General features: G+C 46.2%; 1 protein-coding gene across 2 annotated transcripts; it reads right to left on the bottom strand.

Moving 5' to 3' along the window:
- Positions 1–49,647: 49,647 nt before the first annotated feature.
- On the bottom strand, positions 49,648–59,878 carry LOC123127405 (nuclear poly(A) polymerase 4). Of its 2 annotated transcripts, none has more exons than XM_044547101.1 (12): positions 59,442–59,878; positions 59,266–59,343; positions 58,624–58,731; positions 53,133–53,195; positions 52,883–53,044; positions 52,322–52,435; positions 52,185–52,247; positions 51,756–52,085; positions 51,515–51,679; positions 50,418–51,329; positions 50,222–50,273; positions 49,648–50,105 (listed from the first exon to the last, which is right to left on the bottom strand). In XM_044547101.1, the coding sequence occupies exons 1-10, from the start codon at positions 59,571–59,573 to the stop codon at positions 50,448–50,450; spliced, it is 2,097 nt and encodes a 698-aa protein (XP_044403036.1). In that variant the 5' UTR covers positions 59,574–59,878; the 3' UTR covers positions 49,648–50,105; positions 50,222–50,273; positions 50,418–50,447. The 2 variants fall into 2 exon arrangements, with proteins under 2 accessions (XP_044403036.1, XP_044403037.1); XM_044547102.1 differs by having other exon boundaries at positions 50,222–50,264.
- Positions 59,879–72,089: the final 12,211 nt, after the last annotated feature.

Below are 72,089 nucleotides of genomic sequence, written 5' to 3'. Positions count from 1 at the left end.
CCTTGGTTTCACAACCTAGGACAGTATGGCGTCTAGCGAGGGAAATTACCACCGTAGAGGTCCTTAATTTGATGGTACTAATTTTGCTAGTTGGAAGCATAAGATGAAAATGCATATACTTTCATTGTGTATATTGGCTTGCAAGGTAAATTCCTCGATGGGAGAGAACCAAATCGTGAAGCTACCGCGGAAGAATTGAAGATGCTGCAATACAATGCTCAAGCTTGCGATATCCTCTTCAACGGATTGTGCCCCGAAGAATTCAACAAAATCAGCTGTCTTGAGAATGCAAAGGAAATTTGCAATACTTTGATTGATATGCATGAAGGAACCGACTCCGTCAAGGAATCCAAATTGGATGTGCTTCAAAGTCAGCTTGACAAGTTCAAAATGAAGGATGGTGAAGGTGTCGCTGAAATGTACTATAGGCTTCCTCTCATCACAAATGATATTGCCGCCTTAGGAAGTGAAGAGATGACCGACATATTCTCCATCAAAAAGATCCTAAGAGCCTTGGATGGAAAATATGACACTGTGTGCACATTGATCCAAATGATGCCCAATTACAAAGATCTCAAGCCAACAGAAGTCTTTGGTAGAATTGTTGCTCATGAGATGTCACTCAAGGATAAAGAAGAGCTTCACAACAAGTCTAGTGGTGCTTACAAAGCCTCATGTGATGCTCCTACATCATCAAGTGAGAAACAAGTCTTCAATGAGAAATTGAGCCTAATGGTGAAGAACTTCAACAAGTTCTACAAGAGTAGAAGTAAAGAAAGAAGTTCCAAGTCAAGGTCCTACAATGACAAAAGATCTTCTAGTCGTGAGCGTAATTGCTATAATTGTGGAAGACCCGGACACTACTCAAATGAGTGTACGGCTCCCTACAAAAGAAGAGAAGACTCACCTAAAAGAAGAACTAGAAGAGAAGAATCACCTCCAAGAGAGAGAAGGAGTAGTGATGATCGTTATGAACGAAGAACCTCTCGCAGAAGCAAGGATTCAGAAAGGAAGGACAAGTCATCAAGGAGCTACACAAAATAATGACATCAAGCTCATGTTGGCGAATGGGTATCCGGCTCCGACCACCACTCTGAGAGAAGTTATCACTCCGACTTCAAATATACTCAAGATGAAGGTGTTGTCGGTCTAGCACTTGTGTCAACCAACTCCTATGGCATATTTGACTCACCAAACGAATGAATTGGAAGATGCTTCATGGATAAAGGCCCAAAGGTATCACACCCCTAGTATGTTGATTTCAATAGTGATCAAGATGATTTGCTAGGTGATGATGATTTACTTGTTGACAACTCTAGTGATGAAAACTACGATGAACTTGCTATTAACCAAGCTAATCAAGATAAAACGAATGGCGATGATAAGAAGGTGATTGAGCGTCTAACTAAAGAACTAAACACTCTTAAATTAGCTCATGAAACTACCTTAAAAGATCATCGAGAGCTTTTAAAGACTCATGAGAAGCTACACTTTGAAAAGCTCAACCTAGAGCAAGAGCATGGGTTCTCAAAAGCAATCAGTGATGATCTTCGTAAGAAAAGTTCTTCTTACATTGCCAAGCATTTACTCTTGTCTACTTACATGCCACAAGTAAATGAAGCAAATATGCCCTAGAGGCAATAATAAAGTTGTTATTTATATTTCCTCATATCATGATAAATGTTTATTCTTCATGCTAGAATTGTATTAACCGGAAACTTAGTACATGTGTGAATACATAGACAAACAGAGTGTCACTAGTATGCTTCTACTTGACTAGCGCATTAATAAAAGATGGTTAAGTTTCCTAACCATAGACATGAGTTTCCATTTGATAAACGAGATCACATCATTAGAGAATGATGTGATTGACATGACCCATCCGTTAGCTTAGCACTATGATCGTTTAGTTTCTTGCTATTGCTTTCTCGATAACTTATACATGTTCCTATGATTATGAGATTATGCAACTCACGAATACCGGAGGAACACTTAGTGTGCTATCAAATGTCACAACGTAATTGGGTGATTATAAAGATGCTCTACAGGTGTCTTCGATGGTGTTTGTTGAGTTGACATAGATCGATATTAGGATTTGTCACTCCGATTGTCAGAGAAGTATCTCTAGGCCCTCTCGGTAATGCACATCACTATATGCCTTGCAAGCAATGTAACTAATGAGTTAGTTGCGGGATGGTGCATTACGTAACGAGTAAAGAGACTTTCCGGTAACGAGATTGAACTAGGTATGATGATACCGACGATCGAATCTTGAGCAAGTAACATACCGATGACAAAGGGAACAATGTATGTTGTTATGCGATTTGACCGATAAAGATCTTCGTAGAATATGTAGGAACCAATATGAGCATCCAGGTTCCGCTATTGGTCATTGACCGGAGATGAGACTCGGTCATGTCTACATAGTTCTCGAACCCGTAGGGTCCGCACGCTTAACGTTCGATGACGATCGGTATTATGAGTTTATGTGTTTTGATGTACCAAAGGTAGTTCGGAGTCTCGGATGAGATCACGGACATGACGAGGAGTCTCGAAATGGTTGAGACATAAAGATTGATATATTGAATGACTATATTCGGACACAGGAATGGTTCAGAGGTGTATCGGGTATTTATTAGAGTGCTGGAAGGATTATCGGAACTACCGGGGAAGTTATGGGCCTTATTGGGCCTTAAGGGAGAGAGAGGGAGCAGCCAAGGGCTGGCCTCACCCCCCCCCCCATGGTCTTAGTCCGAATTGGACTAGGGGGAGGGGCGGTGCCCCCTCCTTCCTTCTCCTTCCCCTCTCCTTCCTTCTTCTCCTAGTAGGACTACGAAAGGGGGGTCCAACTCCAACTAGGAGTAAGATTGCCCCCCTTGGGCGCGCCCTATAGGGCCGGCCGGCCTCCCCCTTGCTCATGTATATATGGGGGCAGGGGGAACCCTAGAACACATAAGTTGACAATTGTTTTAGCCGTGTGCGGTGCCCCCCCCCCTCCACAGAAACACACCTCGGTCATATTGTCGAAGTGCTTAGGCGAAGCCCTGCGTCGGTAACTTCATCATCACCGTCACCACGCCGTCGTGCTGACGAAACTCTCCCTTGGCCTCACCTGGATCTAGAGTTTGAGGGACGTCACCAAGCTGAACGTGTGCAGATCGCAGAGGTACCGTGCGTTCGGTACTTGATCGGTTGGATCACAAAGACGTTCGACTACATCAACCGCGTTGCTTTACACTTCCGCTTTTGGTCTACGAGGGTATGTAGACACACTCTCCTCTCTCATTGCTATGCATCTCCTAGATAGATCTTGCGTGATCATAGGAAATTTTTTGAAATACTGTGTTCCCCAACAATTGCATCCGAGCCAGGTCTATGCGTAGATGTTATATGCACGAGTAGAACACAAAGGAGTTGTGGGCATGGGTATATACATATTGCTTGCCGTCACTAGTTGTTTCTTGATTCAGCGGTATTGTTGGATGAAGCGGCTCAGACCAACATTACATGACCGTGTTCATGAGACTGGTTCTACCTACGTGCTTTGCACACAGGTGGCTGGCGGATGTCTGTTTCTCCAACTTTAGTTGAATCGGATTCAATGAACAGGGTTCTTTCTGAAGATCAAAAAGCAATCACTATACCGCATTGTGGTTTTTGATGCGTAGGTAAGAACTGTTCTTGCTAAGCCCGTAGCAGCCACGTAAAACTTGCAACAACAAAGTAGAGGACATCTAACTTGTTTTTGCAGGGCATGTTGTGATGTGATATGGTCAAGGCGTGATTATATAAATTATTGTATGAGATGATCATGTTTTGTAACATAGTTATCGGCAACTGGAAGGAGCCATATGGTTGTCGCTTTATTGTATGAAATGCAATCGCCATGTAATTGCTTTACTTTATCACTAAGCGATAGCGATAGTCGTAGAAGAAATAGTTGGCGAGACGACAACGATGCTATGATGGAGATCAAGGTGTCAAGCCGGTGGCGATGGTGATCATGACGGTGCTTTAAAGATGGAGATCATAGGCACAAGATGATGATGGCCATATCATATCACTTATATTGATTGCATGTCATGTTTATCCTTTATGCATCTTATTTTGCTTAGTACGACAGTAGCATTATAAGATGATCTCTCACTAAATTTCAAGGTATAAGTGTTCTCCCTGAGTATGCACCGTTGCTACAGTTCGTCGTGTCGAGACACCATGTGATGATCGGGTGTGATAAGCTCTACGTTCACATACAACAGGTGCAAGCCAGTATTGCACAAGCAGAATACTCGGGTTAAATTTGACGAGCCTAGCATATGTAGATATGGCCTTGGAACACTGAGACCGAAAGGTCGAGCGTGAAACATATAGTAGATATGATCAACATAGTGATGTTCACCATTGGAAACTACTCCATCTCATGTGATGATCGGACATGGTTTAGTTGATATGGATCATGTGATCACTTAGATGATTAGAGGGATATCTATCTAAGTGGGAGTTCTTAAATAATATGATTAATTGAATTTTAATTTATCATGAACTTAGTACCTGATACTCCCTCCGTTCCTAAATATTTATCTTTCTAGAGATTTCAACAAGTGACTATATACAGAGCAAAATGAATGAATCTACACTCTAAAATATGTCTATATACATCTGTATGTGGTAATCTATTTGAAATCTCTAAAAAGATAAATATTTAGGAATGGAGGGAGTAGTATTTTGCATGTCTATGTTATTGTATATAAATGGCCTATGATGTTGTTCCGTTGAATTTTAATGCGTTCCTAGAGAAAGCTAAGTTGAAAGATGATGGTAGCAACTACATGGATTGGGTTCGTAACTTGAGGATTATCCTCATTGCTGCACAGAAGAATTACGTCCTGGAAGCACCGCTAGGTGTACCACCCGCACCAGCAACTGCAGACATTGTGAATGCTTGGCAGACGCATGTTGATAACTACTCGATAGTTCAGTGTGCCATGCTTTATGGCTTAGAACCAGGACTTCAACAACGTTTTGAACATCATGGAGCATATGAGATGTTGCAGGAATTGAAGTTAATATTTAAAGCAAATGCCCGGATTGAGAGATATGAAGTCTCCAATAAGTTCTATAGCTGCAAGATGGAGGAGAATAGTTCTGTCAGTGAACATATACTCAGAATGTCTGTGTACCACAATCACTTGACTCAGCTGGGAGTTAATCTTCCGGTTGATAGTGTCATTGACAGAGTTCTTCAGTCACTACCACCAAGCTACAAAAGCTTCGTGATGAACTATAATATGCAAGGGATGGATAAGATAATTCCCGAGCTCTTCGCGATGCTAAAGGCTATGGAGGTAGAAATCAAGAAGGAGCATCAAGTGTTGATGGTCAACAAGACCACCAGTTTCAAGAAGAAGGGCAAAGGGAAGAAGGGGAACTTCAAGAAAAACGGCAAGCAAGTTGCTGCTCAAGTGAAGAAGTCCAAGTCTGGACCTAAGCCCGAGACTGAGTGCTTCTACTGCAAAGGGACTGGTCACTGGAAGTGGAACTGCCCCAAGTATTTGGCGGATAAGAAGGATGGCAAAGTGAAAGGTATATTTGATATACATGTTATTGATGTGTACCTTACTAATGCTCGCAGTAGCGCCTGGGTATTTGATACTGGTTCTGTTGCTAATATTTGCAACTCAAAATAGGGGCTACGGATTAAGCGAAGAATGGCTAAGGATGAGGTGACTATGCGTGTGGGAAATGGTTTCAAAGTCGATGTGATCAGCGTCGGCATGCTACCTCTACATCTACCCTCGGGATTAGTTTTAGACCTGAATAATTGTTATTTGGTGCCAGCGTTAAGCATGAACATTATATCTGGATCTCGTTTGATGCGAGACAATTATTCATTTAAATCAAAGAATAATGGTTGTTCTATTTCTTTGAGTAATATCTTTTATGGTCATGCACCCTTGACGAATGGTCTATTTTTACTAAATCTTGATAGTAGTGATACACATATTCATAGTATTGAAGCCAAAAGATATAAGTGATGAGGACATCAATACCATTGTTACACCCACAGCTCCTACTGTTACATATACTGGACCAATTACTAGAGCTCGCGCACGCCAATTAAATTACCAGGTACTTTCGTTTCTTGGTAATGATTCTAATGTTCATGAGATTATGATGTTGCCTAAATTGGATACATTTGTTTTGCTTACAAATGAAGGGCCTAGCTTGGAGAAGGATGAACATTGGAGCAAGAACACGCATGGAGTTGATGGCATGCGCAAGGGGATCAAGAACGGAGTTACAAGTGATGATTTTAGGACTTTGAAGCCGCCATAAGGAGTGCATGAAGCCTTGGACGAAATATACAAGATGCCACTTCATAATATTCGTCCATAGGCTATTCTAGGTGCTACATCACCTTATTAATGGGCTAGGCCCATGTAATTTCGAAATACTTAAGTATAGGCTATTTTTAGAGTCCGTATGTGTGGGGAAACAAGAGTTAGGGTTGGTTTCGGACCCCACCCTCAAGGGCCACAAAATTCCCCCTCTTCCTCCATATATACAGCCCTTAGGGCGTTGTTTAGACTTTGGCTTTTGTTTAGATTAAAAGTTCGCCATAGCTGCAACTTCGCGTACTTCGTTTGTGTCCAACGACCAGACCAAGACGTCACAGAATCCCACCTTGATCAATAAAGCTTTCATCTTATATTCGCAATATCCCGATTGCAATCTCAGTTTCTTGCTTGTTCTTCGTTTGCTCGCAGGAAACAGACCCTCGTGGTCAGGTTGATCGTGCTCCGGCATGGTCAATAACCCTCGGAAGTTGGTTTAGCGATTGCTAAGGCGCGACGTCTCGCACGTTCATAGTCGTATCATCAAGGTCGACTCCCACAGAAAACGATAGCCACCATCTCATCGAAACATCGGGACACCTTAGCCTCTATCAAGTGGTATCAGATTTCCAGGTTGCTCGGTGAGATTTTACAGTTTTTCGTAGATTAGATCGAGTCTGTTCTTCATACCTACAGTCCACGAAAAAGCCACACAAAAAAATTAGGGTTAGTTCATCATATCCGAACCAATCTGAGCCTTTGCATAATCTTTTTAGGGTTTTTGCTTTGTTGAATTTGCGGTTGCATCGTCGTGTCAAGTTGCTGGTCTTAGAGTCTAGTATTTTAGAGTTTCGAGTTCTGGTCATAAGTTGTCACGCCGCCGCCGCACCATCATCATCGCCCATCTACCACTTTTGCTTATCCGCCACTGCTCTGAATCCATATCCATATACCACTACCAATCCGTATCCATATACCACCACCAATCTCTATCCATATACCACCACCGCTGCCATATACCACCACCGCTGCCATATACCACAACCATATATCCACCACCAATCCGAGTTCTTCTCATATTAGGTTTGTTCTTGAGATCAATCTAAATTCCGAGTCGTGTTTCCTTGCCTGCGTAGGTCTCAGAAAAAAAAAGTCTGGAGACCCCGGGCAGTTTTTAGGCCAAAATTTTCACGGGCAAAATTTTTTTCCCTATCCTATTTTTAGGCTTTTCTGAGTCTTTTGAGCCACGTGCCATCATAGTGATTTTTCGTTGCACTTTTTCGTCATCGCTGCCCTGATTTCCGAAAAAAAAGTGAAAAAAAAAAAAAATTTGTGCCCATCCTATCAGTTTGACGAGGGAAGAGTTTTGAGACACTCGCCATTATAGTGATTTTTCGCAAAAAAAAGAGGAGCGCAACAAAAAGGAGCGCAAAAAAAAGAGAGTTCCAGAGTGTGCTTTTCCCTTATTTACGTGCAGCGCCGTGATTTTGTTAGTGTTCTAGGCTCGCGTCTCTAGCACGGTCTAGCCTAGGACCAGCACAGTACCGTCGTTGAGCGTTTATTCAACTTTGCATCTCTGAATTGATTATTGCTGACCCTTTTTGCTACCATACTATAAGCCTTCCCAGCTCCACATACATCTACATCGTGCGTTTGACTCTCCCTGGCAATCGCTCTATCCAAGCTTTTGAGAGTTTTTGACTACAACGGTTGCCGATCACCGCCTGCTGCTGGGTAAGAACTGGTAAGAATTTGAGATTTGCTTGACGGATTTGTGACACCCGCCACCACCACCACTTGTTAGTAGTCTGTAGGATCATATTCTTGTGTGTTTCTATTGCTGCTAACCATGCCAGGATCACAAGCTGACGAGACTGACTGGGAGAACTGGACGAACAAGGAGCTTCATGATACGTTTCAGCAAATGATGAATGGACAGGTGCAAGATGTGATAAACAGATTTGAAGAGGCCATGGAGAAGATAGATGGCATGGAGAAGACGTTTGAAACAAAGCTCGATAACAAGTTTGCTGAATTGGTTTCGCGTTTTCCACCACCACCACCGGCTGCTCCTGCCGCACCTCTGCAACAACAGCAACAACACCGACTACCTCCACGTCGGGAAACAGCCCTCCGCCAAGCGAGCCGTGTCCCTCTTCAGTCGGGCCAAACTGCTGGTGCTGCTGTTGATACTTCTGTGGCTCCTACTGCTGATGTGGAGGAGGATGATTATGTGGGAGATTATGAGGATGAGGTTGATCAAAATCAGAACTACGTGCCACCAACAGCACATCAACCACTAGGTCGTCCACATGCAAATAATGGCAATGGTAGGGCTCACCCTCAGGTACGAGATCATGACCATCTCCCTAAAGTAAAATTGAATATTCCACCATTTGAGGGTAGATATGTTCCTGATATATATCTTACTTGGGAGTTAGAAACTGAACAACGATTTACATGTTTACAATATCCCGAGGAGAGACGTGTTCCTGCTGCTGTTTGTGCTTTCACTAGTTTTGCATGTGTTTGGTGGTCTAAGCATTGTAGATTATATCCTATTCCGGCTACTTGGGTTGCTTTGAAAACTTCTATGCGTACTAGTTGGGTTCCACCATATTATCAACGTGAATTACTTCAAAAATTGCAGCGCTTAAGACAGGGGAAAAATTCTGTAGAAGAATATTATCAGGAATTACAAACTGGCATGATTAGATGTGGTATTGTTGACGAGAATGAAGCTATACTTGCGCGTTTTATGGGTGGATTAAATAGAGAGATTCAAACGATTCTAGAGTATAAGGAGTATACTAATATCACTCGTTTATTCCATCTTGCTTGTAAAGCTGAACGTGAAGTGCAGGATCGACAGGCATTGGCGCGGACTAACATTTCTGCAGGTCGACCTTCATCATGGACACCACGTGCATCATCTACTTCCACACGTTCTGCTACACCGGCGCCTCCGTCGGCTGCCACCTCCAACCGTGATACAATAAAGCAAGCACAATCACCACTATCTGCCAAGAGCACACCTTCTGGGCCTGCAAAGAGCTCTTCTTCATCCATGGCATCAACAGGGCAAACACATGATATTATTTGTCGACGTTGCAAGGGTGGAGGTCATTATGCGAGAGAATGCCCATCTAAGCGTGTGATGATTGTTACTGAGGATGGTGGGTATGAGTCCGCTAGTGACTATGATGAGGAGACTTTGGCTCTTATTACACGTGAAGAACATGGTGGAGACGATGCTGATCATGAGACGCAATACATGGCTCCTGAAGATGCTGACAGGTATGAATGTTTAGTTTCTCAACGTGTTTTGAGTGTGCAGGTTACACAAGCTGAGCAAAATCAGAGGCATAATTTGTTCCATAGTAAAGGGAGTTGTGAAGGAACGTTCTGTTCGCGTGATCATAGATGGAGGGAGCTGCAATAACTTGGCTAGCATGGAGATGGTGGAGAAGCTATCTCTCACCACAAGACCACATCCACATCCTTACTACATCCAATGGTTCAACAACAGCGGCAAGGTTAAGGTAACACGTACTGTTCGTATGCATTTTAGTATCTCTACATATGTTGATTATGTTGATTGTGATGTGGTACCTATGCAAGCATGTTCCTTATTACTTGGTAGACCATGGCAATTTGATAAAGATTTTGTACACCATGGTAGAAACAATCAATATACTCTTGTTCATAACGATAAAAATATTACTTTGCTTCCTATGACTCCTGATTCCATTTTGAAAGATGATATTAATAGAGCTAATAAAGCAAAGCAGGAGACAAATAAGAGTGAAAATCAGATTGTGGCAAAAGAATTTGAGCAGCAAATGAAGCCTAATAATAAACCATCTACTGTTGTTTCTGAAATTAAATTGAAAAGTGCATGTTTACTTGCCACCAAATCTGATATTGATGAGCTAGATTTTAGCAAATCTGTTTGCTATGCTTTTGTGTGCAAAGAGGCATTATTTTCATTCGAGGACGTGCCTTCCTCTTTGCCCCCTGCTGTCACTAACATTTTGCAGGAGTTCGCTGACGTCTTTCCACAAGATGTGCCACTGGGATTACCACCTATTCGAGGGATTGAGCATCAAATTGACTTAATTCCCGGTGCTTAGCTACCCAACCGTGCACCATACCGTACCAATCCAGAGGAGACGAAGGAGATTATGCGTCAAGTACAAGAACTGCTCGACAAAGGTTATATACGCGAATCCTTTAGTCCTTGTGCTGTTCCTATCATTTTAGTGCCAAAAAAGGATGGTACGTCGCGTATGTGCGTTGATTGTAGAGGCATTAATAATATTACTATTCGTTATCGTCATCCTATTCCTAGGCTAGATGATATGCTTGATGAATTGAGTGGCTCTACAATATTCTCCAAAGTTGATTTGCATAGTGGATACCATCAAATTCGTATGAAATTGGGTGATGAACGGAAAACAGCATTTAAAACTAAGTTTGGATTATATGAGTGGTTAGTCATGCCTTTTGGGTTAACTAATGCACCTAGTACTTTCATGAGGTTAATGAACGAAGTTTTACGTGCTTTCATTGGACGATTTGTGGTAGTTTACTTTGATGACATATTGATTTATAGCAAATCTTTGGAGGAACATTTGGAACATTTGCGTGCTGTTTTTATTGCTCTACATGATGCACGTTTGTTTGGAAACCTTGGAAAGTGCACCTTTTGCACCGACCGAGTATCTTTTCTTGGCTATGTTGTTACTCCACAGGGAATTGAAGTTGATAAAGCCAAGATTGAAGCTATTGAGAGTTGGCCGCAGCCCAAAACGGTCACACAAGTGAGGAGTTTCCTTGGCCTCGCTGGTTTCTATAGGCGTTTTGGGAGAGATTTCAGCACCATTGCTGCACCTCTCAACGAGCTTACAAAGAAGGATGTGCCTTTTGTTTGGGGTACCGCACAGGAAGAAGCCTTCACGGTATTGAAAGATAAGTTGACACATGCTCCTTTACTCCCACTTCCTAATTTCAATAAGACTTTTGAGCTTGAATGTGATCCTAGTGGAATTGGATTAGGAGGTGTGTTATTACAAGATGGAAAACCTGTTGCATACTTTTCTGAAAAATTGAGTGGGCCTAGTCTGAACTATTCTACTTATGATAAAGAATTATATGCTCTTCTTTGGACCTTAGAAACATGGCAACATTATTTATGGCCCAAGGAATTTGTTATACATTCTGATCATGAATCTTTGAAACACATTAAAAGTCAAACAAAACTGAACCGTAGACATGCTAAATGGGTTGAATTCATTGAGACTTTCCCTTATGTCATTAAACACAAGAAGGGTAAAGAAAATGTTATTGCTGATGCCTTGTCTCGTCGTTATACTATGCTTTCACAACTTGACTTTAAAATATTTGGTTTGGAGACCATCAAAGATCAATATGTTCATGATGCTGAATTTAAAGATGTATTGCAGAATTGTAAGGAAGGGAGAACTTGGAACAAGTTCGTTCTTAACGATGGATTTGTGTTTTGTGCTAACAAGCTATGCATTCCAGCTAGCTCCGTTCGTCTTTTGTTGTTGCAGGAGGCGCATGGAGGACGATTAATGGGACACTTTGGCGTCAAGAAGACGAAGGATATACTTGCTACACATTTCTTTTGGCCAAAGATGAGACGGGATGTTGAGCGTTTTGTTGCTCGCTGTACTACATGTCAAAGAGCTAAGTCACGACTCAATCCTCATGGTTTATATATGCCTTTGCCTGTACCTAGTGTTCCTTGGGAGGATATATCTATGGACTTTGTTTTAGGTTTACCTCGAACAAAGAAGGGGAGGGATAGCATATTTGTTGTCGTGGATAGGTTCTCGAAAATGGCACACTTTATACCATGTCATAAAAGTGATGATGCTGTTAATGCTGCTGATTTGTTCTTTCGTGAAATTATTCGCTTACATGGTGTGCCAAATACTATTGTTTCAGATCGTGATACTAAATTTCTTAGCCACTTTTGGAGATGTTTATGGGCTAAGTTGGGGACTAAGCTGCTCTTTCGTACTACTTGTCACCCCCAAACTGATGGACAAACTGAAGTAGTCAATAGAACATTGTCTACTATGCTTAGGGCTGTTTTGAAGAATAACAAGAAAATGTGGGAAGAATGCTTGCCTCATATTGAATTTTCTAATAATCGCTCATTGCATTCTACTACTAAGATGTGCCCTTTTGGAATTGTGTATGGTTTCCTACCTCGTGCACCTATTGATTTGTTGCCTCTTCCATCTTCAGAGAAGGTTAATTTTGATGCTAAAGAACGTTCTGAATTGATTTTAAAAATTCATGAGTTAACTAAGGAAAACATTGAGCGTATGAATGCTAAATATAAACTTTCTGGAGATAAGGGTAGAAAACATGTTGTGTTTGCGCCTAGAGATCTTGTTTGGTTACATTTGCGTAAAGATAGATTTCCTAATCTGCGCAAATCAAAGCTAATGCCACGTGTTGATGGTCCTTTTAAGGTGTTAGAGAAAATAAATGATAATGCATATAAACTTGAGCTACCTGTAGATTTTGGGGTTAGTCCCACTTTTAACATTGCAGATTTGAAGCCTTATTTGGGTGAGGAAGATGCGCTTCCGTCGAGGACGACTTCATTTCAAGAAGGGGAGGATGATGAGGACATCAATACCATTGTTACACCCACAGCTCCTACTGTTACATATACTGGACCAATTACTAGAGCTCGCGCACGCCAATTAAATTACCAGGTACTTTCGTTTCTTGGTAATGATTCTAATAGTCATGAGATTATGATGCTGCCTAAATTGGATACATTTGTTTTGCTTACAAATGAAGGGCCTAGCTTGGAGAAGGATGAACATTGGAGCAAGAACACGCATGGAGTTGATGGCATGCGCAAGGGGATCAAGAATGGAGTTACAAGTGATGATTTCAGGACTTTGAAGCCGCCATAAGGAGTGCGTGAAGCCTTGGACGAAATATACAAGATGCCACTTCATAATATTCGTCCATAGGCTATTCTAGGTGCTGCGTCACCTTATTAATGGGCCAGGCCCATGTAATTTCGAAATACTTAAGTATAGGCTATTTTTAGAGTCCGTATGTGTGGGGAAACAAGAGTTAGGGTTGGTTTCGGACCCCACCCTCAAGGGCCACGAAATTCCCCCTCTTCCTCCATATATACAGCCCTTAGGGCATCGTTTAGACTTTGGCTTTTGTTTAGATTAAAAGGTCGCCATAGCTGCAACTTCGCGTACTTCGTTTGTGTCCAACGACCAGACCAAGACGTCACAGAACCCCACCTTGATCAATAAAGCTTTCATCTTATATTCGCAATATCCCGATTGCAATCTCAGTTTCTTGCTTGTTCTTCGTTTGCTCGCAGGAAACAGACCCTCGTGGTCAGGTTGATCATGCTCCGGCGTGGTCAATAACCCTCGGAAGTTGGTTTAGCGATTGCTAAGGCGCGACGTCTCGCACGTTCGTAGTCGGATCGTCAAGGTCGACTCCCACAGAAAATGATAGCCACCATCTCATCGAAACATCGGGACACCTTAGCCTCTATCAATAAGTTTAATAATGAAAGTGCAACTTATTTGTGGCACTGCCGTTTAGGTCATATTGGTGTAAAGCGCATGAAGAAACTCCATGCTAATGGGCTTTTCGAATCACTTGATTATGAATCACTTGATGCTTGCGAACCATGCCTCATGGGCAAGATGACTAAAACTCCGTTCTCCGAAACAATGGAATGAGCAACGGACTTACCGGAAATAATACATACTGATGTATGTGGTCCGATGAGTGTTGATGCTCGTGGCGGGTATCGTTATTTTCTGACCTTGACAGATGATTTGAGCAGATATGGGTATGTCTACTTGATGAAACATAAGTCTGAAACATTTGAAAAGTTCAAAGAATTTCAGAGTGAAGTGGAAAATCATCGTAACAAGAAAAATAAGTTTCTACGATCTGATCGTGGAGGTGAATATTTGAGTTATGAGTCCGGTCTTCATTTGAAACAATGCGGAATAGTTTCGCAACTGACGCCACCTCTAATACCACAGCGTAATGGTGTGTCCGAACATCGTAACCGCACTTTATTAGATATGGTGAGATCTATGATGTCTCTTACTGATTTACCGCTATCGTTTTGGGGTTATGCTTTAGAGACAGCTGCATTCACGTTAAATAGGGCACCATCGAAATCCGTTGAGACGACACCATATGAACTATGGTTTGGCAAGGAACCCAAGTTGTCGTTTCTTAAAGTTTGGGGCTGCGATGCTTATGTGAAAAAGCTTCAACTTGATAAGCTCGAACCCAAATCGGAGAAATGTGTCTTCATAGGATACCCAAAGGAGACTGTTGGGTGCACCTTCTATCATAGATCCGAAGGCAAGATATTTCTTGCTAAGAATGGATCCTTTCTAGAGAAGGATTTTCTCTCGAAAGAAGTGAGTGGGAGGAAAGTAGAACTTGATGAGGTAATTGTACCTGCACCCTTATTGGAAAGTAGTTCATCACAGAAATCGGTTCCAGTGATTCATACACCAATTAGTGAGGAAGCTAATGATGATGATCATGAAATTTCTGATCAAGTTACTACCGAACCACGTAGGTCAACCAGAATAAGATCCACACCAGAGTGGTATGGTAATCCTGTTCTGGAAGTCATGTTACTTGACCATGACGAACCTAAGAACTATGAGGAAGTGATGATGAGCCCAGATTCCGTAAAATGGCTTGAGGCCATGAAATCTAAGATGGGATCCATGTATGAGAACAAAGTGTGGACTTTGGTTGACTTCCCCGATGATCGGCAAGCCATAGAGAATAAATGGATCTTCAAGAAGAAGAATGACGTTGACAGTAATTTTACTGTCTATAAAGCTCGACTTGTTGCGAAAGGTTTTTGACAAGTTCAAGGAGTTGACTATGATGAGACCTTCTCACCCGTAGCAATGCTTAAGTCCGTCCGAATCATGTTAGCAATTGCCGCATTTTATGATTATGAAATTTGGCAAATGGATGTCAAAATTGCATTCCTTAATGGATATCTTAAAGAAGAGTTGTATAAGGTTTGTCGATCCAAAAGGTGCTAACAAAGTGTGTAATCTCTAGTGATCCATTTATGGACCGGTGCAAGCATCTCGGAGTTGGAATATATGCTTTGATAGTGTGATCAAAGCATATGGTTTTATGCAGACTTTTGGAGAAGCCTGTATTTACAAGAAAGTGAGTGGGAGCTCTGTAGCATTTCTGATATTATATGTGGATGACATATTGTTGATTGGAAATGATACTGAATTTCTGAATAGCATAAAAGGATACTTGAATAAGAATTTTTCAGTGAAAGACCTCGGTGAAGCTGCTTATATATTGGGCATCAAGATCTATAGAGATAGATCAAGACGCTTAATTGGACTTTCACAAAGCACATACCTTGATAAAGTTTTGAAGAAGTTCAAAATGGATCAAGCAAAGAAAGGGTTCTTGCCTGTGTTAGAAGGTGTGAAGTTGAGTCAGACTCAATGCCCGACCACTGCAGAAGATAGATAGAAACTGAAAGTCATTCCCTATGCTTCAGCCATAGGTTATATCATGTATGCAATGCTGTGTACCAGACCTGATGTGTGCCTTGCTATTAGTTTAGCAGGGAGATACCAAAGTAATCCAGGAGTGGATCACTGGACAGCGGTCAAGAATATCTTGAAATACCTGAAAATGACTAAGGATATGTTTCTCGTTTATGGAGGTGACAAAGAGCTCATCATAAATGGTTACGTCGATGCAAGCTTTGACACTGATCCGGATGACTCTGAGTCACAAACCGGATAAGTATTTTTATTGAATGGTGGAGCTGTCAGTTGGTGCAGTTCTAAACAAAGCGTCGTGGCGGGATCTACGTGCGAAGAGGAATACACTACTGCTTCGGAAGCAGCAAATGAAGGAGTCTGGATGAAGGAGTTCATATCCAATCTAGGTGTCATACCTAGTGCATCAGGTCCAATGAAAATCTTTTGTGACAATACTGGTGCAATTACCTTGGCAAAGGAATCCAGATTTCACAAGAGAACCAAGCACATCAAGAGATGCTTCAATTCCATCCACGATCAAGTCAAGGAGGGAGACATAGAGATTTGCAAGATACATATGGATCTGAATGTTGCAGACCCGTTGATTAAGCCTCTCTCACGAGCAAAACATGATCAACACCAAGACTCCATGGGTGTTAGAATCATTACTATGAAATCTAGATTATTGACTCTAGTGCAAGTGGGAGACTGAAGGAAATATGTCCTAGAGGCAATAATAAAGTTGTTATTTATATTTCCTTATATCATGATAAATGTTTATTATTCATGCTAGAATTCTGTATTAACCGAAAACTTAGTACATGTGTGAATACATAGACAAACAGAGTGTCACTAGTATGCCTCTACTTGACTAGCTCGTTAATCAAAGATGGTTAAGTTTCCTAACCATAGACATGAGTTGTCATTTGATAAACGGGATCACATCATTAGAGAATGATGTGATTGACATGACCCATCCGTTAGCTCAGCACTACAATCATTTAGTTTATTGCTATTGCTTTCTCCATAACTTATACATGTTCCTATGACTATGAGATTATGCAAATCCCGAATACCAGAGGAACACTTAGTGTGCTATCAAACGTCACAACGTAACTGGCTGATTATAAAGATGCTCTACAGGTGTCTCCGATGGTGTTTGTTGAGTTGGCATAGATCGAGATTAGGATTTGTCACTCCGATTGTCGGAGAGGTATCTATGGGCCCGCTCGGTAATGCACATCACTATAAGCCTTGCAAGCAATGTAACTAATGAGTTAGTTGCGGGATGGTGCATTACTGGACGAGTAAAGAGACTTGCTGGTAACGAGATTGAACTAGGTATGATGATACCGACGATCGAATCTCGGGCAAGTAACATACCGATGACAAAGGGAACAACGTATGTTGTTATGCGGTTTGACCTATAAAGATCTTCGTAGAATATGTAGGAACCAATATGAGCATCCAGGTTCCGCTATTGTTTATTGACCAAAGATGAGTCTCGGTCATGTCTACATAGTTCTCGAACCCGTAGGGTCCGCACGCTTAACGTTCGATGCCGATCGGTATTATGAGTTTATGTGTTTTGATGTACCGAAGGTAGTTCGAAGTCCCGGATGAGATCACGGACATGATGAGGAGTCTCGAAATGGTCGAGACATAAATATTGATATATTGGATGACTATATTCGGACACCGGAATGGTTCCAAGGTGTATCGGGTATTTATCAGAGTGCCGGAAGGGTTATCGGAACCACCGGGGAAGTTATGGGCCTTATCGGGCCTTAAGGGAGAGAGAGGGAGCAGCCAAGGGCTGCCCTCCCCCATGGGCCTAGTCCGAATTGGACTAGGGGGAGGGGCGGCACCCCCTCCTTCCTTCTCCTTCCCCTCTCCTTCCTTCTTCTCCTAGTAGGACTAGGAAAGGGGGGTCCAACTCCTACTGGGAGTAGGATTGCCCCCCCTTGGGCGCGCCCTATAGGGCCGGCCGGCCTCCCTTCATTGTCAAAACCGGCGGATCTCGGGTAGGGGGTCCCGAACTGTGTGTCTAGGCGGATGGTAACAGGAGACAAGGGACACGATGTTTTTACCCAGGTTCGGGCCGTCTCGATGGAGGTAAAACCCTACTCCTGCTTGATTGATATTGATGATATGGGTAGTACAAGAGTAGATCTACCACGAGATCAGAGAGGCTAAACCCTAGAAGCTAGCCTATGGTATGATTGTTATTCGTCCTATGGACTAAAACCCTCCGGTTTATATAGACACCGGAGAGGGCTAGGGTTACACAGAGTCGGTTACAATGGGAGGAGATCTACATATCCGTATTGCCAAGCTTGCCTTCCACGCCAATGAAACTCCCATCCGGACACGGGACGAAGTCTTCAATCTTGTATCTTCATAGTCCGAGAGTCCGGCCAAAGGTTATAGTCCGGCTATCCGGACACCCCCTAATCCAGGACTCCCTCAGTAGCCCCTGAACCAAGCTTCAATGACGACGAGTCCGGCGCACAGATTGTCTTCGGCATTGCAAGGCGGGTTCCTCCTCCGAATACTTCATAGAAGATTTTGAACACAAGGATAGTGTCCGGCTCTACAAAATAAGTTCCACATACTATCGTAGAGAGAATAATATTTACACAAATCTAATCTGCTGACGTATTCCGTAGTGTGTCATCACGCCACAGCCAAGCCTTTATTAGAACCGTTTTTACTGTCCCACCTCAGCGTGTTTTGTGAGGCGGTTTCCTTGGCACGTCTTGTCGAAGCAGAGATCGTGTCCCCTTATCCCGGGATTCTCATCAATAAGGGCGTGGGTAACCCCACCGCGCCATTGATTACGACGCTTGGGAGATAAGCGAGTTTTACCAGGTTGGTGGGGACACATAGTTTTGTCCACCCATATAAGGGGATAAGGATCTGCCTTTCCATCCACGCCTTCTTCCTCCTTTGCTCATCCATTTTCGCGCACTCAAGCTCCAGCGCCCAAGTCCGCATTTCCCACCTCAACCTTCTCCAGCCATGTCCGGAACGGGAGGCAAGTGGATGGTCTCCTCCGTTACGGAGGGACACATCAAGAAGCTGAGGAAAGCTGGATACTTGTCTGACGACATCGTGCACCGGCTCCCAGACGAGGGGCGGCTCATCCCCACCCCCAGGCCCCATGAGAGGGTGGTGTTCCTCACCCATTTCCTCTGTGAACTAGGCTTCCCTCTCCACCCATTTGTCCGGGGACTCATGTTCTACTATGGCCTGGACTTCCACGATCTGGCCCCGAACTTCATCCTCGACATCTCGGCATTCATCGTCGTGTGCGAGGCCTTCCTCTGCATCCAGCCCCACTTCGGCCTATGGCTGAAGACCTTCAATGTCAAGCCGAAGGTAGTGGGCAGCCGCCAGGCGGAGTGCGGAGGCGCCATGGTGGGCAAGATGCCCAACGTCCTATGGCTCGAGGGCTCCTTCGTGGAGACCATAAAGGGGTGGCAATCGGGGTGGTTTTACATCACCGAGCCGTGTGACCCTGAATGGGTCACAGCCCCCGAGTTCCGATCCGGAATCCCTACGCGGCTCACCTCCTGGGAAGAGAAGGGTCTGCCGTGGGGTAAAAAAGGAGAGCTCACCGGACTCCAAACATGCGTCCAAAACCTGGTGAGCAAGAAGCTCAAACTTGTTAACGTAGTCCAGGTCATGCTCATCCGCCGGATCCTCCCGTGCCAACAACAGGATTTCAGCTTGTGGGAGTTCAACCCGGCCCAGCACTGAACTCTGAGCAGGCTCTTCGACACAACGTACGAAGATGCCTGGAAGGTGCTATTCAAGGGCGCTGAGGCTCCCGCATCCGCTACCGAGGATCGCGGATTCAGCGCGCAGCGTCAAGCCAACACGATAAGCTGTTTTTACCTCTTACATGATATTTGTCTTTCATAGTTTGACTCTATGCGGGATCTAAGCCCACATGCCTTTGACAGGACTGGTAGAGGACGGCCGAACAGATCAACTGTCCGGCTCCTTTGCCCGAAGACCTAGCGGACGCCCGCTTGGCGGAGCTGCTGGTTCCGGCACCTTACGTGGTGCCGGAGAAGAAGGCCAAGAAGAAGGCCACAGGAACCCGGAAGAGTTCCCGGCGCCCAGTGGAGTTGGACTCATCGTCCGATGACTCCGAGGTGCACTCCTCCCATGAAGACGAGGAGGAGGAAAGAGAGGTCTCTTCCCAGCAGGGGGAGAAAAGAAAAGGAAGGCCGCCCCAACTGGGGAGGCCAGAGGGTCCAAGAAAGGGAGGACCCTCCCTACGGACTACTCCACCAACGCCGACGACGGCGAAGAGGAGTGGCCGCTCAGGGCCAAGCCCCTGGCAAAATCGTAAGTATTCAGATACCTGAGTGACTCATGGCGTTCCTTTATTGCACAGCTTCTCCTGACGCCGAATATAATTATGCAGTCCGCCCGAAGCCCGGCTTGACGTGTCGTCGAGCGGCTCCCTGGATTCGTCGAATGTGAATAGTTTTTCACTTCCGACCGCTACCTCCCCCCGCCCTATGGACGACGCCGAGGTGTTGTCCCAAAAGGTTCCAAGCCAGGAGGAGGTGGTCCTGGAGGCACCGCAAGGCGACCTCCCGGACTCCAGGTGCAAAGGGGAAAAAACCCAAGGGCTCCAAGTCCGGCCCAGGGCCGGACACCGCACCGGAACCTTCAACGGTTCCGGAGTCCGGCAGGCGGCCCCCTATTAAGAAGGGCAAGCCTACGATGCCGGTGACCTCCGTCCAACCGGAGGCACCGGATAATTTGCTGGAGGTTCTTAATGGTGCCTCCATCGATGAGGAGCACCGCACTATTATGAGTGCGGTGATCCAGAAGGTTCAGTCCGCCAAAAGCGGGCTGACTGAAGCCTGTGCCAGCCTGCTAACAGGCTTTGAGGTATGTGAAAAATATGTGAAAATATTACCGCATAGACAGTAGCCCCTGATGCTTTGTTTGGCGTTCGAAAAGAAAAGCCGAATAGAGGATCTAACAACATTCGCAGGACTCTAACATAATTAAGTCAATATGCATATGCAGGCTTCGCTGCTGGCCTCTGCCGCACTGACTGCGGAGGTGGATGCGCTGAAGTAGAGCCTCGAGCGATCCGAGCAAGAGCTCGGCCTTGCTAAAAAGGAGCTCGAGGAAAAAGAAGGTAAGTAATACCTTGTGGAGTATATTTAAAAAGATGCAGTTGCAAAAAATGACAGGATCGCTCTTGGTGTCCTAGGGGCCACGACTGAGGTGGCGGCCCTTAAGCAAGCGCTTTCCGAGGCCGAAAAGAAGGCAGCCACGGAGCGCACTGAGCGGGAGAAACATGAGGTGCGGGTTGGCAAGGTGCAGCAAGAGCTCCAGGCTCTCATGAAAAAACATGAGAGTTTGGAGCTTGACTCAAAGACGCGAGAGTCCGAGCTTGCGGTGGCCCTTGAAAGCGCCAAGTCTGCCAAGGCTGAAGCCCAGAAAGCCCTCCAGGAAGTTGAGGCGATGAAGAAGATAGCGGCGGGTAAGGCATTCTTTATGCAAAGCAAGCACGTGAAAGTGAATTACTTGTTACTTACCCGAATCCGGAGCTCTCCAGGAGCATTCGCAGATTTACCCCGTAGCGTGTCAGATGCCGCTACCTTCTACCGGGCCGAGGAGGGCAGCTCGACGGAGAAGGTGTTCTGGTGTCAGTACGCTGAGGCCGGACACTCGGTGCCCTTGAGCGGCTAGCTGAAGCAACTGGTCGAGCTCCATAAGGTGGCCGAACAGGCCATGAAGGGCCTTATAGTTCGGTTGTGGCCTGGAGAGGCCCTGCCTGGGAGCTACTTCGGGCTGGTGAGGCGGCTGGTGGATGCCTGTCCGTGGCTTGAAGTCGTCAAGCACTCCGTCTGCATCGAAGGTCCCCGTAGGGCGCTTGCCCATGCTAAAGTGCACTAGGGCAAGATGGATGCGGAGAAGCTTGTGAAGGACGGGCCACCGCAGGGCAAGGAGCATTGCCACCCCGAGATGTATTATGAAGGCTCCTGAAGGGCACCCGCCTTGTGGCGGACGAATGTTCCAAAGATGTAATATTTGAGTGAACTTGTTCGTTTCATCCTGTGCGCTGAAAACTTGTTCATATGCCCTATGCAACGCTTGTTTTAATTTAAAATATTACCTTCTATGCGGCCGTTTATCGAGTCTGAGAGATGGCAATTCGTCGGCTTCTGCCCCCATGCCATGAGTGCTGGGGTGTTCGGGATAAACCTGAGCACTCTTTTTCCCATTCTTGGGTCCTTCGAGGGAGGTGCTCAGCACAACGAACAAGGCAATCAGACTATAATGCGTTATCACTCTCACTTAGCTAGAGAATTCTATAATTTTAAATTTTGGCAAAGCCCCTAGTGTTCGGAAGACCGAGTTCGGGGCGCTATACACGCCTAGGCCGGACAAAGCTGACTCCTCGCTCTAAGCGGCATAAGTCTTTAGGGACTCGAAACCTCCCGAACAGCGACCAGCTCTCGCCCTATCATGATAGTCAGTTTTAGCTTTCTCTACTGAGGTGCTTAGCCCGGCTCAACCGGGGCACAATCACAGTAGTTCTCCCAACGCTACCTTACCCGATATAGCGGAACGCAAGGTACCAAAACATGGGAGCCGGGCAAACCCAACTATTGACCAAAGACATGATTCAGAGCTGATGCATATAATGCTATAAGTTCAGAGGGCCGCACTTTGTGAAAGTGTTCGGACTTCTCACACCGTATTATGGGGTGCTTGAGCCCCTGGCATATGGACCGTACCAAAGTGTACGGGTGCTAAATGTCATAACTGAACATATGCATTGAAAAAGAAATGAATAGAGAATGCAATAATAAGCTGAAGCTAAGCATTGTTTATTTTAAAAGGCTGCTATGAAAGCAGAATGATACAAATAGTGCGATAAGCAAGAGATGGGACTATTTGACATGTCCCCCTCCAGGGGCGATCTGCGAGACGGTATGTAAGACAGGTATTTTGCTCGTTATAGAGACCACCTGGGAATTCGACGTAGCTTTCTGCCTCCTTGGTTGTATCATCGTGTGTTCGGCGGTTGTACTGCCGCACAGGCCTTCCGAAGAGTGGAGTCCTGAAAGTAGGAAATAATGACAAAATCGGGAGCCCCTAGTGCGGTTGAGCCGCATTTTTGGGCGTGCCGTGATCGTGCCCCTCCCCCTGTGCCCATGGTATTTTTAGAGCGTAGTTGTGTACGCGTAGTACTGATTTCGCAGTTTCGCGAGGGCTGGGGTTGGGGCCGTATTGCTACACTTGCTCAAAACGTGCCAGGCGGTCTTGTTGTAGGTTACTCCAGGCGCGCTTGACGGTGTCCGGACGTTTAATAGCCGGACTGGAGAATTGCCTTGAGAGGCTGCTTTGTACTTCCGCTGCGAGGGTCGCCGTGTGCTCCTCCGTTCGGAGAGAGCGTTCGGTGTTTCCATTGACCGTAATGACTCCTCGAGGGCCTGGCATCTTGAGCTTGAGATATGTGTAGTGCGGCATCGCATTGAACTTTGCAAATGCGGTTCGCCCGAGCAATGCGTGATAGCCACTGCAGAACGGGACTATGTTGAAGATTAACTCCTCGCTTCGGAAATTATCCGGGGATCCGAAGACCACTTCAAGTGTAACTGATCCTTTACAGTTGGCCTCTACACCTGGTATGACGCCTTTAAAGGTTGTTTTTGTGGGTTCAATCCTTGAGGGATCTATGCCCATTTTCCGCAATGTATCCTGATAAAGCAGGTTCAGGCTGCTGCCGCCGTCCATAAGGACTCTAGTGAGGTGAAATCCGTCAATGATTGGGTCTAAAACCAATGCGGCGAATCCGCCATGGCGGATGCTAGTGGGGTGGTCCCTTCGATCAAAAGTGATCGGGCAGGAGGACCATGGGTTGAACTTTGGGGCGACTGGCTCCAACGCGTATACGTCCCTGAGTGCACGCTTCCGCTCCCTTTTGGGGATGTGGGTTGCGTATATCATGTTCACCGTCCGCACTTGTGGGGGGAAGCCCTTCTGTCCCTATTGTTCGACGGCCGGGGCTCTTCGTCCTCGTCGCTGTGCAGCCCCTTGTCTCTGTTTTCGGCATTTAACTTGCCGGCCTGCTTGAACACCCAACAATCCCTGTTGGTGTGATTGGCTGGTTTTTCGGGGGTGCTATGTATCTGGCACGAGCGATCGAGTATACGGTCCAAACTGGACGGGCCCGGAGTGTTCCTCTTAAATGGCTTTTTCCGCTGACCGGGCTTAGAGCCTCTGAATCCGGCATTAATTGTCGTATCTTCGGCGTTGTCGCTGTTAATGCGGCGCTTGTGCTTGTTGCGATGCGACCTGCCATTGTTGTCCTTGGTATCTGAATTACCAGGGCTCTTGGTCATGTTATTGCTACGAGCCAGCCAATTGTCTTCTCCCGCGCAAAAGCGGGTCATGAGTGTCGTGAGGGCTGCCATAGATTTCGGCTTTTCCTGTCCAAGGCGCCGCGCAAGCCACTCGTCACGGATGTTATGCTTGAAGGCTGCTAGGGCCTCTGCGTCCAGACAGTCGACGATTTGATTTTTCTTGGTTAGGAACCGTGTCCAGAATTGTCTGCCAGATTCTTCTAGCTGCTGAATTATGTGGCTCAGGTCATCGGCGTCTGGTGGTCGCACATAAGTGCCGTGGAAATTGTGGAGGAATGCGGCTTCCAGGTCCTCCGAACAACCAATTGATTATGCTGGCAGGCTGTTAAGCCAATGCCGAGCTGGTCCTTTAAGCTTGAGTGGGAGGTATTTGATGGCATGTAGATCATCGTCGCGGGCCATGTGGATATGAAGGAGATAGTCCTCGATCCATACCGCAGGATCTGTTGTGCCATCGTATGATTCAATGTTTACGGGTTTGAAACCCTCTGGGATTTGATGATTCATTACTTCATCTGTGAAGCATAGTGGGTGTGCGGCACCTCTGTACTGGGCTATATCACGACCTAGCTCAAATGAGCTTTGTCTGTTGTGTTTGGCCCGGCCGGATTTACTGTATTCGGCGTGACGGTTATCGTCTCGTGTCGTGGGGCACCCGCGCGATCCGTAGATCGATCTTGTTTGCCTTGCCCTGTCTTCCAACATATCTCGCAGGTCTAGCGCATTTCCCCGTGCCTTGGTATTTTTTGAGCGACGCCGAGGTGCGGCTTGAGTGGAGGGCCGGGAGGACTCTCTGTCGCGGTCGTGAGGTGGTCGGTCAGCCGCATCATGCGCTGGTGATGTAGGCTTAAGTGCTTCCTCCCCTAAACGGGGTAGCAACCTGCGCTTTGGGTAGCTCTTGGAGGGGCGTTCGAGTTCGTATTCCTCGGCCGCAAGGACTTCCGTCCATCTGTCGGCTAGCAAGTCTTGATCAGCTCTAAGCTGTTGCTGTTTTTTCTTAAGGCTACTCTCTGTGGCCATAAGCCTGCACTTAAAGTGCTCTTGTTCGACGGGATCCTCAGGCACGACAAATTCGTCGTCGCCGAGGCTTGCCTCATCTTCGGAGGGAGGCATGTAATTATCATCCTCTTCTTTTCTGTCTGCCGCTCTCTCAGGGGGGCTGGCTTCTCCATCCTCCTGCGCTGAATCTTGCTGGAGGGAATTGTCTTCGGCACTGTCCGGGGTGTTATTATCTCCCATGCCGGCATCACCATTTTTGCTTTGGCGGGACTTAGAGCGGCGCCCCTGACGCCGGCGCTTGGGTTGCTTCTTGGAGGGGTCGTCCCCCATTGTTCCGTTGCCATTTCCTTCTTTGGGTGTATCCACCATATATATGTCATATGATGAGGTGGCCTTCCAGTGCCCTATAGGCGCTGGTTCATGTTCGTCTCCTACATCGTCATCCATACCGTCGATGTCTTTGGAGTCGAAGTCGAGCATGTCGGTTAGATCGTCGATGGTGGCTACGAAGTGGGTGGTGGGTGGGCGTCGAATTTCTTCGTCGTCCGCATCCCAATCCTATTGTCCATAGTCCGGCCAGGGCTCTCCTGACAAAGAGAGAGACCTTAGTGAATTCAGAATGTCGCCGAAGGGCGAGTGCTGAAAGACATCCGCGGCGGTGAATTCCATGATCGGCACCCAATCGGATTCGATTGGTAGGGGCGCGGAAGGTTTGGAGTCCGGAAAAGAGTCTGGCACCTTGGAGTCACGGGCTTCGCAGAGGATGAGGCTGGTGTTCGGCTCGATCGCCCTTGAGACTGCAGCCCCCGAGGCGGTGTCTAGCCACCCGTCCTCGATCGGCACAGTTGGCTCCGAGCAGGGTCAGAGCTGATGCGGGCGCGGCCTCTAGGGTACTGTTCGGCGGCACAGCTAGGTCATACCCATCGTGACAGTGCGGCACGCCCGGCTGTGGCTCGAATCCGTCGAAGATCAAGTCTCCGCGGATGTCGACCGTGTAGTTCAAACTTCCAAATCTGACCTGATGACCAGGGGCGTAGCTTTCAATCTGCTCCAGATGGCCAAGCGAATTAGCCCGCAGTGCAAAGCCGCCAAACACGAAGATCTGTCTGGGGAGAAAGGTCTCACCCTGGACCGCATCGTTGTTGATGATCGTAGGAGCCATTGGGCATAAAGGTGACGACACAGAGGAAATCTCAATGAAGGCACCAATGTCAGTGTCAAAACCGGCGGATCTCAGGTAGGGGGTCCCGAACTGTGCGTCTAGGCGGATGGTAACAGGAGACAAGGGACACAATGTTTTTACCCAGGTTCGGGCCCTCTCGATGGAGGTAAAACCCTACTCCTGCTTGATTGATATTGATGATATGGGTAGTACAAGAGTAGATCTACCATGAGATCAGAGAGGCTAAACCCTAGAAGCTAGCCTATGGTATGATTGTTGTTCGTCCTATGGACTAAAACCCTCCGGTTTATATAAACACTAGAGAGGGCTAGGGTTACACAGAGTCGGTTACAATGGGAGGAGATCTACATATCTGTATTGCCAAGCTTGCCTTCCACGCCAAGGAAAGTCCCATCCGGACACGGGACGAAGTCTTCAATCTTGTATCTTCATAGTCCGGGAGTCCGGCCAAAGGTTATAGTCCGTCTATCCGGACACCCCCTAATCCAAGACTCCCTCACTCCCCCTTGCTCTTTTATGTATGAGGGCAGGGGGCACCCTAGAACACACAAGTTGACAATTGTTTTAGCCGTGTGCGGTGCCCCCCTCCACAGAAACACACCTCGGTCATATTGTCGTAGTGCTTAGGCGAAGCCCTGCGTCGGTAACTTCATCATCACTGTCACCACGCCGTCGTGCTAACGAAACTCTCCCTCAGCCTCAGCTGGATCTAGAGTTCGAGGGACGTCACCAAGCTGAACGTGTGCAGATCGTGGAGGTGTCGTGCGTTTGGTACTTGATCGGTTGGATTGCGAAGACGTTCGACTACATCAACCGCGTTACTTAACGCTTCCGCTTTCGGTATACGAGGGTAGATAGACACACTCTCCCCTCTCATTGATATGCATCTCCTAGATAGATCTCGCGTGATCGTAGAATTTTTTTGAAATACTGCTTTCCCCAACAGTAAAATCTAGCAACAAGAGTAAGAAAGATTCTTCATCTAGTAGTAACAATAATCATGCTAAATCCAACATTGTTGCTTCTAGTAGTTCTCTTGATTCTACTAATGATTCTCTTAGCCAAGTTACACTTGAGCAAGAAAATAGCTTATTGAAGGGAATTATAGAGAAATGTGTTTACAAGAGCCTTACCGGAAGTAAGCAATTTGAGGAAATTGTACGCAAGCAAGGAAGGCACCGGAAGAATCAAGGTGTTGGTTTTGAACAAAAGTTCAATGCCAATGCTGTTGAGTGGGAAGAAGATCAATACCCCAAGACAAAGTTTGTTCCTCAACAAGAGAAGTATGATCCTACTTCGTTCAAAGGAACACAAGCTCAAGATGATCTTCCACCACAAGACCACAAGCAAAAAGGCAAGGACAAGCTTCAAGAGGAGATTGATGCATTTGAAGAAGCTCCCAAGGCCTTGGTCAAGTGGGTTCCCAAGACTACATCAAGTTCTACTTCATCAAGTACGACTACAACTCCAAGATTCCCATCAAGTTGATGTGGATCCCGAAGAAGAAGAACTCGAGAGTTCTTGAGATTGACTCTACCAACATACTTCACTCATATCATTTTGGTGAGAACAAGTGCAAACAACTTCCACATCTTGCACTAGTTCAAAGAGTCACAAACCCTTTTGTTGGTAAGAGAAGGGACAAGGTAATCAGCTTTCATGGACATCATCTTGTGTGTACTTCACTCTATGTCTATGAATATCCTTGTTTGTTTCTTGTGGGACTAACCCATGTAGGTATTAAAAGTGCAACTCAGTCCAATGGATTGCTTGAAATGATCTACATCAACATTGAGCATCCACATCTTCAACATCTACATGAAGTCATCATCGACAAAACCCAAGGTTAGTTCATCCCTCTTAGGGGGAATATCACATCTAGGGGAGCTTTACTCTATTAATTGAGCTAAAGCAACTCTAAATGATGTGAACACAACAATGCTTTATGTAAAAGTGATAACCCCACTTGCACTTAAACGATGAGTATGACCTATGACCAAATGTTCTCATTTGACTCCTCAGTCAATATACTCATATATAGATGACCTAGTCATCGCCAATTGCTTGATAGATGCTAGAGTGTTTGTGCATGCTTTGCCACATATTTCATTTCCATTTTATTGTGTGAGCATGTTAATTGCATATTTTTCCCATTCAAGGACATCCATTTGTTGTTTTGATTGTTTGGTCTTTTTTCTTTTGCCAAATGGATGGACAAGAATGCCTAAGAACTTCCTCTATCTATCTATGCTTTTTTCGTCTCAAACTCTATTCAAACTACATCACAAAGTTTGATCAAGTCAGATTTGAACCCTTTGGGTGAGGAGCACTCGGACTCACCGATTCATCATAGACTTAAACTTCGAAAGCCTCTCTGTGTATTTCGGTCTGAGCGATTCATCCCTTTCGTTCATACCGAGTTCATTGAGTTGATCTAGGTTTTCAATCTCGATGCAACTGATTAGAACCGTTCAGTCACACCGAGTTGTAGTAACCGCTTGCGATTCTGCATCTCGGTGCCACCGAGTTGTTCCACTCGGTCACACCGATAGGGTCAGGATATACATATCGACGGGCCAAATTTTGAAAATTCCTCCAAAACCTCTTCGCCCGCGCGTGTCCTACTTTGCCGACTCGAGTCTCTGAATCATCTCCTCATCGCCAGCGACCTCCCGCCACTGGTCTCCGCCGCCGTCAACGGGAATCTTCACCGCCGTTGCCGCCATAGCGAGCTCATCGCCAAGTTAGGGTATGAGTTCGATCCTTTGTGCAATATTTTCCTCTGATTCTTAGCACAAAGTCAATGCCATGATTCTTACAGTGTATGAGATTATCCTATCCAGCAAAAACTCCCTTTAGATTAGCTTTTATTCAAAAATTTAGGGTTAGGTTTTCACCGAACTCATCTCGGACCGACCGAGTTGTAGAAATCGGTCTCACCGATTTGGCTTAGGCCATTGCACTTGTAACTTTCGGTCTGACTGAAACTTGCAAATCGGTGTGACTGAGTTCAACTCTCAGTGAAACCCTAGCAATCTCGGACTCACCGAACTATGTCTCGGTCTGACCGATCTCACTAGTTCGAACTCCAATATTGCTTCGGTGGCACCGAGTTTAACAAATCGGTAGCTCTGAAATGCTTTCTGTGGAAAACTAAAACTAAGTTTTTTGACTCAATTGTTTTGCAAAATCTCTGCACTTTGTGATGCTCATCCACTCTACCTCATCTACATCTATTCACAGGGTCAACTCTTAGTTTGCTGTGTCAGAAATGTCTGATCAGAGTGATAGCCAGAACAATTCTAAGGAGCAAGTTAACCTGAGTGAGGGCACTAGTCCCTCTGACAGTTATGATGAGGTTAGCAGAAGCACCCCAAGCAACTTGCCCAAGGCAGCAATAAGGCATAGGAAGAAGAAAAACTCAGACTCACAGGATGAGGACTATGTTGCTGCTGAGGAAGAAGTTAGCTCAAAGAAGAAGGTTGTTAAGAAGGAATTTGGCACAACTGCTTCAACAAGGCCTGGTTTGAACAAGAAGGCTCCTGCCAATAGAGTGCCCACTTTAAAAGCCAGAGCCTCAACTCTTGAAACCTCCAAATCAACTGTTGGAGAGGCTGCTGGTGAGGGCAAGAAGAGGAAGGAAAGGGCCAAGAAAACTATGGCCAGAGTTATTGGCAAACCCTCAATGATGATTCAATCTGATGAGGAAGAAGAGGATGCTGCTCCAGCATCAAAGACTCAAAAGCTGATGGGGGATTCCATCAAGTCTGGGGCTACTCCATCAAAGCCCAAGACTACCCCCAAAGCTACTGCTCAAGCCACCAAGTCTGCCACAAGAGAAGCACAAGAAATATTCCTGCTGCTGAGAAGAACTAGGCCCCAGTGCCTGAAGTTGAAGAAGAAGAGGAAGATGGAGACCAAGTGCTCAGAAAGCTAAAGCCCAAAATCCCTGATCATGATTGTAACACCCTCGATGCGGCTATATCTCCCACGTGTCGAAGCACGATTTAGAGGCATAACCGCATTGAAAGCAATGTTGCAAGTGAGGTAATCTTCACACAACCCATGTAATACATAAGGGAAAGAGATACATAGTTGGCTTACAATCGCCACTTCACACAAATACATGAATAAAGCATTACATCAACCAGATACAATCAAGGTCCGACTACGGAACCAAAATAAAAGAAGAACCCCAATGCGACAAGGTCCCTGATCGACCCCAACTGGGCTCCACTACTGATCAACTAGAACGAAACAACACAAAGGACAAGGTCTTCATCGAGCTCCTCCTGAGCTTGGTTGCGTCACATGCACGGTATCATCGGCACCTCAAGCTGGTTTTGGAAGTATCTATGAGTCACGGGGACTCGGCAATCTCACACCCTCGTGATCAAGACTATTTAAGCTTATGGGAAAAGTAAAGGTATGAGGTGGAGCTGCAGCAAGCGACTAGCATATATGGTGGCTAACATACGCAAATGAGAGCGAGAAGAGAAGGCAAAGCACGGTTGATAAAAGTATGATCAAGAAGTGATCCTAGAACAACCTACGTCAAGCATAACTCCAACACCGTGTTCACTTCCCGGACTCCGCCGGAAAGAGACCATCACGGTTACACACGCGGTTGATGTGTTTTAATTAAGGTCAACTTCAGGTTTTCTACAACCGGACATTAACAAATTCCCACCTGTCCATAATCGCGGGCACGGCTTTTGAAAGTTCAAATCCCTGCAGGGGTGTCCCAACTTAGCCCATAACAAGCTCTCACGGTCAACGAAGGATATTCCTTCTAGCGGGAAGACCCGATCAGACTCGGAATCCCGGTTACAAGACATTTCGACAAGGTAAAACTAAACCAGCAACACCGCCCGAATGTGCCGACAAATCCTGATAGGAGCTGCACATATCTCTTTCTTAGGGCACACTCAGATTATCCAAGGTACGGGTAGGCCAGCCCAGAGTTGCCCCTGGTGGCCACCGGCAGCTGACAGGTTGGACCAACACTCAAAGGAGCACTGGCCCGGGGGGGTTAAAATAATGATGACCCTTGAGTCTGCAGAACCCAAGGGAAAGAAAAGGCTAGGTGGCGAATGGTAAAACCAATGTTGGGCATTGCTGGAAGAGTTTTATTCAAGGCGAACTGTCAAGGGGTTCCCATTATTACCCAACCGCGTAAGGAACGCAAAATCCGGGAACATAACACCGATATGACGGAAACTAGGGCGGCAAGAGTGGAACAAAACACCAGGCATAAGGCCGAGCCTTCCACCCTTTACCAAGTATATAGATGCATTAGTTAAATAAGCTATATTGTGATATCCCAACAAGTAAACATGTTCCAACAAGGAACAACATCTCCATGTTCCAACAAGGAACAAACTTCAATCTTCACCTGCAACTAACAACGCTATAAGAGGGGCTGAGCAAAGAGGTAACATAGCCAAACAACGGTTTGCTAGGACAAGGTGGGTTAGAGGCTTGGTTCAACAATATGGGAGGCATGATAAGCAAGTGGTAGGTATCGCAGCATAGGCATAGCAAAAGAGCGAGCAACTATCAAGCAAAGATAGAAGTGATTTCGAGGGTATGGCCATCTTGCCTGAATTCCCGCAAGGAAGAAGAACGAGTCCATGAAGAAGACAAACAGACGTAGTCGAACGGATCCTCACAACTCCAGAATGAAACCGAAGCTAACGCGAGAAGCAACCCGGAAAAGCAAACAACATAGTAAACAACCATCACATAATCATGGCATGATGCACAATCAAGTATGATGCATGTCCGATTTAATGAGGCATAACCTGGCAAAGTGCACAAGCAATACTACAAGTTAAGTGGAGCTCAATATGCAACGGAGTTGCATATTGTCGAAACACCACATGACTTATTTAGTTCAATCTTGTTTATGTACCCAACAATATTAAATGTTGTTAAACATGGCAAGAGGTGGGGCAAAGTCAAACTACCTATCTAGTCAAGTTTAAATGAGGCCGGAAACAATGGACAACAATTCCGGTAAAACCCCATATGCATTAGCAATTTGGTGCAACAACAATTTTAAACATTATAATTGTTGTTATCATGATGCGGATGACATGAGCAAGTTTATGCAATTTTTTATGAAAATGTTGACATGAGCATATTATGAAGCATTTGTCATCGTGGCGGAAAGGAAAGGGGTGCCACGACAACGATAACAAAAACGGTGCCACGGCAGCGTTCCGGTTCCGGTAACTCGATTGATATACCGATGCAAAGGAGAAAAGTGCGGATGCGTGCAAAAGATGGGGGTGCTCCCGGATTCCGGGTGTCCCATGAGTTAGCGGCCGAAGAGGAGGACCGAGCAAGTGACAACTCGGACATGGTGCAAACATAGGGTGCAACTCATACATCACGCAACATTCGTCCACGGCAGTCATCTCGAGGTTATACCTTCGAAGGGAGCATTCTCGAGCGGTTCGAGTTAGGTGCAAAGTAGAGGAAGTAGACGTTCTCGGGCCGTTCGTAGTGGAAGTAGGGGTACATGACGATGGTAGAGGTACTCGCGACGGTAGTGGTACAAGTTTCTTATCAAAATTACAGCGGCGGTAGTTGTACATGGTTCGTAGATGTTCGAGTCACCGGTAGAGGTACTTGATACATTGTTGAACTTGGCGTCCGAGGAAACCCGCGTAGTCGTACACGAGTCGTAGTCGAACTAGACGATCCGACGGGTTACACTTGTTGTCGTGGGAACTTGGTGAATCCTAGGTCTCCCACGTAGTGGTACGCATTTCGTTGACGTTCGGGGCCTTCGGTAGAGGTACTTGTTGAATCCCAAAACGGTCTTGGCGCCCTCACGCGTAGGGCTACTTATTGTCGTGGTACTTGGGTCTTCGGACTTGCCGGTCTCGTCCTTGCGACGGTAGTCGAACTTGAGGTTTTTGGTTCATGGGTCTTCGACGACGGTAGTCGTTCTAGGCATCGGGCTTCGAGGTACTTGGCGATGTGGCGATTCCGAAGACGAAGGTAGAGGTACTTGACGCATCACCATGTAGTTGTACTTGACGAATCCAGAATACACCCACTCGGGATGGGTGCAACGGAGGCAGCGTCATGCGGGCAGCGAGGGAAGGAGCAGGGGCTCATTGGACTACGCTGGAGACTTGCAACTGCGGCTTCTTGCAAGGAGACCGGTGCCAAGGACGAGGTTCGAAGCTCAAGGACGAGTTGGTGTCCGACGCGGAGATGTCATGTGATAGTAGTAGGACGAAGGCGCGGAGTTATCCAGCTGGACGCGGTCAGGTGCAGGAGAAGGCGCGGAGTTGTCCAGCTGGACGCGGTCAGGTGCAGGAGGGAGCTCGGGGAAACGATGGCGGCGCTGCTCGGCTGAAGCAGAGGGCGGCGTCGGAGCATGGCCGCATCTTGGACAGGGAGACAGGGGAGGCTAGCACCAGTCGGGGCTGAACAAGGAGGGAGCAGGTCATGGGTGAGGCAGCAGGGGCGACGACAGGGTGGCCTGGACGAGGCCGGAAGCCGAGGAGGGAGCGGTCGACGGAGCCCGGAACAGGAGTCGGGGCGGCGGAGCTCCTGCTCGGCGACAGGCGAGAGGAGGGACCCGCGGGATCGGGCGCAGGGCTCTGTGCGGGTGTGGAGTCGCCAGAGGTGGCCTCCAGTGGCGGCGCGAGAGCGCTCTGGGTGACGTGAGGAGACGTAGAGGCGCGAGGTAGGAGAGGAGGGCGCTTGATGATCGAGAGGGAGAAGGGGGTCGAGCGCACGGGGATGGGATCGAGGCTCTTCGACCCTATGTGGCGGCGCGAGGGAAACGAGGGAAGGGAGAGGGATCGAACGGGATGTAGCCTCGCTCGGGCCTAGGGTTAGGTTAAGTGGGGCGGCTGGGCCTTGGAGGCCCAGGAGAAGCAGCAAGCTGGTTGGGCCTCGAGGAAGCAGGCTGGCCTGGCTGCTAGCTCTCTCTCTCCCACCAAATTCCTTCCTTTTTTAAATTTATTGTTTATATAAATAAACAACCAACAAAGGGGGAAATCCAGGGGTTTTTGGTTAGAAAAATGAGATATATAAAAATATCTCTGGAACCCTGGATTTATGTAGGGTTTGAATAAATTGCTCTGGTATTTTCAGAAAGTAGAAAAATAATTAGAGTTCGAATTATCCCCAAACTCCAATCATTTTTGAACCTAACCAAAACAACTTCGAATGGGATGAAATCTGACAGAGAGGGTGTAGGGAAAAGGCAAGATTTATAGGGAAAAGATGAACATTAATGGAGGAGGAATAAGGTCGCTTGCAAAGACATGAAAGAAGAAGGAAGTGAGAGGGATGATGCATGGGTATGGCTTGAGAGAGAGATGACAAGGAAAAATATATGAAGTTAAGTCGGATACAAGAAGAGTTGAAGAGTAATGCAATTGTGTGATGGGTGATTCCAAGTTATTGGAATATAATTTGTATATCTCCCTAAAATATTGGGAGAATATGTTATATAGAAATCACCAGGTGAGTTCCCTCAATTTAAATAGATCAAAGATCTATGCATTTTTATTTAGTTGAGTTTTAAGAAGAGGTGCAAGAAGACATGATGCAATGCACATGATGCAAAGATGAAATGCAACGGACCAAACAAATCACACGACGAAAACCCGGAAACCCTGGAAGGCATCTGAAGCTCCGGTCTTGGGGCGTCACAACGATGATACACATCCAGTGGTTGAGAACATGAAGATAAGGAAGAATGCAGGTCTCGGACTGTGGAGACAGTCAGATCCATATGCCTCAAGAAGGAGAACTGTTGTAGACTACATGTTTCACACTAAGGAACAACATGACTTCCATGAGACCGTGCTCCTGGACAAGAAGCCCATTGTATGTGACATGAAGTGGATTGACTAGAAGTACATCAACAACAATGAAGACCACTTCCCTGGAGTTCATGAGAGCTTCAGGATGAATGGAGTTGATGCCTTTGTGGGTCAAAAATTGACCAAGTGGAATGATGAGCTTATCATGTAATTCCATTCAACAACTCATTTCTACCCAGATGGTAGAATTGTTTGGATGTCTGAAGGTACAAGGTACCAGTCCACAGTTGCTGAGTGGGCCAAGCTGATCAATGCCCCTACAGAGCATGAGGATGACACAGATGTATATGCCAAGCCAAGGAAGGGACACAACTCCATGGCACATATGTACAAGGAGATTCCAGGTGCAGCTTTGGAAAATCACAAGTTTGGCTATGTCTGTTTTCTCCTGCCAGGTTTGCCTACTATCAAGACTATCCTAAGCCACACTCTGTTGCCCAAGTCTGGTGATCACAGGATGATAAGAGGACGCTCCATCAATTTGCTGCATATGTTTGATGTGCCAGAGAAGTTTAAAGTGACAACACTGATTGTAGAGACAATCAAGAGGACAGCTGCTGACCAAAATAGATCATGTGGGTATGCTCCACACATCCAGATGCTCATCAACTCCAAGATGGGCACAGGAACATACCTATTGGACAAAGAGAATCTTCCCTTGAGTCCTGACTTTGAGGACAACACAGTTGTCATGGATGCTACAGAACATACATCAGTAGAGGCTCAAGAGAAGAGAGAGAGAAGGCAAAAGAAGAGAAGGCAGCCAAGATGCCAAGTGCTGAAGAGGCTTCCCAAGTTTTCCTCAAGTCAAAACAAGATCAACTTGGATATCTTATTCAAGCTACTTTGAGGATTGAGAAAGGATTGGCCAACCTGACTCGGAATCAAGAGAATCTTGAAAGGATCATTGAGACAAAATTTTATGATCTAAACTTGAAGGTCACAGAGATGCAAACAGCTGTTGAGCGGCTCCAGAAAGAAGCTGGAGAGAGGAAAAGGAAATCTACCACTAAAGCATTTCAGAGAGTGCCTAGGGCACAAAGATCTGCAGCAGTGCCGGTGACAGACACTAGAGCTACTACTCCAGCACCTGTAGCCATAGCTTCAGTTGCTCCTCCGGTTGCAACTCCTCCAACTCCAACAAACTCAAGAGATGCATTTGTCCTAGGAGTCCTCTCCACGCCACCTCCCGAAGATCAAGCTTAGAGATCCGCATAGCACTATGCATTTTCGAGCTTTTTTTTAACTTGTTGTCAAAGGCGGAGAAAGTGTATAGATCATAGGCTTCGAGAGAGAGCGCGTTGTTTTTTTTTTGCTCTTTTGCTAATTATTCGTTTGCTTGCTTGGATGATACTTTATGGTTGTGTGTGTGAGATACTTGTATGGTCATGTGTTTGATCATATCATACTTTAATGCTTGTGCTTGAATGATGCTATTATCTATTCTCATGTATGATCATTCACTTTGTCTTGGTGATGAGTGCATATTTCATATTCTATCATGTTGAGCGCTCCACCAAGATGTATGTGACATGGAAGAGTAACCCATGATCCTAATCGATTGTGCATTTGCATTCAAAAGCAAATTTTAAATAATGCACAAATTTAGGGGGAGCTCTTGCTTATCACATACTTCTCAAAGCGACGATATATTTCATTCTTATTATTATTTATCGAGGCTTTGATTTATATGTTATTATCAATTACCAAAAAAGGAGAGATTGAAAGTGCAACTAATCCCTGGGTGGTTTTGGTAATTATTAACAACATATAGCTCATTTAATTAATATCCATTCAAGATAATCTTTTCAAGAATTTCAACGATTGGCATGGCATGGACTAGAGGTGTGGACCCCTCAAAATGCTAAGGACATATATTGGTTCAAGCTCAAGACTCTACATTTTAATTTTAGTGATCCAAGATCACATTGACTCCATAGGAAAAGCCAATATTATTAAAAGGGGATGAGGTGTTGCTTAATGGCTTGCTTGCTCAAAATGCTTAGTATATGCTCCAAAAGCCCTCAACCACTTTCTCATATCCACATATATCTCAAATTAAAAGTCAAACTCGGCCCCACCGATTTGATCTATCCGGCGCCACCGAGTTCATTTGACTTAGCCATAGCCAGAAACCCTAATCATTACGGTCTAACCGATAGGGATCTCGATCTCATCGAGATGGGATTGCAAACTCTCTGTTGCCATTTATAACGTTTCGGTCCAACCGAGATGAGCGATCGGTCCCACCGAGTTCGCAATGCAAACTCTCTATTTCCTTTTCGTAACATTTCAGTCCCACCGAAATGAGCGATCGGTCCCACCGAGTTTGCCTGACCAACTCTTTGTTCGCCTTTTATAGAAATCAGTCTCACCGAGATTACATTATGCCCTAACCCTAATGAAATTGGTCCCACCTAGTTGACATGTCGGTCCCACCGAAAAGCCTAACATTCACATTTTGAACTAAATCGGTCTGAGCAAGTTTCACTATTCGGTCCCACCGAGTTTGGTAAATTGTGTGTAACGGTTAAATTTTGTGTGGAGGCAATATACACCCCTCCACCCTTCCTCCATTCAAGGAGAAAGCCATCAGAACGTGCATACACTTCCAGCATTCATTTTCTGAGAAAGAACCACCTACTCATGTTTTGAGACCAAGATATTCCAATCCAACCATAAGAATCTTGATCTCTAGCCTTCCCCAAGTTGCTTTCCACTCAAATCATTTTTCCACCATATCCAAATCTGTGTGAGAGAGTTAAGTGTTGAGGAGACTATCATTTGTGTCAGAAAAGCAAGGAGTTCATCATCAACACACCATCTATTACCTTTTGGAGAGTGGTGTCCCCTAGATTGGTTAGGTGTCACTTGGGAGCCTCCGTCAAGATTGTGGAGTTGGACCAAGAAGTTTGTAAGGGGAAGGAGATCGCCTACTTCATGAAGATCTACCCAAATGAGGCAAGTCCTTCGAGGGCGATGGCCATGGTGGGATAGACAAGGTTGCTTCTTCGTGGACCCTTCGTGGGTGGAGCCTTCGTCGACTGGCGCAGTCGTTACCCTTCGTGGGTTGAAGTCTCCATCAACGTGGATGTACGATAGCACCACATATCGGAACCACGCCAAAAATATTTGTGTCTACATTGCATTTGCTCCATCCAAACTCCTCCCCTTTACCTTCATATGCAATGATTTACATTCCGCTGCCATACTCATAGAATTGCATGTGTAGGTTGATTTCTTGACTTGTGATAAGTTGCTAAAATCTGCCAAGACTTAATATTGGGAAAAGGCTAGATTTTTATTTGGTCAAGTAGTCTAAACACCCCCCCTCTAGACATACTTTGGATCCTACACTAGTGGAATTGGATTAGGAGGTGTGTTATTACAAGATGGCAAACATGTTGCATACTTTTCTGAAAAAATGAGTGGGCCTAGTCTGAATTATTCTACTTATGATAAAGAATTATATGCTCTTGTTCAGACTTTAGAAACATGGCAACATTATTTATGGCCCAAAGAATTCGTTATGCGTTCTGATCATGAATCGTTGAAACATACTAAAAGTCAAGCTAAACTGAATCATAGACATGCTAAATGGGTTGAATTCATTGAGGCTTTCCCCTATGTCATTAAACACAAGAAGGGTAAAGAAAATGTTATTGCTGATGCATTGTCTCATCGCTATACTATGCTTTCACAACTTGACTTCAAAATATTTGGTTTGGAGACCATCAAAGATCAATATTTGCATGATGCTAATTTTAAAGATGTAATGCAGAATTGTAAAGAAGGAAGAACGTGCAACACGTTTGTCGTTAATGATGGATTTGTGTTTCGTGCTAACAAGCTATGCATTCCAGCTAGCTCCATTCATCTTTTGTTTTTGTAGGAGGCGCATGGAGAGTGAAAAAGATGGAGGACGTACTTGCTACACATTTCTCTTGGCCAAAGATGAGATGGGATGTTGAGCATTTTGTTACTCGCTACACTACATGTTAAAAAGCTAAGTCACGACTCAATCCTCGTGGTTTATATATGCCTTTGTCTTTACCTAGTGTTCCTTGGGAGGATATATCTATGGACTTTGTTTTAGGTTTACCTCGAACAAAGAAGGGGATGGATAGCATATTTGTTGTTGTGGATAGGTTCTCGAAAATGGCACACCTTATACCATGTCATAAAAGCGATGATGCTGCTAATGTTGCTGATTTGTTTTTTCATCAAATTATTCGCTTGCATGGTATGCCAAATACAATTGTTTCATAGTGTGATACTAAATTTCTTAGCCACTTTTGGAGATGTTTATGGGCTAAGTTGGGGACTAAACGGCTTTTTAGTACTACATGTCACCCCCAAACTGATGGACAAACTGAAGTAGTCAATAAAACATTGTCCATTATGCTTAGGGCTGTTTTAAAGAATAACAATAAAATGTGGGAAGAATGCTTGCCTCATATTGAATTTTCTTATAATCGTTCATTGCATTCTACTACTAAGATGTGCCCTTTTGAAATTGTGTATGGTTTCCTTCCTCGTGCACCTATTAATTTGTTGCCTCTTCCATCTTCGGAGAAGGTTAATTTTGATGCTAAACAACATGTTGAATTAATTTTTAAAATGCATGAGTTAACTAAGGAAAACATTGAGCGTATGAATGTTTAATATAAACTTGCTAGAGATAATGGTAGAAAACATGTTGTGTTTGCATCTAGAGATTTTGTTTGGTTACATTTGCGTCAGGATATATTTCCTAATTTGCGCAAATCAAAGCTACTGCCACGTGTTGATGGTCCTTTTAAGGTGTTAGAGAAAATAAATGATAATGCATATAAACTTGAGCTGCCTGTAGATTTTGGGGTTAGTCCCACCTTTAACATTGTAGATCTGAAGCCTTATTTGGGTGAGGAAGATGAGTTCCTGTCGAGGACGACTTCATTTCAAGAAGGGGAGGATGATGAGGACATCGATACCATTGTTACACCCACAGCCCCTACTGCTACATATACTGGACCAATTACTAGAGCTCGCGCATGCCAATTAAATTATCAGGTACTTTCGTTTCTTGGTAATGATTCTAATGTTCACGAGAATATGATGTTTCCTAAATTGGATACATTTGTTTTGCTTATAAATGAAGGACCTGGCATGGATAAGAGGGATGAACACTGGAGCAAGACCAAGCATGGAGATGATGGCATGGGCAAGGGGAACAAAAAACAGAGTTACAAGTGATGATTTCAGAACTTTGAAGCCACCATAATGAGTGCATGAAGCCTCAGACGAAATATACAAGATGCCACTTCATAAATTTCGTCCAGAGACTATTCTAGGTGTTGCATCACCGTATTATTGGGACAGGCCTATGTAATTTCTAAATACTTGAGTATAGGCTGTTTTTAGAGTCCGTGTGTGTGGGGAAACAAGAATTAGGGTTGGTTTTGGACCCCTCCTCCAAGGGCCATGAAATTCCTCCCCTCTTCCTCCATATATACAGCCCTTAGGACATCATTTAGACTTCGAGTTTTGTTTAGATTAAAAGTTCGCCATAGCTGCAACTTCGCGTACTTCGTTTGTGTTCAACGACCAGACCAAGACGTCACAGAACCCCACCTTGATCAATAAATCTTTCATCTTATATTCGCAATATCCAGATTGCAATCTCAGTTTCTTGCTTGTTCTTCGTTTGCTTGCAGGAAATAGACCCTTATGGTGAGGTTGATCGTGCTCCGGCATGGTCAATAACCTCTTGGAGTTGGTTTAGCGATTGCTAAGGCGTGACGTCCTTGCACGTTCGTAGTCAGGTCGTCAAAGTCTACTCCACCGAAACAATAATCACCTTCTCATCGAAAGACGGGACACCTTTGCCAGCACTGCTGCTAAACCAGCGTCGGTCGTCGCTACTGCTAGGCCGGCCGCGCCTTTGGTACATGGTCGCGTACTTCCCATATCCGCCTCCTCTATCCCCATCCCCCTCCGGCAGGCTTCAGGCTACCGCGGCGAGGCTCCTGACTGCGGTGAGCCATTGTTGCAACTGCAGCGAGGCCCCTGGAAGCTGCATCCAGCGTGTGGCGGCACGAGAGTGCTGCAACCGGCCATGGTGGGAAGCTGGAACCGTCGGTAGGGAGCGCTGGAACCGGCGACAACAAGAGCTGGACGACAGGCTTCATGCTACCGCGGCAAGTCTCCTGGCTACGGTGAGCCACTGCTGCAACTACGACGAGGCTCCTAGAAGCTGCGTCCAGCATGCGGCGACGCGAGAATGCTGCAACCGGTCATGGGGAAGCTGGAACCGTCGGTGGGGCACGCTGGAACCGGCAACAATAGGAGCTGGGACGAGATGGGGCAACGACGCAAAGAATGCTCAAACCGGCAACCATGTTTGTTGGAACCGTCAACACGGCGTGATGCAACCAACCACCGCGCGCCGGCAAAAGCTGGAACCAACTGTTGACGCTAGAAAATGGCATGATCGCAAAGAGTGACTTGAGGATGTAGCAAGATGAGTTCAAATTCATGATGTCATGTCACCATTGGATGACTCTCTTCAAGATGATCGAAATAAATATGAAGATGCACCAAAACGGAGCTCAAGTGCAAAAGATATGACAGTTTTGGAGATACCCGTGTTGACATCAGATTAGAAAATGGCATGAAACCTAATTAAGATGGCCTTGGATGAAAAAACTTTCAACTACAAAGTTCTTCGTCTCGTCGAAACGGACGATTTTGTTATAAAAATCGTCCTCGTCCGAAGTCGGATGCAAAAGTTACAGGCAAAACAGTGGGCTGCAGCAGTATTTGGCCGGATCATCCGGGCCGGGATCCAGATCATCCGGACTATCATACGGGTAAATTAACAGAACCATAAATTTCAGACCCGTGAAGCCAGATCATCCGGATGGCACCCAGATCATCCGGGTAAAGCCCGGACAATCCGGACATGAGTCCGGACATCTGGACAACTTTTTCTGCTACAGACTTTAGAAAACGTCCCGAAACACCCTCAAGATGGTCTCAGATCAAAAAGTGTTAAACTGAAAAGTTGCGCGTCTCGTCGAGGCGGTTGATTTTGATATAAAAATCATCTTAATATGAGTTCGTATGCAAAAGTTACAGCCCAATTAGTGAGCTGATGTCAAAAAACTGGGCTAGGCCGGATCATCCGGGCCTTGAGCCGGACATCCGGGCCGGAGGTCCTGAATACTCCGTGTTTTATTAGGTTTTGATAATTTGGATGGCTAGTAAAGTCATTTTCTTGTACGGGAAGTCCATCCGCGTCATATATAGACAAGAGGTGACGGCCGATTGAACAACAACACACAATCGCAAAACACACCTACTTTTTACCCTAGTTTTACATCTCTCCCTTGTTCTTTCTCTCTCTCATTCTTCGTTCGTTCTTCATATTGAAGGGCAGCGATCCTCGAGGCTCTAGGGGCGGGCAAACCGACCTAGAGCAGCCCATAACCGCCGCACGTCCAGACGGGGTCCCTCCCGGGCGCGTGGGGTTTCGGGTCCTGAAAAGCACCCGCCGGATTGCTTGCGTATCGCGCTTCCAGACAGGTCTCCTTCGACATGAGCTGTGGTGCATCACCCTCGGCGTTGGAGGTACATGGTGACGTGTTCGTGTGCGAACACGCTTTTTGGCGACTCTGCTAGGGACGAAAGATGAAGAATCATCATTAACCATGTCTGATATCCCCAAGCCCTTAGAAGTTGACGCTGATAACATCATTAAGCCCGGTCTTGATGAACTATCGGATGAACATCGCCAAGCCTACGAAGCACGCAAGAAGCAGCGTGAAGAGGCTTTTGAGGCTCTCAAGAAGAAGCGCGAGGAGGAGGATTTGGAAGCGTTTCTTTCAAGTTTCAAGAAGGACCGTCAAGGCAACATCACTCCGGCTGGAAACGTCAATTTTCCTCCCCTCATCGACAAACAAGATGTGATCACTGTGAGTAAAGTTTTTTCTCCAGAGCAAGTGGTTGTGATTGAAAGTCTTGTTAGTAAGCGTAATGTGATGGCATACAATTCTTTTGTGGCTAGTGCTAATGCTCAAAAAAATATGCCTCCATCATCTAATGGTACTGTTGGTATATCCGAAAACCCTAGTCCAATTTTACCTATTTCATCGGCACCACCTATGCAACAACAATATAATATGCCGTTAAATTTTTACCCTACACACACCAACCAGCTTGTGGCTACACCTACATACCCTAATCCTATTATGAGTGTGCCCAATTCGGCGTCAACGCCGAATCACTTTGTCACACCACCCATAGGCGCAAGCATGTTTGGTCTTTTGTCGAATTATGGTTCGTCTCCCATCTCACAAGTGGCACCAATAGCTAGTACTCATGTTGCTCCTATGTCATTGCCACAAACATCGTCATCTACCTCGGATCCAATTTTAGCTAAATTAAGGGAGGATTTGCATAAGATGTTTCTAGAAACTTTCGGAAACGAGCCGAAAGTAAAGAGTCGTGTGTACCAAAAGCCTTATCCTGAACACTTCGATGCAATTTCTTACCATCAAGGTTATAAGGTTCCTGATTTTGTTAAATTTAGTGGCGAGGGTACGAAAACGATTTGGGAGCATGTGAGTCAGTATCTAGCACAGTTGGGTGAAGCAGGTTCCATAGAAGAGTTGAAAGTGCGTTTATTTCCCCTGTCTTTAACTGGCACCGCATTTTCATAGTTTGCTGCTTTACCACATGGTTCAATTCTCTTATGGTCGCAATTAGAGCAAAAGTTTCATGATCACTTTTATAGCGGTGATAATGAGCTTAAGTTGTCACATCTTACATCGGTTAGGCAAAAATATGATGAATCGGTCACCGATTATGTCAAGAGATTTAGAGATATAAAAAACCGATGTTATAGCTTAGTGATAACTGAGAGAGACTTGGCGGATCTTGTTCTTAATGGTTTGAAAACTCACATTAAAAAGAGGCTAGAAAGTTATGAGTTTTTGAGCATTAATCAAGTCTTACCAAAAGCTTTGACCCAAGAGAGTCGAAGTAAAGAGGTCCATAGGTCAACAACCGATCGTCCTAGAATGCATGTGATTGAACACAATGATGATAATTCGGACGATGAGGTTGATGTCTATACTACTGAATTTGTTTGGTTCTCAAAGGCCTAACCCTATATGTGCAATGCTCTTAAGCCGATTTGCAAGAATCGTGATGAGGAGATGAGGTTTACTTTTGATATATCAAAGTGTGATAAAATATTTGATGCTCTCTTGCAAGATAAGATGATTAGAATATCACACACCATACCGCCGTTTGAGGAGCTGAAACGGCGTGCTTATTGCAAGTACCATAATTAATTTTCTCATGCTACTAACGATTGCAATGTTTTTCGACGAAAGATACAATCGGCCATTAATGACGGATGATTGAATTTTGCTGAGATGCAAGTTGATAAGCAGCCCTTCCCCATAAACACCATAGACTTGGAAGGGAAGAAAATGTTAATTCGGCCTAACATAGCCGAATCTGCTAATAAAGATAATGTTGTTATTGGTGAACCCAGGAATAGCAAGGAGGGCGACAAGGTCTTGGGAAGAAAGATTGTGCTTGAGAAGCAACCCGATGGCAAGGAAGTGTTGAAGATCACTATAAAAAATGCTACACTCGGGGGGCAACCACAAGTACAAGAGGATGCTCATGTTAAATTGATCAAGCCCAAGAACTCAGAAGTTGGCAAGTGGAAAAAGAATGAAACTAAGAACAAGATAATCAAGCCAACTTTTGATATGTTGCTATCCAAATATGCAAGTCAAGCGGCTGGTTCTAGCTCTAATCGGCCATCACATTCAAAGCGTTCAAGATTGCCTCCGAAGCAAGAGTTTCGACGATATGCAAGGCCATATGGGTCATGGGCACCGACACCATGGATGTCACAACCCTCCTATGCGCCATATTACATGAGAGGCTTCAGTGGAGGATGGGGGCAGCCCCCAATGGCTCCTTATGCTTCCCATATGGGGTGGGAAGCACCTAGAAGGCCTGCTCGCGAGAGGCTTTATTATCCCACACAAGGCCGTTTGAGCTATGGTGCTAATCGGCCAACAAAAATTTCTCCAAGTAAGGCCAATAAAAAAGTGTGGCGTGTTAAGTCATCTAATGCGGAAATTTCAGAATGCGACAAGCAAAAGGAGATCGAAAAGCCGGTTGTTGGTAATCTGGCTACTTCTAATGGTGATATTGTTATTGTTCAGCAGGGTTCCATGGTTAGTGATCATGAGGCAAGCACAAGCAAGGCCAAACCAAGGGATCCCAAATATACTCAACCTAAGTGGTGTCCTCCCGGTTTAACCAAGACCATGAAAAGGAGATTACAACGCATGAGGAACCACGAGAAGGTAGAGCACAAAGAGGAGAGGCAAAGGGACGAATTGTTAAGTGAAATTCGGCCCATGGCACTCACAAAACAAGTGTGGAGGCCTAAACAAAAACAAAACACGGATGCTTCTACATTAGCTGCAGCAACACCTTCACCACCAAAAGAGGATGATGTGACCCCTATTACATCGTCCACACCATCTAAAAAATCCCCTTCAATTGAGGAAACTTTGAGCCCAATATACACATTGGGGGATGAAGATGAGATGGTGGATTACGACTCTACGCCGGTTCGGGAAGGTATGGATATTAATATGGTGTATTACTTACCTGCTGAGTTTCGTGCTATAGGTGAAGAAGGGGAGGTGGCTCAACTGGATTTTGGTCCAAAGAACGCTATCTTCGAGAAGCCAAAAGAACCGGTGAAACACTTGAAGCCATTGTACCTCAAAAGTCATATTAACGGATCGCCGGTTGCTAGGATGCTCGTTGATGGTGGTGCTGTGGTAAATCTTATGCCCTACTCGGTCTTCAAGAAGTTGGGATTAGATAATGATGCATTGATGAAGACCAATATAGTACTTGATGGATTTGAGGGTAAAGAAAAGACAGAGACCAAAAGTGTGATGTGCATGGAACTCACCATGGGAAGCAAAACTTTGGACACCACATTCTTCATCGCCGAGGTGCAAGGTAACTATAATGTTATATTAGGCCGCGATTGGGTTCATGCTAACCAATGTGTGTCATCTACCATGCATCAATTCTTACAGTGGGTCGATGATGAGGTAGAAGTCATTCACGCGGATAATTCGGCTTGTGTTGCTTTGGCCGATGCATCGGTGGATTGGAATCATCCGAATGTTACTTGCTTAACAGGGCGTGACTTCTCGGAGTTTGATTTCCTTAGTGCTACGAGGAACGGGTTCATTCCCATCTCTTTAAAGCCGATTGGTGGTAATCGGTTTCAGGGTATGATGTAAACAAAAAGTTAAGCATGGCCGATATAGAAATTATCGCCCTAAGCACATAAAATGGCCGATGAAGTGTTGACATCGTCCTTAGGAAAAGCACCGTGCAAGTTATTTAAAACAGGGGCATGTGTTGACGCTAGAAAATGGCATGATCACAAAGAGTGACTTAAGGCTGTAGCAAGATGAGTTCAAATTCATGATGTCATGTCACCATCGGATGACTCTCTTCAAGATGATCGAAATAAATATGAAGATGGACCAAAACGGAGCTCAAGTGCAAAAGATATGACAGTTTTGGAGATACCCGTGTTGACATCAGATTAGAAAATGGCACGAAACCTAATTAAGATGGCCTTCGATGAAAAAACTTTCGACTACAAAGTTCTTCGTCTCATCGAAACGGACGATTTTGATATAAAAATCGTCCTCATCTGAAGTCGTATGCAAAAGTTACAGGCAAAACAGTGGGCTGCAGCAGTATTTGGCCGGATCATCCGGGCCGGGATCCAGATCATCCGGGCAAATTAACAAAACCATAAATTTCGGACCCCATGAAGCCAAATCATCCTGATGGCACCCAAATCATCCGGGTAAAGCCCGGACAATCCGGACATGAGTCCGGACATCTGGACAACTTTTTCTGCTACAGACTTTAGAAAACGTCCCGAAACACCCTCAAGATGATCTCAGATCAAAAAGTGTTCAACAGAAAAGTTGTGCGTCTCGTCGAGGCGGTTGATTTTGATATAAAAATTATCTTAATCCGAGTTCGTGTGTAAAAGTTACAGCCCGATTAGTGAGCTGCTGTCAGAAAACTGGGCTAGGCCGGATCATCCGGGCCTTGAGCCGGACATCCGGGCCGGAGGTCGTGAATACTCCGTGTTTTATTAGGTTTTGATAATTTGGACGGCTAGGAAAGTCCTTTTTTGTACAGGAAGTCCATCCGCCTCATATATAGACAAGAGGTGACGGTCGATTGAACAACAACACACAATCGCAAAATACATCTACTTTTTACCCTAATTTTACATCTCTCCCTTGTTCTTTCTCTCTCTCGTTCTTCATTCATTCTTTGTATTGAAGGGTAGCGATCCTCCAGGCTCTAGGGGCGGGCGAACCGACGGAACCGGCTCATCTACCGTGCCGCTGGGCAGGGCAGAGTGCCGTGCCTTCTTATGCACCACCAGCGTGCACATTGATATGGGCCAGAAAGGCTTACCTCCTAACCGAAAGTCTATCTTAACTAGCCCAGACGTTCAAAACTGATGCATCACGCGGCTGGACAGGTAGAAAGAAAAATTAACTATTTTCCTACCTATTTCCCAACCCCTCAATAAACTATTTCCCCTTTAAAATACTAATTTATTATTATTGTCTCAAAAGACTAATTACCTATTAATTAATTTTTTGGGGGACCTATTAATTAATTAATATACACGAGCAACATTTAAAAATGAAAATGAACTCATATTAGCTAACATGTTTGCCCATACATGTATTAAATTTTCTACAACTAATTTTTCACAAAAAACGGTTTCTTATTTTATTTTATTTTATTTTTTATCAGTTTTATTGCTATATTTTTATTTTGGTGGATTCATTTTTTTCATGCTACTTGTGTAACTACATCATATCCACCGATTGCACATATTGGCTAAAAGAATTTTTTAAATAAATCCTTGAGACAAAACAATACAAATAAAACCATTTTTATAATATGAGTTCATTTTCATTTTGCACATGTTGCTCATGTATATTAACTAATAGGTAATTAGTCTTTTGAGACAATAATAGTAAATTAGTATTTTGTAGGGAAATAGTTTTTTTTAGGGGTTGAAAATAGTTAATTAGTTTTTTAGCAGTACAAATCATCAATTGGTATTTTTAGTTGATGGAAATCGTTTTTTTAGAATCAAGAAAATCGTTAAAAAAATTGAACACAAGGAAATCGTTAATTAGTTGACTCGTGCAACCACGTGATGCATCGGGTGAACGGCTAGGCTGGTTAAGATAGATTTTATGGCCAGGAGGGAGGCCTTTTTTAGGGGATGGAGTGAGGCCTTTCTAGCCCATACCAATGGGCACGCTGGTGCATAAGAAGGCACGGCACTCTGCCGTGCCCAGCGGCACGGTAGAGGAGCAGGTTCCGCGAACCGACCTAGGTCAGCCCATAGCCGCCGCACGTCCAGACGGGGTCCCTCCCGAGCGCGTGGGGTTTCGGGTCCTGAAAAGCACCCGCCGGATTGCTTGCGTACCGCGCTTTCGGACGGGTCTCCTTCGACGTGAGCTGTGGTGCATCACCCTCAGCGTTGAAGGTACACGGTGACGTGTTCGTGTGCGAACACCAACGACCAGAAAAGCTTCAACCAGCGGCGTGTTTTGCTACAATGGATGCGACGACAAATGCTATAGAAGCCGATTAGGCATCGGAGCTGCATCCAGCAGCATTTTTTGCTACAACGGGCATGTGTTTTTGCTTGAACCATCGATCAAGTGATGCAAAAAGCTACGACCCGCATCAGGTTTTGATAGAACCACAAAAATCTCCACTGGCGAGGCATGGCGGCCGCCACCGTGGGGGCGGCATGGATGCACGGTTGCTGCGCGGTCATTTTTCCTAAGACAACAACCACCTGATGGACCAGCAGTGCGACAGATGGATGGAAGTGATCATCGCACACGCTTTCGAGCTCGCCGGTAGTGGGGCTGAGCGCAATGACCACGAGGGCATGCGAGGGGTGAGCGAGCGGCGCTGGAGGGAGAAAGGAAGACGCGAGACAGGGCCGGGGGCTGGTTGAGTTGGCTCATCTGGCTGTCAGTCATCGAATCAGAGGGCTGAACAGTTAGCATAATAGCATATGGTCCACGGCTCAAGAGCGAATCCAGGGTTCTGGATGTGGTCATCAATGATTGGGAAAAGGAACATGATAATGCAATCATATGAGTAGACAAAGCTTCCAGCATTTGAAAATTATCATAGGTAAAGGGTGTGCAGTCTTCTCTATGACAAAATTGATGGTAAGCTACCTAACTCTGACCTGAACCTATGTAATTAATGTGTAAGGTAGAGCATCTCTGTATAACACTTACAAGCTGTGTATTATACTAGTAATAAGATCAAGTAACCTGGATGGTACATGGTTCGCAGTTTTGGGTAACAGCTTGTCTTTGTCAGAGAAGCATCTGGGACAAACTGCTGCACATTTGCTCCATATAGCTGACTGAACATTCCGGCACCACAAGCACCTCTTCTTTCAAGACCCCCTTCTGAGAAAATCCATGTCAGAACTCGGAGCAAACAAACTTACCGACCACAGGCATGAAACCCCTGTTCCATTCAACAAGTCAGCAGTCTTTTTTCCTTTTGACTATCCTCCACTCACGCAGTTTAGGGCAGACCTGTCATTTGGAAAAACACCAAACAGCACATGGTAAACAAAATACAGCATTTTTTTAGGACAAAAATACAGTACTTTGGATGCTAAATGCAACAGGATTATGATTACAAGACATGCCTAATTGAAGCTTTCTGGCTTCTGGATACAACCAATTTGGCACCTGCATAATCTTTAAAATATCACTTCAATCAAACCACTCAGCTTTGCAGACAAAAATAATTAAACAAAACATAAACAGTAAAACATGAGCAAATTTTGTATCATAACGAAAATAGAATGATAATTTGAACAGGGAATGCACAGGAAGCTAAACCTGTTTAGTGGAAGGTCACTTCAAATCAGCTCATTCACACAAGTGCATATTCTCACCAAGGACGTTTCCAGTGAGCATTTCTGTCTGTTCCATAAACTTGGCAGAATTGCTGTTTGCCAAGCTACCAATTCCCTCAAACTTGGGTTCATCTTTCTCAGCCACACATTTTAAAGGTGTCTGCACTGCCATAGTCTGAACCGTACCATTGATAACACATGCCATTGAGCTTTCAGGACCAACAGTTTCATCAACCATGTGAACTGTTTCCACAGCTGCACAGCTTGTGCCTGATGCTGCAGACTCCTCAGATCCATGTGGTGAACTGGAGCAATTTGCTGATTCCAAATTTACATCGCCATGCGACAGTCCATTCTGAACTCCATTACAGAGGGCACTGGAAACCAAGTTGACTGTGTTTTCGGATACACCTTTACTTACAATGCTTCCATATTCAGGTGGACTTTCCTCGTAGCCTAGGCTTACTGAAGACCTTTTAACAGATTTACATGATTCACTGTGACCAGCTCCATCAAAATCACGCTTTCTCTTTAGTTGGCCCAACATAGATGCTGTCAGTGTGTCATCTTCAGTGTCATGTCTATCAGACTGCTCTCGCTGGTTTGCATGCATTGCTGGACAAGGTTTCTTGTAACCCACATAATGAGGGATCTGCTTCTTACGAATATGAGTGACCGCTAGGTCCATTCCAGACTTCCACAATGTGTACATTCCGATTTCATGCATAAACTCATCTACCGTTCCACGAATATCAAAGTTTTGACCATGTATTTTCATCCCTTCTTTCCTTGATAAGCCCATGTAGAAGGAGCAATGAGCACACTGTACTGTAGGATTTGAATAGTCACATGGGTAAGGATGGCATTGCAGCATTCCATTAGTATCCCGCTCTATCTGCATTTGATTAAAAATATATTATCACAGGGGAAGAAAGTATTCTGCGGTATCTTGGTATAAAAAAGACCTGCTATATGTTTCTAATAAATATATGATCACAAAAGAGCAACTATAGTTAAAAACAAAAAATTGAGGGTTAAAATTAAGGCTGGTGAGTGATAAAGTAATAAAATGAGGGAAACCTTCAAGGTCAGCTGCCTCAGTCGAGACTCGACCCATCCCTTCCAAAGCCGAAGATCATCATCATTGTCCGCAACAATGTCAACCACTAGATACTTTGTATATGCCTCGAAAAAATTAAAAGGCTCAAACAAGGCAGTCCAACTAGCCTTATTAAGGTCAATTTCCTGCATCAAAGATTCAGCAATGACGAATTGTCCTGAACACTAGCTCTGACATATAAAGGTAAAAATAGTGTAATACCTGACAAATCTTATTACCGAGCTTAAATTGCTCCTTGATAACCCTCAATGTGCTAGAAGATACATTATAGCTAGAGTTCATGCATGGATAGCCTGGAGTTATGATAGGCATAACATGAGATCTATCACGAGGATTTTTACGTGGATCCCATACAGAAAAACCAAGGTCATCATTCTCAATGGCACAAAGCATCACTGGATTCGGCCACTGCCACTGCGTAAAAACTCTGAAGAATCTTGAGACCAGCATACTTGGTACAGCATTAGGATAGAGTTGGCAGATAAGAGCAACCAATATGGCCCAGTTGACACCCCCAAGGAAACCAGTAACCTAACCAAGAAAACTTTTAGATGCCAGCACGATTCACTCACAAATTTACACGGTTCACTCACAAATTTAAATGGATCACAGATGATAAACCATGCTTACATTGGAATAAACGCCCCTTCTCTCTGCCCAGTACTTCAAACACCTGAGTGTTGTCCGGAAGTTCTACAAAGCATATGATTATTATAATGAGAAAGTGGAACAAGCATAAACAAATGGCAATTCCTGAATTAAATAACCTCAACATTTGGAACAAGTCGAAGAATCTGGTCTGCCACCCTGCACCCATTAAGACTTCGAACAGTTGATTCGTCAACGCCACAAAGCACAGACCCTTCAGAGATGTTGAAATCCTGCAACCATATTACAGAGGGGGGGGGGGGGGGGGGGGGGGCTTGCATCATAGACTTATTGGCATGTAACTGCAAAAGAATTCAATGCAAATAAAATGTAGTGCTGCACAACTTGCATTGAACTGGATGGTTTGCCTTTCTCATCACCTCAATATTGTAACCAAATGACCACCATTTAAGTTGAAGCAGACATTATAAATCTCCATCAACAGTTCAGTTGGTATAACAATTCCAAATAACAGGTCTTATCATAATTCCCCATAAACATTTGCGGCATGCATTCGTTAGGGACAACTAAAGCGGGGAAGGTACCTTACAGAATTGCTTGAGCAGTCAAAAGCAATACCTCAGGTGGATTGCATACTCGGAATGCATAACGATAATACTACTCAAGTGTAACAAAAATATTTGAGAACATGCACAAATATTACATAAAATGCAACTTACTGGTGGTATTACTGCAAGAGATACACTGGCATAGAGAAGGTCAATTGCCATCCCGTGGAACTTAAATTTCATAAGAGGTACATGAGCATCAGGTACAGGTTGTAGTTCAGTCACTTCTTCCAGTTGTGTTAATATGCCATGTAGTGTGACAAAGAAATCCTCCTGCAGAAATATTAACATTGATTATTATAAGACATATGTAATCTATAAACAGTAGGTTTTATGCAAAAGAAAGGTGACTAGACTTCACCTCTCGGTTCACATATGAAGGTCCAACACATAAGATATCAATGTCTGCTCCAGGCCCATGAACCTAACAAAGAGGTCATTATGAAGTAGACTCGGTTAAATTTACCAGCACAGGAAGTATTTACTCCAGAAGCCGAAGGAGATCATACTGTAACAGGAACTTAGCAAAATACGTGAAAGAGCATAAAACTAAGAAAGCATGTGATGTGCTGAAAGGTACATGGACAGATGCTGCACAGTGACTGGCATTTAAACCTGTACATTGTAGAATCCCTTATTCCTGTGAGTTGACTACTGATATCAGAAGATTAGAAATATCCATCACACATGTGCCACTCCCACACATGGTTAGAAATGATTCTTAGCACGTTAAACTATTATTATTGCTTACAATAATGTTTAAGAATATTGTTTGGAAAAAGATGCAAAATCTCAAACATCAGCAACTACTCAATTGAATCTATCTTCCCTATGTACCAGTATTAATGATCTGTCAGGTATCCTTGCGACGAGGGGCATACCATCAACACCAACCAAGCAGCATCGGTTCCAATCTCGAAAGCATGGATACAGCAGATTCAGCGATTTGCTGTCCTAGTGCGGCAGGACACGGTGACACGCCGAGATACGTGTATCCCACAGTACCATCTCATTTACAAAAAAAAAAGACAAGGCTGGGATATGGTGGGGACTCGGGAGGCCCAATAACAGCCTCTGCCTGATACAAACCCACTCGCACATACGCTCACCACAAAAGGAAACGAGCTGCTCCTGGCTCTAGCGAACGCGCCGCCACCGCCTAGATCAACGCCGCTGCCTGGACTCGCCCTGCCACCGTTTCCCAAGCACAGCAGCCTCTCCTACCAACGGCAATCACGCTCGAGCAGGTAACCCCAAGCACAGCAGCCTCTCTTCAACCTCTTCATCTCTTTGTGACTCTTGCTGTTGAGCTGCTGCTGCTTGCTTCCCCATGCAGCCATGTCATTGCTGCTTGCGTTTTGATTGGCTACATGATATTGTGCTCGATTGAATGTGGTGCTGCTGTTGGGTGTTGATTGTTGCTTTCTGTTAGGGAGCATGTTATCTGGGAGCACCACTGCCAGTAGCCAAGACACTGAAGGGCAGCCTGGTGTTGAGATCCTGCTAGTTTACTAATACTAGCGTTTGATGTACTTTGTAAGTTGCAATGACATGGGTCTAGAGGATCAATTAATTCAATAATTGAGCACTTGAAAAATGAGACAGCAGATGGAAATGAGGCAGTATTCTGATCTCATCTCAATTCCTCATTAATTTTTTTGTTTTAACTCTATATTACATGGCAACACAACAACAACAACAACAACAACAACAACAACAAAGCCTTTAGTCCCAAACAAGTTGGGGTAGGCTAGAGGTGAAACCCATAAGATCTCGCAACCAACTCATGGCTCTGGCACATGGATAGCAAGCTTCCACGCACCCCTGTCCATGCTCTTTGGTGATACTCCAATCCTTCAGGTCTCTCTTAACGGACTCCTCCCATGTCAAATTCGGTCTACCCCGCCCTCTCTTGACATTCTCCGCACGCTTTAGCCGTCCGCTATGCACTGGAGCTTCTGGAGGCCTGCGCTGAATATGCCCAAACCATCTCAGACGATGTTGGACAAGCTTCTCCTCAATTGGTGCTACCCCAACTCTATCTCGTATATCATCATTCCGGACTCGATCCTTCCTCGTGTGGCCACACATCCATCTCAACATACGCATCTCCGCCACACCTAACTGTTGAACATGTCGCCTTTTAGTCGGCCAACACTCCGCGCCATACAACATTGCGGGTCGAACCGCCGTCCTGTAGAACTTGCCTTTTAGCTTTTGTGGCACTCTCTTGTCACAGAGAATGCCAGAAGCTTGGCGCCACTTCATCCATCCGGCTTTGATTCGATGGTTCACATCTTCATCAATACCCCCATCCTCCTGCAACATTGACCCCAAATACCGAAAGGTGTCCTTCTGAGGTACCACCTGGCCATCAAGGCTAACCTCCTCCTCACACCTAGTAGTACTGAAACCGCACATCATGTACTCGGTTTTAGTTCTACTAAGCCTAAACCCTTTCGATTCCAAGGTTTGTCTCCATAACTCTTAACTTCCTATTTACCCCCGTCCGACTATCGTCAACTAGCACCACATCATCCGCAAAGAGCATACACCATGGGATATCTCCTTGTATATCCCTTGTGACCTCATCCATCACCAATGCAAAAAGATAAGGGCTCAAAGCTGACCCCTGATGCAGTCCTATCTTAATCAGGAAGTCATCGGTGTCGACATCACTTGTTCGAACACTTGTCACAACATTATCGTACATGTCCTTCATGAGGGTAATGTACTTTGCTGGGACTTTATGTTTCTCCAAGGCCGACCACATGACATTCCGCGGTATCTTATCATAGGCCTTCTCCAAGTCAATGAACACCATATGCAAGTCCTTCTTTTGCTCCCTATATCTCTCCATAAGTTGTCGTACCAAGAAAATGGCTTCCATGGTCGACCTCCCAGGCATGAAACCAAACTAATTTTTGGTCACGCTTGTCATTCTTCTTAAGCGGTGCTCAATGACTCTCTCCCATAGCTTCATTGTATGGCTCATCAGCTTAATTCCACGGTAATTAGTACAACTCTGAACATCCCCCTTGTTCTTGAAGATTGGTACTAATATACTCCGTCTCCATTCTTCTGGCATCTTGTTTGCCCGAAAAATGAGGTTGAAAAGCTTGGTTAGCCATACTATTGCTATGTCCCCGAGACCTTTCCACACCTCAATGGGGATACAATCAGGGCCCATCGCCTTGCCTCCTTTCATCCTTTTTAAAGCCTCCTTCACCTCAGACTCTTGGATTCGCCGCACAAAATGCATGCTGGTCTCATCAAAGGAGTCGTCTAGTTCAATGGTAGAACTCTCATTCTCCCCATTGAACAGCTTGTCGAAATACTCCCGCCATCTATGCTTAATCTCCTCGTCCTTCACCAAGAGTTGGCCTACTCCGTCCTTGATGCATTTGACTTGGCCAATGTCCCTCGTCTTCCTCTCTCGGATCTTGGCCATCTTATAGATGTCCCTTTCACCTTCCTTCGTGCCTAACCGTTGGTAGAGGTCCTCATATGCCCGACCCCTTGCTTCACCAACAGCTCGCTTTGCGGCCTTCTTCGCCATCTTGTACTTCTCTATGTTGTCTGCACTCCTATCCAGGTATAGGCGTCTGAAGCAATCTTTCTTCTCTTTAATCGCCTTCTGGACGTCATCATTCCACCACCAGGTATCCTTATCTTCGCTTCTCCTTCCCCTGGACACTCCAAACTCCTCCGAGGCCACCTTACGAATGCAAGTCGCCATCTTCATCCACACATTGTCCGCATCCCCTCCTTCCTCCCAAGGGCCCTCCTTAATTACCCTCTCCTTGAACACCTGAGCTACCTCCCCCTTGAGCTTCCACCACTTCGTTCTAGCGACTTTGGCACGCTTATCCCGCTGGACACGAATCCGAAAGCGGAAGTCAGCAACCACCAGCTTATGCTGGGGTACAACACTCTCTCCAGGTATCACCTTACAGTCTAGGCACGCACGCCTATCTTCTCTTCTCGAGAGGATGAAATCAATCTGGCTAGAGTGTTGGCCACTACTAAAAGTCACCAGATGTGATTCTCTCTTTCTAAAGAGGGTGTTAGCTACAATCATGTTGTAGGCTAGAGCAAAGCTTAAGACATCTTCTCCTTGATTCCTGATGCCATAGCCAAAGCCCCCATGTGCCCCTTCAAAACCTGTGTTAGATGTACCCACGTGGCCATTGAGGTCTCCTCCTATGAAGTGCTTCTCACCAATCGATACACTCCTAACCATGTCTTCCAGGCCTTCCCAGAACTCCCTCTTGGTGTTCTCATTGTGGCCTACTTGCGGGGCATACGCGCTGATAACATTGAGAACCAAGTCCTCAACTACCAGCTTGACCAAGATAATCCGGTCCCCACGTCTCTTGACGTCTACCACTCCATACTTGAGGCTCTTGTTGATCAAGATGCCTACGCCATTTCTGTTTGCAGCCGTCCCCGTGTACCACAGCTTGAAGCCGGTATCCTCCACCTCCTTCGCCTTCTGTCCTCTCCATTTGGTTTCTTGGACGCAAAGGATATCAACACCTCTCACCGCTGCATCAACTAGCTCCTGAAGCTTCCCTGTCAGAGACCCTACGTTCCAGCTACCTAAGCGAATCCTCCTAGGCTCGGCTAGCTTCCTTACCCTTCGCACCCGTCGAGTCAAATGCGAAGACCCTTGCTCATTTTCCACTACACCCGGGCGCCGATGTAGCGCGCCACTAAGGATGCGACGACCCGATCCTCGCTCACTTGCCACCATATCCGGATCAAGATACGGCGCGCCACTTGGGGGGTGACGGTCCGGCCCTTGCCCACTTTCCACCACACCCGGGTTCCGATGTGGCATATTTAAAAATGCCACATGGCTATTTAAAAATTACATGGCATATTTAAAAATTTCTTTACGTATACTCGTCGTATCCCCAAAATGGCTATTTTGGGAAAATGTCGTATCCCATGTTATCGCCGTGTCTGTGTCTCCGTATCCGTGTTTCTTAGGTTCCAGTACTAGATTGCGAAACATGCTGAACTAATTCACTACTCCAAACTCCTTCTAACTCAAATCTTATCTGTGACAATTATTGCTTTATTCTGGTCCATCATGAATTCATGAGAAAGTGTAAAAGTTGAATGTATGACCACATCTTTATTGGTTGTCGTTTTAGCTTACATCACACAGAACAGGTGGTCTTTGATTGTTTATCTGGCGACCTATTTCTCCCTCTTGATTGAACATAGTAATGGCACATAAATTACTCCACTGGTGCACCCTACTCATCCAATCACAATGACAATTTTTTCCTCTGACGTAATGTGTAGCAATGTTGCGGTGACAATATTTGTTTCACTCATTGGACTAAAGAGGAAAGGTTGTGATTACTTTCAGGTTACAAAAATTAGTTCTAGCAACCTTTTAATAAATAGTTGTAGCACTTAACTTGACTTTTGATTCGTTTTTCACCGTCTAGAAGAGCAGTAATGTGACCCTGACATAAACTATGCAATATCAGAGGAATGCAGTGCCAAGCTGATAACAACTCAACAAGCAATAGCAGTTTGGCAGCAGGTTATGGAATTTATACTGCAAAGTAACTTTTAGTAGGGGCCAATTTGGATGAAATGCCTAGAAAACCCAAAAGCATCTCTATGAGAGATGAAACAAGTCAAGTTTCTAAAACTGCAAACCCAAGTATGTTTACTTCTTCAAACGAGAACTTTTGGGTGGATGTTCTTATTTGAATCTGCTTGATTCACATTAATAAGATAATAAAAAGATAGACAAGTATGTTATTTAATGTGACAGAAGGGACAAGGTGTATGGAATAAAAGAATAGGGCAGAGAAATAGGCAGTTACCCCCAAGCGGTAAGATCCAAAAGTGAAAAGGACTACATTTGCCTTTTCAATCATTTGCTCAGAATACCCTTTCTGGCTAGTTAACTGCTTCACCCATTCCTTAACTATCTGCAAATCAATTAAAAGCCCGCACAGGTTAGTAACTGCAGGGCAACGAAATGTAAGACCTGATAAAACATACTCCCTCTGTCCCAAAATAAGTGTCTCAACTTTGTACTAACTTTAGTATAAAGTTGTACTACAGTCAAGACAATTATTTTGGGACGGAGGGAGTAAATTACACTACAGATAGGATTTACCATTTCTATCTGAAATAGAAAAATGGAAACAGGAAAAAGACTAATCAAACATTCTCAAGTCTGGGTACTGAAATACAATACTCCACACCAAAAATCATTTGAATATAGTGCCCACAGGAAGCATTAGCTACTTAAATATCATAGTCATCGAAATGGCCATGCAAGGCAGACCTTTCCGATTAAATATAGTCCCCTTCTAGTTTCACCTCCTACTTCCATAGAATCAGAGACATCAAGTACTCCCTCTGTAAATAAATATAAGAGTGTTTAGATCACTAAAGTAGTGATCTAAACGCTCTTATATTTGTTTATGGAGGGAGTAGCAAGCAATGAAAGGGGTTACCCCATCAATCTCCCGTAGCACCTCCTCCCGTTTTGCGGACTGCTCCTCGCTCTCGTAAAGGCCCGCTTCAACCAAGAACTGCAATCATGTTGCCAACGACACAAAAGCAACACTATCATCACAACAGACCACTTAGCAAAGCTCCAAAACATAAGCGATTAGCAATGAATAATAACCTTCTCGAGCTCAGCCGTCTTCTGCAGATCGAACATGGTCGGCCTGGTCAAAGATAACGGCGGATCCATGCCGCTGTACCGCTTTGGGGACGACCGAGGTGCTACCCTGCCTGTGCCCACAGATCCCGCCATTGAACCGCACAAACACAAACGTAGCTGAAAATCCCGTCGGGATTACAGCAGAATCGGAATCAAGCTAACCGCCACGGCACCTGCATCCGACACCCACTGATTCAAATCGACCACTAGATTCGCTCGTCGAAACGCACGACGCAGGCCCGACCAAACCAAACCGGCGGAACCCTAGAAGGCCCAACCCTGTTCCCCTGCAATCCCGATGGCACCAAACTCGCCGCGCGAACGGCCGGCGGCGGAGGAGAACCCCTAGGTGTGTGCGTGGGCGCGAAACCTTTTTCCGTGTACGCGCGATGGAAACGGAAAAGCAATGCGCGTGAACAGTATATACTACTCCCTCCGTCCCATAATTTAAGACGTGTATCTGTGTATCTATCTATTATCTACTATCTCTAAAAGCATAAGAGGACGGAGAACCAATTCATTTTATCCGTCTAACCCTAGAATCTTACGATCAAGATCTTCCTAATGTTTAGCATATATCTATATCTATACCAATATAAAAAGATCTAAAGAGGCAGATCCAACTGATCTCGGCCATCGAACCAAGTCAATCCAACGACCTAGACTGCTCCAATGGCGAGCGTTAAACGTGTTTAACGTGCAATTAATAGCATGCCAAATATTACAGTAATCACAGGATTAACACACAAATAATAGCATACCTAATATCCGCGTGCAATTAATATATTACCTAAATATTAACGTGCATTGCACGTGCGCATTTACTAGTCAAACACAGTCAAAGCAACCAACTGATCCTACCCATGATCAATCTCTCGTAAAAAAAACTCCCACGATTCTCTCGGTACCGCTTCGCCCCCTCACCAAAAAAATGTTGGGGAACACAGTATTTTAAAAAATTTATCTACGATCATGCAAGATCTATCTAGGAAATGCATAGCAACGAGAGGGAGAGTGTGTCTACGTACCCTCGTAGACCGAAAGCGGAAGCGTTTAGTAACGCGGTTGATGTAGTCGAACGTCTTCATGATCCAACCGACCAAGTACCGAATGCACGGCACCTCCGCGATTTGCACATGTTCAGCTCGGTGGCGTCCCTCGAACTCTTGATCCAGTTGAGGCCGAGGAGAGTTTCGTCAGCACGACGGCGTGGTGACGGTGATGATGAAGTTACCGACGCAGGGCTTCGCCTAAGCACTATGACAACATGACCGAGGTGTAAAACTATGGAGGGGGACACCGCATACGGCTAAAGATTAACTTGTGTCTCTATGGGGGTGCCCCCTTGTCGGTGTCAAAACCGACGAATCTCGGGTAGGGGGTCCCGAACTATGCGTCTAGGCTGGATGGTAACGGGAGGCAAGGGACATGAAGTTTTACCCAGGTTCAGGCCCTCTTGATGGAGGTAAAACCCTACGTCCTGCTTGATTAATATTGAAGATATGGGTGTTACAAGAGTAGATCTACCACGAGATCAGAGAGGCTAAACCCTAGAAGCTAGCCTATGGTATGATTCTATGTTGTGATTGTTGTCCTACGGACTAAAACCCTTCGGTTTATATAGACACCAGAGAGGGTTAGGGTTACACAAGGTCGATTATAAAGGAGGAGATATCCATATACGTATTGCCTAGCTTGCCTTCCACGCCAAGTAGAGTCCCATCGGACACGAGACGAAGTCTTCAATCTTGTATCTTCATAGTCTAACAGTCCGGCCAATGGAGATAGTCCGGCTGTCCGGAGACCCCCTAATCCAGGACTCCCTCAGTAGCCCCTGAACCAGGCTTCAATGACGATGAGTCCGGCCCGCAGTTGTCTTCGGCATTGCAAGGCGGGTTCCTTCTCCGAATACATCACAGAAGAATTTAAATACGAGGATAGTGTCCGACCCTGCAAAATAAGTTCCACATTCCACCGTAGAGAGAATAATGTTTTCGCAGATCTAATTTGCTAGCTTATTTTAGCAACACGACGCTACGTCATGGCTCAGTGATTATTCGAACCGTTTCTTTTAACCAGCCCCGCACATAACGCGAGGCAGTTTTTCGACACGTCTTGTCAAAGCAGAGATCATAGGGAAAACTTTGTTCTTGCCACTCTAGCTTTTGCCAATTTTGCTTATGCCACTCTAGAATTTGACATCTCACTTTTGTCACTCTTTGCTTTTGACAATACATCACAAATGCCATTCCGTGGCAAAACCGATAATTTTTCATTTCACTTTTGCCACTCTTAGCTTTTAACAATGTATCACAATTGCCACTCTGAAAATTTTGCTTTTGCCACTGAATGGCAAAAGTGATATATTGTCAAAAGCTAAGAGTGGCAAAAGTGAAATGTCAAATTTTAGAGTGGCATAAGCAAAATTGGCAAAAGCTAGAGTGGCAAAAACAAAATTTTCCCGAGATCGTGTCCCCTTATTACGGGATTTTCATCAATAGGGGCGTGGGTAACCCAACCGCGCCATCAATTGCGGCGCTTGGGGGATAAGCGAGTTTTACCAGGCAAGTGGGGACGCTTAATTTTGTCCGCCCATATAAAGGGATAAGGATTCACCTTTCTATCCACGCCTTCTTCCTCCTCTGCTCATCCGCTCCCGCACACTCGAGCTCTAGCGCCCAAGCTCTCACTTCCATCTCAACCTTCTCCAACCATGTCCGGAGCGGGAGGCAATTGGATGGTCTCCTCCGTCACGGAGCGAGACGTCAAGAAACTGAGGAGAGCCGGATACCTGCCCGACGACATCGCGCACCGGCTCCTAGATGAGGGACAACTCATCCCCACCCCCGAGCCCCATGAGAGGGTGGTATTCCTCACCCATTTCCTCCGCAGACTAGGATTCCCTCTCCATCCCTTCGTCTGGGGGCTCATGTTTTATTACGGCCTAGATTTCCACGATCTGGCCCCGAACTTCATCCTCAACATCTCGGCGTTTATCGTCGTGTGCGAGGCCTTCCTCCGCATCAAGCCCCACTTCGGCTTATGGCTGAAGACCTTCAATGTCAAGCCGAAGGTAGTGAGCGGCCGCCAGGCAGAGTGCGGAGGCGCCATGGTGGGCAAGATGCCCAGCATCACATGGCTCGAGGGCACCTTCGTGGATACCATAAAGGGGTGGCAATCGGGGTAGTTCTATATCACCGAGCCGCCTGACCCCGCATGGGTAGCGGCCCCCGAGTTCTGATCTGGCATCCCCATGCGGCTCACCTCCTAGAAAGAGAAGGGCCTGTCCTGGGGTAATTCAAAAGAGCTGACCGGACTCCAGTCATGTATTTAGAACATGGTGGACAAGAAGTTCAAGCTTGTCAACATAGTCCACGTTATGCTCGTCCGCCGGATACTCCCGTGCCAACAACGGGAGTTTACCTTGTGGGAGTTCAATCCGGCGCAGCACCAAACTCTGAACAGGCTCTTCGATGCGACTCATGAAGATGCCTGGAGGGTGCTATTCAAGAGCGCCGAGGTCCCTCCCCCCATTACTAAGGATCGCGGATTCAACGCGAAGCGCCACGCCAGTGCGGTAAGTTGTTTTACCTTTTACAGGATATTTGTTTTCTATATAGATTGGCTCTATGTGGGATCTAAACTCCCGTGCCGTTAACAGGACTGGCAGAAGATGGCCGGACAAATCGACTGTCCGGCTCCCTTGCCCGAAGGCCCTGCAGACGCCCTTCTGACGAAGATGTTGACTCTGGCCCCTTACAAGGTGCCGGAGAAGACCAAGAAGGCCAAGGGAGCTCGAAAGAGTTCCCGACGCTAGGCGTCATCGGACTCACCGTCCGATGACTCTGCGGCGCACTCTTCCCCCAAAGACGAGGAAGAGGAAGAAGAGGCTCCCCCACCGACTGGGGGAGACAAGAAAAGGAAGGTCGCCCCAACTGGGGAGGCCGGAGGGTCCAAGAAGGGAAGGACGCTCCTTCCGGACAGCTCCACCGCCGCCGACGAAAGTGAAGATGAGTGGTTGCCCAGGGCCAAGCCCCAGGGGAGATCGTGAGTATTCGGATACCAAAGTAACCCATAGGATTCCTTTGTCGCATTGCTTTCCCTAACGCCGAAATCAATTGTGTAGGCCGCCCCGAGCCAATATCGAGGTATCCTCAGACGACTCTCTGGGCTCGTCGGACATGGATAGCGATCCAGCCCCGACCGCCACCTCCCCTCATCCAGCCGACGACGCTGAGGTGCTGTCTCAAGAGGCACCGGATCGAGGGGGGACAGTCCCAGAGGCGCCTCAAGGTGACCTTCCGGACTCCGGGAGCCAAGGGGACGGGGGCCTCGAGAGCTCCGAGTTCGGCCCTCAGCCGAACACCGCGCCGGACCCTCCAACGGTTCCGAGCTCGGGCAGGCGGTCCCCTTCTAAGGGGGGTGAAACGCCTGTGCCGGTGACCTCTGTCCATCCAGAGGCGCCGGACACTATGTTGGAAGCGCTTCGCAACGCTTCCATCGAGGAGGAGCACCGCACTATTATGAGTGCGGTGATCCAGAAGGTTCAGTCCGCCAAGAGCGGATTGACTGAAGCCTGTACTAGCCTTCTAACAGGCTTCGAGGTAAGTGTTTTAAAATGTAGTAGAAGTATTACCGCATAGACAGTAGCCCCTGATGCTTTGTTCGGTGTTCGCAAAGAAAAGCCGAACAGAGGATCAAATAATATCGCAGGAGTCTAATATAAGTATGTCAATATGCATATGCAGGCTTCTCTGCTGGCATCCGCCGCACTAACTGCAGAGGTCACCGTACTGAAGCAGGACCTCGATGGGTCCAAGAAAGAGCTCAGCCTTGTCAACAGGCAGCTCGAGGAGAACGAAGGTAAGTAATACCCCGTCTATGTATATAAAAAGGACGTGACTGCAAAATGACAGGATCATTGTATGTTTTGCCAGGGGCCACGAGCGAGGTGGCGACCCTGAAACAAGCACTGACCAAGGCCGAAGATACAGCGGCCAAGGAGCGCACCGAGTGAGAGAGGCACGAGGCTCAGGTGGGAGAGGTGCAGCAAGAGCTCCAGGCTCTCGTGACGAAGCACGGGGTGTTGGAGCTTGACTTGAAGACGCGAGAGTCTGAGCTTGCCGCGGCCCGTGAGAGCGCGAAGAGTGCCAAGGCCGAAGCCCAAAAGGCCCTCCAAGAGATCGACGCGATGAAGAAGATAGTGGCGGGTAAGGCTTTCTATATGCAAAGCAAGCATGTAAAAGTAATTTACCGATTGCTTACCCGAATCTGGAGCTCTTCAGGAGCATTCGCAGATTTGCCCCGCAGTGTGTCCGATGCCGCACAATTTTACCAGGCCGAGGATGGAAGCTCGACGGAGAAGCTGTTTTGGTCTCAGTATGCTGAGGCCGAACATCCGATGCCAATGAGCGACCAGCTGAAGCAGATGGTCGAGCTACATAAGGCGGCCGATCAGGCCATGAAGGGCCTCATAGCCCGGCTGTGGCCTGGCGACGCCCTTCCGAACAGCTTCTTCGGCCTGGTGAGGCGGCTTGTGGATGCCTGCCCATGGCTGGAGGTCGTCAAGCGATCTGTCTGCATTGAAGGAGCACGTCGGGCTTTCGCCCATGTCAAAACACAGTGGGTCAAGCTAAACGCCGTGAAGCTGATCAAGGAGGGGCCGCCGGAGGGCAAGGAGCACCGCCACCCCAAGATGTACTACGAGAGTGTTCTACTGGGCGCCCGTCTTATCGCGGATGAGTGTTCACAAAATGTAATATTTGAATGAGACTTGCTCGTTTTTTATCCTGTGTGATGAAAACTTGTTTCATATGCGCTATGCAACGCTTGTGTGAATTTAAAATATTACCTTCTGTTTGGCTGTTTATCCAATCTGAGAGATGGCTAGTCCTCGGCTTCTGCCCCCATACCACGAGTGCTGGGGTGTTCGGGATAAACTTGAGCACTCTTGTTCCCATGTTTGGGTCCTTCGAGGGAGGTGCTCAGCACAACGAATAAGGCAACCGGACTAATAATGCTTTATCACTCTCACTTAGCCGTAGAATTCTATAATTTTAAATTTCGGCGCAGCCCCTGGTATTCGGAAGGCCGGATTCGAGGCGCGATACACGCCTGTAAGCCGGACAGAGCCGGCCCCTTGCCCTAAGCGGCATAAGTCTTTATGGACTCGAAAAACCTCGCCGAACAGCGACCAGTCTCTCGCCTTATCATGACAGTCAGTTTTAGCTTTCTCTACTGAGGTGCTCAGCCCGGCAGAACCGGGGCACAACCGCAGTAGTTCTCCTAGCGCTAACTTAGCCGATAGAGCGGAACGTAAGGTACCAAAACATAGGAGCTGGACAAACCCAACATTTGACCAAAGACATGATTCAGAGCTAATGCATATAATGCTATAAGTTCGGGGTGCCGCACTTGTGAAAGTGTTCGGACTTTTCACACCATACTGTGGGTACGTAAGCCCCTGGTGCTTTGGCCGTACCAGAGTGTACGGTTGCAAGGCGTCATTGATGAACACATAGATATATATAACAAGAATGCAATAATAGTCGTAGTGTCATGCATTGTTTATTAAAAAATTGCATTACAGCAGAGTGATACAGATAGTGCAATAAGCAAAAGAGTAGGACTATGTCCCTTCCAAGGGCGAGCTAAGGAATGATATGAAATCTGTAATCAACCTGGGGATTCCGTTATATAACGTAGTTGTCTGCCGCCTTGGTTGCTGTATCATGTGTGCGGCAATAGAGCTGCCGGACGGTGTTTCCAGAGATTAAAGTCCTGAAAGAAAAAGAAAAATAACCAAACGGGAAGCCCCTAGTGCGGTTTAGGCCGCGTTTTGGGGCGTGCCGCAGTTGTGCCCCCCTCCCCACCTGTGCCCATGGTATTTTTAATGCGTAATTATGTACGCACGGCATGAATAACACCGTTTGCATGGGATTGGGGTGGCCGCCGTATTGCTACACGAGCTCAGATCGTGCCAGGCTGTCTGTCTGCCGATTGCCCCGAGCGCGCTTGAAGGTGTCCGGGCTTTGAAACGCCGAACTGGTAGATTGCCTTGAGAGGCTGCTTTGCGCTTCTGCTGCAAGGGCCGCGGTGTGCTCCTCTATTCGAAGAGAGCGCTCTATGTTTCCACTGACTGTGATAACTCCGCGAGGTCCTGGCATCTTGAGCTTGAGGTATGCATAATGTGGTACCGCATTGAATCTAGCGAATGCGGTTCGTCCGAGCAGCGCGTGATAACCACTGCGGAACGGGACTATATCGAAGATTAACTCTTTGCTTCGGAAGTTATCCGGGGATCCGAAGACCACTTCCAGTGTAATTAAGCCTGTGCAGTGGGCCTCTACGCCTGGAATGATGCCTTTAAAGGTCGTTTTTGTGGGTTTGATCCTCGAGGGGTCTATACCCATTTTGCACACTGTGTCCTGGTAAAGCAGGTTCAGGCTGCTGCCGCCATCCATAAGGACTCGAGTGAGGTGAAATCTGTCGATGATTGGGTCTAAGACCAGCGCGGCGAATCCGCCATGACGGATACTAGTGGGGTGGTCCCTGCGATCGAAGGTGGTCGGACAGGAGGACCAAGGGTTGAACTTTGGGGCGACTGGCTCCAACGCATATACGTCCCTGAGCGCACGCTTCTACTCCCTCTTGGGGATGTGGGTTGCGTATATCATGTTCACCGTCCGCACTTGCGGGGGAAACCTCTTCTGTCCTCCCGTGTGCGGCTGCCGGGGTTCTTCCTCATCATCGCTATGCGGCCCCTTGTCCTTGTTTTCGGCAATTAACTTGCCGGCCTGCTTGAACACCCAACAATCCCTGTTGGTGTGATTGGCTGGCTTGTCTGGGGTGCCGTGTATTTGACACGAGCGATCGAGTATACGGTCCAAGCTGGACGGACCCGGTGTACTTTGTTTGAACGGCTTTTTCCGCTGACCGGGTTTAGAGCCTTTGAATCCGGCATTGACTGTCGTATCCTCAGTACTTTTGCTGTTAATGCGGCGCTTATGCTTGTTGCGACGTGACCTGCTATTGCCGTCCTTGGTATCGGAGGTACCATGGTTCTTTGATATGTTATTACTGCGAGCCAACCAGCTGTCTTCTCCCACACAGAAGCGGGTCATGAGCGTCGTGAGAGCTGCCATAGATTTCGGCTTTTCCTGACCAAGGTGCCGGGCTAGCCACTCGTCTCGGATGTTGTGCTTGAAAGCCGCTAAGGCCTCCGCATCCAGACAGTCGACGATTTGATTTTTCTTTGTAAGGAACCGAGTCCAGAATTGCCTGGCCCACTCTTCTGGCTGCTGAATTATGTGGCTCAAGTCACCGGCGTCTGGTGGTCGCACATAAGTGCCCTGAAAGTTGTCGAGGAATGTGGCTTCTAGATCTTCCCAACAGCTAATGGAGTCCGCTGGCAAGCTATTAAGCCAATGTCGTGCTGGTCCTTTGAGTTTTAGTGGGAGGTACTTGATGGCATGTAAGTCATCACTGCGGGCCATGTGGATGTGGAGGAGGAAGTCCTCAATCCATACTGCGGGATCTGTTGTGCTGTTGTATGATTCAATGTTTACAGGTTTGAAACCTTCTGGGAATTGATGTTCCATTACTTCGTCTGTGAAGCATAAGGGGTGTGCGGCACCTCTATATTGGGCTATATCGCGACGCAGCTCGTATGGGTCCTACCCGCTGTGTTCGGCCCGGCCAGATTTGCTTTTACTGTATCCGGCGTGACGTTTACCATCTCATAGAGTGGTGGGCCCTCGTGATCCGTAGATCGATCTTGAATGCTTTGCTTTGTCCTCCAATATGTCTCGCAGGTCTGGCGTATCTCCCCATGCCTTTTTATTTGGATTGCGTTGGGGTGGAGGCTGAGCTTTTGGCTGGAATGCCTCTCTATCGCGGCCACGAGGTGGCCGATCAGCCGTATCATACGCTTCTTCCTCCAGTCGGGGTAGTAACCTGCGCCTTGGGTAACTCTTGGAGGGACGCTCGAGTTTATATTCCTCGGCTGCGAGGACTTCAGTCCATTTGTCAGCTAGCAGATCTTGATCAGCTTGAAGCTGCTGCTATTTTTTCTTCAGGCTATTTGCCGTTGCCATAAGCCTGCGCTTGAAGCGCTCTTGTTCGATGGGGTCCTCTGGTACGACGAATTCATCGTCGCCGAGGCTTGCCTCGTCTTCAGAGGGGGGCATGTAATTTTCATCCTCCTCCTCTCCGCCAGCCGCCCTCTCAGGAGAGCTGGCTCCTTCATCCTCCTGCTCTAAATCTTGCTGGAGGGGATTGTTATTGTCTTCGGTGCTATCCGGAGTGTTATTATCTCCTGTGCCGGTATCACCACTTTTGCTTTGGCGGGACTTAGATCGGCGCCGCTGACGTCGGCGCTTGGGTTGCTTCTTGGAGGGGTCATCCTCCGCTATCTCGTCGCCGTTGCCTTCATTGGGTGTATCCACCATGTATATGTCATACGACAAGGTGGCTTTCCAGTGCCCTATAGGTGCTAGTTCATGTTCGTCTCCTATATCGTCGTCCATATCGTTGATGTCTTCAGAGTTGAAGTCGAGCATGTCAGTTAAATCATCGACAGTGGCTACAAAGTGGGTGGTGGGTGGGCGTCGAATTTCTTCGTCGTCCGCATCCCAATCCTGTTGGCCATAATCCGGCCAAGGCTCTCCTGACAAAGAGAGAGACCTTAGTGAATTCAGAATGTCGCCGAAGGGCGAGTGCTGAAAGATATCCGCGGCGGTGAATTCCATGATCGGCGCTCAATCGGATTCGATTGGCGGGGGCGCGGATGGTTCGGGGTCTGGAACAGAGTCCGACACCTTGGAGTCACGGGCTGCGCAGAGGATTATGCTGGTGTTTGGCTCGATCGCCGTCGAGAATGCAGCCCCTGAGGCGGTGTCTAGCCACCCGTCCTTGATTGGCGCAGCTGGCTCTGAGCTAAGGGTCGGAGCTGATGCGAACGCGGCCTCTGGGGTACCGTCCGGTGGCAGAGCTAGGTCATACCCATCGCGATAGTGTGGCGCGCCCGGCTGTGGCTCGAATCCGTCGAAGATCAAGTCCCCACGGATGTTGGCTGTGTAATTCAAACTTCCCAATCTGACCTGATGGCCAGGGGCGTAGCTTTCAATCTGCTCCAGATGGCCAAGCGAATTAGCCCGCAGTGCAAAGCCGCCGAATATGAAGATCTGTCCAGGGAGAAAAGTCTCACCCTAGACCGCATCGCTACCGATGATAGTAGGAGCCATCAAGCCTAACGACGACGACACAGAGGAACTCTCAATGAAAGCACCAATGTTGGTGTCAAAACCGGCGGATCTCGGGTAGGGAGTCCCGAACTGTGCGTCTAGGCCGGATGGGAACAGGAGGCAAGGGACACGAAGTTTTATCCAGGTTCGGGCCCTCTTGATGGAGGTAAAACCCTACGTCCTGCTTGATTAATATTGAAGATATGGGTGTTACAAGAGTAGATCTACCACGAGATCAGAGAGGCTAAACCCTAGAAGCTAGCCTATGGTATGATTGTATGTTGTGATTGTTGTCCTACGGACTAAAACCCTTCGGTTTATATAGACACCAGAGAGGGTTAGGGTTACACAAGGTCGGTTACAAAGGAGGAGATATCCATATACGTATTGCCTAGCTTGCCTTCCACACCAAGTAGAGTCCCATCGGACACGAGACGAAGTCTTCAATCTTGTATCTTCATAGTCTAACAGTCCGGCCAATGGAGATAGTCCGGCTGTCCGGAGACCCCCTAATCCAGGACTCCCTCACCCCTCCTCTGTATATAAAGAAGGGAAGGAGGAGGTCGGCCAGCCCTATGGGGCGTGCCCAAGGAGGGGAGTCCTACTAGGACTCCTAGTCCTAGTAGAATTCCACCAAGAGGGAGATAGGGGGAAGGAAGGAGAGCGAGAGAGGGAGAAGGGAAGGGGGTGCCCCCTTCCCTTGACCAATTCGGACTGCAAGGGGGGGCGCGGCCTGCCCTGGCTGCCCTCCTCTCTCTCCACTAAGGCCCATGGTGGCCCATTAGTTTCGCCGGGGGTTCCGGTAACCCCTCCAGCACTCCGGTTTTATCCGAAACAATTCAGAACACTTCCGATGTCTAAATAACATGTTCCAATATATCAATATTTATGTCTCAACCATTTCAAGACTCCTCGTCATGTCTGTGATCTCATCCGAGACTCCGAACAACCTTAGGTACATCAAATCACATAACTCATAATAAATCGTCATCGAACGTTAAGTGTGCGGACCCTGCGGGTTCGAGAACTATGTAGACATGACCGAGACACATTTTTGATCAATAACCAACAGCGGAACCTAGATGCTCATATTGGTTCCTACATATTCTACGAAGATCTTTATAGGTCAAACCGTATAACAACATACGGTGTTCCCTTTGTCATTGGTATGTTACTTGCCCGAGATTCGATCGTTGGTATCATCATACCTAGTTCAATCTCGTTACCGGCAAGTCCTTTACTCATTCCGTAATGCATCATCCTGCAACTAACTCATTAGTTGTTGGGGAACATAGTAATTTAAAAAAAATCCAACGCACACGCAAGATCATGGTGATGCATAGCAACGAGAGGGAAGAGTATCGTCCAGGTGCCCTCGTAGACCGTAAGCGGAAGCGTTATGAGAATGTGGTTGATGTAGTCGAACGTTGTCACAGCCCTAGAATTGTTTGCAATAGTTGCATAAGAGAGCATCCATGCATCATGTCTAATTTCTGAAAGTTGAATTGAGGTTTGTTGAAACCCTCAGAAATCAGTTCAAAAATAACCAACTTTAAAAATCTTCTCAAATGAGTCAAATAAAATGTTCTTGTTATTCCATAGAATTATTGGCAAGAGCTAAAATTCAAACCAATATTTTTATGAGCTCAGAAACATTTATTTTGGCCATTTGAATTAATCCAATATTATTTGCTTTGGATTTATATTTAATATATATTAAATATAACTTCAATAATTCTGGAAGTTTCTGAGTGGCTTTATATATATTTTAGCAAGCCATATAATAACCTACAGAATTTATGAAAATGATTTAGTGGATAAAACTAAATCAAAACAGAGAGGAAATAAAATAGAAAACAATAATTAAAATAGAAAACAGAGAAGGAGGGAGTACCTGGGCCTTACCTGGCAGAAGAGGCCCAGCCTACCAGGGGCTGAGTGGTCTTCTTCCTCCTGCGAGGAGGACAGGCAGGTGCGTGGCGAGCGCGCCGACGACGCCTTGCCACCTCCTGCTTCAGCCGCATGACCCCAGCCCTCCAGACGTGCCACGGACACGCCCAGCGCTCCCTCTCGCTTACCCTCCTCTCCCTGGACCACACTCCCCTCTCTGCTCTCTCTCCCTTTCTCGCGACCGAGCGGAGCTCGTCGCCGCCGACGTGCACCACCGCGGCCACCGACCTCCCCACGCCCATCCGGATATGCCACGAGCTCCACCTCGACCCCCGCATCCTTTGCACCAAGCCATGAGCCGCCAGGAGCTCCGTGACGACGTCCCCGACCCCTTCTTCCTCCTCGGGTCGCCGGAGATCCCCTTCGCCGCCCCTTGCTCTGACGCTTCCCCGAGCCATCCGACACCGCCAAACGA

This window comes from Triticum aestivum, chromosome 6A (assembly GCF_018294505.1).
Source record: "Triticum aestivum cultivar Chinese Spring chromosome 6A, IWGSC CS RefSeq v2.1, whole genome shotgun sequence".
Taxonomy (NCBI): Eukaryota; Viridiplantae; Streptophyta; class Magnoliopsida; order Poales; family Poaceae; genus Triticum; species Triticum aestivum.
Note: the sequence above shows the minus strand (reverse complement) of the source record. Positions and strands in the feature narration are given on the sequence as shown.

What these genes read in the sequence shown, in the direction of transcription:
- LOC123127405 (XM_044547101.1), bottom strand. Translation starts at nt 59,573, where the DNA reads ATGGCGGGATCTGTGGGCACAGGCAGGGTAGCACCTCGGTCGTCCCCA. An exon ending in CTTCATATGTGAACCGAGAG is followed by an intron (nt 53,045 to 53,132) that starts GTGAAGTCTAGT and finishes ATATTTCTGCAG; the next exon opens with GAGGATTTCTTTGTCACACT. An exon ending in CTCTTGCAGTAATACCACCA is followed by an intron (nt 52,436 to 52,882) that starts GTAAGTTGCATT and finishes ATATGGTTGCAG; the next exon opens with GATTTCAACATCTCTGAAGG.